This window comes from Bacillus rossius, chromosome 1, assembly GCF_032445375.1.
Source record: "Bacillus rossius redtenbacheri isolate Brsri chromosome 1, Brsri_v3, whole genome shotgun sequence".
Lineage (NCBI taxonomy): Eukaryota > Metazoa > Arthropoda > Insecta > Phasmatodea > Bacillidae > Bacillus > Bacillus rossius.
The window spans coordinates 32,493,260-32,565,348 of record NC_086330.1 but is presented as its reverse complement, the minus strand read 5'-3'; the positions used below and the strand labels follow the sequence as shown (position 1 = coordinate 32,565,348).

The following is a 72,089-nucleotide window of genomic DNA, read 5'->3' as shown; positions in this document are numbered from 1 at the left end:
ATCTCACGTCCTCGTGGACGGGAACCCGCGACTTGTTCACCCCGTGCATATTAAAATACATGTTATTTACCCTTCTAATTTAAATTATACATGATGGATGATATTATAGTTTTTACAATAAAAATTATGTCCTGCTGAAAGAAAAGAAAATATACATAAAAAACTACGTCGGAGGGACACTGATTTATTGAAGGTGGCACCACTGGCTCCCGCACACGCCCGCGCACAGAAGAAGGCGGTGACGCGCCATAACGGCCTGTAGGAGCTAGGGTGGCCTCTGGGTCGACGTCATAATGAACCAGGATAGTCACACAAACGGATTGCACCATTCGAGTTCACCTTCTAACAGAGGATTGAGGTGAACCTCTGTTTGAACCACCGAAATTGATGGTTCAGAGCAGTTGGATCCGAGATCTTGTGTATTTTTCGTTGGTTTGTTGTGTTTTGTAGTCGTGTTTGCATAGATACTGGTTTGTTTACAATTGATATTTTGATGGGTTACAATAGTTTACAGGAAATTTAGGCCGATATGTTTTTATGTATGCCCGAAGTACGGTAATTGTCATCATAATGTTATTTAAAATATAATGCCAATTCTTGCCAAGCTTCTTCCTTCTGCTTACAAAACACGCCATCAGTTCTCTTATACTCTAAAATATCCTGTCTTTCTTGCACCAAATCGACAAGGATGATTTTTTTCTTTTTCAGAGAAAAAACTTTTTTTAGATACTGAAATTTTCTTTTCCATCGTCATGTGTACTCGCGTGTAACCCAGTCAACTGTACTGAGTAACGGGTGCGCCATCTAGTAACGAGTACGTAACGAAACCTTACACACGGCGGCATCTCGTTACTCGCATTTTTCGTATGTTTTACGCATGCGCGCGCATATTCGACGAATTTACGTTACAAAGAACGATGTTTGTTTATTAAGTAACGTATAATTTGGGAATTCGTCGTCCAAGTTTTTTACTATTTATAAGAAAGTATTTTTTACAAATTAGAAATATGTATGTTTTTTTTTATTACCGCGTATTTTCACGGTTTTTTTAATCTTTAAAGAGATAATATAATAAAACCGCTCTAATCAGATTTAATTGTTTCTTGGTTAACAAAAACTGTTAATTATCAAATATTGTTAATTGTTTATATTCTATTTATTATTATTTACGCGACGTCATACTGTACGCATAGGCAATACGACTCGATTCGTTGCTGCAACATAATATAGCTTGTTATGCGGTATCAGAAGTAACGAGTAACGTAACGATACGATAGTAACGAGTACTAATTGTTATAGTAACGAATACATACGGGTACACTTTTTTTCGTTACTTTTACACCTCTACAGTCAACTCGCAACCTGCCACAAGTTTGTAATCAGTAAACAAATAGGCTTGTATGTAAATATCTCGATGCCAACATTTACAGCAAGAACTTCAAACATGCTAAAGAAAATTCTCTGTGACTAGACGGAATTCAGTAGCCAATAGAAAACTTGCTTTCATTTTACAATCGATCTTTACCAACCTAAACTTAGATCGTGAGATCGAATGTCTGAACTCGTAAGTTCACTTTGGTGCAACACATATACACTGGATCTTAGATTCGACTTGAGATCACACTGAAACAAAGATCTTACGATCTCGGATCCGAACAGTTATTGGTGCAACCGGCCCTAAGCCATTGGTGATGGGTCGTGGGTAGGGTTACCAGACACTGATAATAAAAAAGGAGGACATTCATCTCGCAAAAGGAGGACATTTCACTAAAAAGGAGGACAATATATTTTTTTAAAAACCATGAATTAATTACAATGGAGTACGATATTTTACAATGTTTTACGATATTTTACAATGTTTTGGAATTTAATACAGTTTCAGTATAAAGAATCAAACAAACTACGCATATACAGCATATTAAAAACATGTGCTTCTGCATGAACTGCTACCTGTCAAGCTGTCATAGAACTACTTACTAGTGGGATAACTCTGCAGACAGCGCGCGCTTTGCCCATAGTGTAACTGCAGGAATTATCTCACTTTATAACAAAGCCGGACATTTTGGAGCATTAAGGAAAATCCGACCGGACACAAAAAAATACATAAAAAGGAGGACATGTCCTCTTTTTGCCGGACGTCTGGTAACCCTAGTCGTGGGTACTCTGCCCTGCGTGCCCCGCCAGGTACGCAGCTTGAAATCTAACCTGAAATTCCCTGAGGCCGCGACACCGGTTATGTTGATTTGCGTTTAATGCAGTGATACGCATGGGTACTCGGTACTCACTATGCACACTCTATGCAGTGGCAGTACTGCAACAAACCCTATGCGAATGCGCTATGCGGCGTCTGAGCCACTGTACAGTTACATTAACACACGCTGATTACAGAACAAACACGACACAAATATAACACAATGAATTTTACCGTGGCAGTCTCGTGGGGCGTGGTTAAGAGTGTTCTGGAGATGGCCAGTACTGAAAGTTAACTGTCTTAGGGTGGCTCAGTGAGCGTGACCTTAAATTACACCTTACACTTACTTGTGGTTGTAGCCGGCAGGCGTATGCGCGGCTGTCTACCGAAAGCGTGTTGGCTGGAGTCGGCCAGTGCCGTAAGTGGCGTGGTCCGCGACGCGGTGCGGAATCACTAAAGAAGGCGGTCAGGATAAACCCGGACCCGCAAAATACAGGCCGAGTCGACGTGAGCAGCTATGAAGTAAAAGAAAAGGTTGAGATATTAAAGTGACTACAGAATGAACGATCGGTGAAACAAAGTGGAGGGCTGCTCACGGACACACATCTTGACCCGGCGCGGAGTGGTTGGAGACTGCCGAACATGGCCGCCTCGCAAAGGAGGGAAACTTTCACCTCCTTTTTGAGCCGGCACCAAAAACTTACATTAACTTAATTTGCTCTATTATAAGCTAAAAACACGATCCAGGTGCCCAATTAAAAGGTAGCACCTGGTAATTGGGTGCTTAAGGCTTAACAATTGTTTTAGAGTATTTAATTATTTGAATTGTAGCATCAAGTTGGCGACTGTACATTTATTAACATATGGTCTCCCTGTGAACTGTATTAGTGTGATTTCTCCTAACCCGACTTGATCATTGTCACGGGCACTTTAATTAAGGCCAGTGGCCGCGGGTAATGTTAATGAGGTTCGTTGTGTGATCTGCGCGTGAGGTGCTCGCACGGAGTGGCTACGATGCAATTGTTTAATGCCTGTGAATTAATAATGGTGTCGCTCGCACGCACACAAGCCCCACTTTTAGAATTATGCTTTACTACTTTCTCTCCAATGTTTATCGCTCATGTTTCAAATAAAAAGATAGCCTGAGAACCCATTTTGACGTTGACGCCGTCCCCACTACCTCTATTGATTTTTACATGATTTTAATATTGTTCGGGATCTCAGGGTAGGTTCGGACTTGTGGCTAGAGGTAGCGGTTCAACGCAGCAGGGTCCACCGAGCTGTTATGGCCACTCGGGATGCCTGAAAGAGAACACGAAATTTCTGATTGATGTCTGGTGAATTTATTACGGCACAGCCCTATACATAGTGCTGCCCGCCCTGGCCGTAACGGTTGTCTCGAATTGAATCGTCACACGCGCGGCCACTTTCTCATTGGCGACTCACGATTTTGTTGCGCAGGAAGATCATACACTTGCACACGATGCGACGGTTACAGAATAAACCCTAACATGACATACTATACCCTGACTAATAAAACACTTCACAATTACACATTACATATTACACTAGGCTAATAACACGCAGGCCCGTAACTCCGGTGACTCTACTTGACTCTTAGACTTGTCCCAGATATTGACTCGTTAGTAAGTTTGTTTGCATGATACGATGCAGCGGTTACAGAATAAACCCTAATATGACATACTATACCCTGACTAATAAAACACTTCACAATTACACATTACATATTACACTAGGCTAATAACACGCAGGCCCGTAACTCCGGTGACTCTACTTGACTCTTAGACTTGTCCCAGATATTGACTTGTTAGTAAGTTTGGTTGCACGTGTCACCTACTGGCTGCCCCGTGCGGGCTGAAACTAGTTAGCTGGTTGGCTAAGTTATTGCATAAAGCACCGACGTAACTTCTCGTAGATTACCCACAGTACTTACGTATTACGATGAACGCTCGTCTTGGAGCACTGAATTATTTAAGTGAAATACCACATGGTAGGTCGAGGCCGACCACGGAACTGTACGAAAAGGATTGCGAAGATTATAACTATTGAAACTACATATCGGTGAAAAAACAAATTGCTGATCCCGTGTTGCGCAGAGGCTGCCGGCCCCTCTGAGCTCCGGAAGGATACTGCCGCTCTGACTGCGCGCGACCCCCCTCCCCCGCCAGCCCTCCCTCGGAAACGTGTGATTTTCGCGGGAAACTGAACCGGCCAGGTTCGGGACAAGACGCACAGTGAAACATAATTTTGAAAGAACTAAAATATTAAATGATGAAAATAATGTCTAATAAAAAACTGTGGAAAAAATACATACATTACATTTGTGTAGTTTGGCGGAGGGATATGCCACAACTAACCGGATCCTTCCACCGACGTAGCACTTGTTACCTGGCGTTCACCTCGTTGCACGCTCTACACTTTGGTGCGTGCACGAGCACGTTCGGTGCACACGCCTTTGGGAGACGTTGATGAGGCATAGCAGTCTATGTGACATAGATGAGCATTGGCGGTCGGCTTCAAAGTGACAACATCTAATAAATCGATGAATGCTGGTTGCACGCACGAAAAAGTGTCCCGTTACACTCATTGTTCCATTATGCTGTGATCCGTTACACTGTCACCGAGTGCAGTGCTACCACACAGACTGACAACCACACGTGAAACAGGTCAGCCACCAAGGGACTTTGACCCAATGACAGGAGAGGGACAGTGGCACAACACATCTGAGAGCAAAACAGTGAGATCGGAGTTAGCAACAGGTACATTGGTTTAGGACACAATAGCAACACCAAGGCCCACACAGACACTGACACAGAAGGCAGGGGCAAACCTCATAGACTGGGAGGTGCTTGCAAGCCCAGCAGTGCATCCAAACATGCATATGGGACGGACAGCTACCGCAACAGGACACATAGTGCTACCAGAGTTTAGTGGGCTAGCGCATGAAGACCCATGCGAGTTTACGCAGTGGTGTAAGGGACGGTTGACAAAATGCGTGGTGCCGATAGAAGAATGGACAGAATGCATGAGTGAGAAATTGCGCGGACTGCCGTCGTCCGCGGTCTCGTGTTCGAGTCCGGGCGCGAGTTCTAGCGGGATGGCTGGTCTGACTAACGTTTTATGTTCCGGGAGGGCGCCAGGCTAGCTCGGTGTCTAACCAATGAGGGTTCGTGGTTCGTTGCCCCAGCGTGGTCCGCTAGAACCGTCGGCGGTCTTGCCTGGGAATTTACGTTAAAGAAGAATGCGTGGGATTGCTGTAGTAGCGACGTGCCTTTATTCAAGGGATTGACGTCACACCATACAATTACTGAGTACAGACATGCCCCTGAGGGCTACTTGTCCGTTGCGGGGTGCAGGCCGGTACATGTTCAATGTTTCGTGGCACTGGTTTCTCGGGTAACAGTATGCAGGCCAAGTACACTTGATGCAAGAGAGGCGCGCACAGATGACGTGGCGCAAAGTTACATTAACAAAGTACACTTAATGAAAATTAGGCGCGCACAGATGACGTGGCGCAAAGTTACGTTGACAAAGTACACTTAATGAAAGTTAGGCGCGCACAGATGACGTGGCGCAAAGTTATGTTGGCAAAGTACACTTAATGAAAATTAGGCGCGCACAGATGACGTGGCGCAAAGTTACGTTGACAAAGTACACTTAATGAAAATTAGGCGCGCACAGATGACGTGGCGCAAAGTTACGTTGACAAAGTACACTTAATGAAAATTAGGCGCGCACAGATGACGTGGCGCAAAGTTACGTTGACAAAGTACACTTAATGAAAATTAGGCACGCACAAATGACGTGGCGCAAAGTTACGTTAACAAAGTACACTTAATGAAAATTAGGCGCGCACAAATGACATGGCGCAAAGTTACGTTAACAAAGTACACTTAATGAAAATTAGGCGCGCACAATTGACGTGGCACACAGTGTTTGTGGGTGACTGGAGTCGGCCAGTCCCGTAAGCGATTGTTTCTACGCGGGTGCCGTGCCCACTGGGTGGTACACGCACCGCCACTAAACTTGGCGAAGTTTCCCTTGCGGGTTTGTGGTCCGCGCGAAGGCGCGTGGCCTTAAGAAAGTTCTGTGGTTTGCGGGAGACGGCCCGTGCCGTATGCTGAAGAACGACCCTGTGCACCAGGTGTGGTGCGGGGCGTCTTTACGTTTACGCGGTCGGATTAGGTCCTGAACCGTAAAAAACGGACCGGGCACGCACGGAGAGGTGAATAGAAAAAGGTTTGGTTTATGCTAAATGACTATATTTACCGGACGTTACTTGCGATGAAGACAATGGTTGTGGTCTCTCCATGGGACGTAGGTCCGTCCCGGTCCGCGAGTCGAGTAGAACTGCGGAACTGGCATGGCGTCCGGTGGCGCGTCGGCCCCTGCCGCGCCAAGCTTGACCTCATTACGTTAAAAACTAAATGACTGCGTCTGGAAGAGACTTTAAGGTCGCAAAATTCGTAATTAATTGTTTGAGGGGGAGTGGGTGTGGTTCGTCTCTAGTCCACTCGGATTTAGTGTGCTTTATAATAATAATGTCTGGTTTGGCCGTTCGGCTCGGTGGCTCGCTCGACTCGGGTGGGCCACGGCCAGGGGTGCGTTCCGTTAGCGGGAGAGTATACTGGCGGGTGCAGGTCGGGCTTAGGGATGGTCGTCGGTCGGATGACGTCAGGACAAGCTCGTGAGTGGTGGAACCTGTGGGGACGCTATGACATGCAGTGGCAGGAGTTCGCTACCTGCTTAACACGACGCTTTGACGACCGCATGGCAGTCATGAGCTGTAAGGCTCACTTCTATGGTGAGTCCCAAAAGGACTCAGAGTCAGTAGAGCAGTTCGTGGCAAACAAGCTGCGGCTGTACCGGCGTATAGCCCTGGGAGAAGACCCCGAGCAAACTTTACCAGAAGTTACAGCATTAATGGGCGAAGAATTACAACCATTCCTCAGGCCATACTGCAATGTGACAGTAGAGGAATATGTACGACAGGCAACAGCTACAGAAGGCAACCCAAGACACCTCCAGGGACATCGGACCAGGACAACTATCCCTGAACGAGGGCCCAGACAGCAGGTCGGAGCACCTGCAGGGACAAGCAGGGACATACCGCAGAATTGTCCATGGCGGACAGCAACACGGGCGATCGAGGGCCCAACTGGTCTGCTAGACCAGAATCGGCGCGATGGCGGCCGACCACCACAGTGCCATTTTGGATGCCCACAGGGCACATATCACTGGCATCAGGACTGCCAGAGACACCAACAGTGACAGCAACCAGCAGGAAACGGGCAGTAGTGGGTGTTGGACCTACAGTCCTACCCCCCGCACCAGCCAATCCCCTGCCGCAAGCCACGGAGAAGAACCTAGAACAACTGGGGGAGCTCACCACGCTAGAAAACCGACTGATGCGGATCCCCATCACCCTGAACGGGAGACCGACTGCCGCACTTATAGACACAGGGGCGAGCCATGTGTTCGTCGCCCAGCACTGTGTACCACCCGCAGATATCACACCCAGGCACTGTGCCCTGCGCCTTGCTACGAACACTGGAACTGGGACAGCCATTGGAGATGCTATCATCACAGTGGGTATACGGGAGATGGTGACCCAAACTCCAGCAGTCAAGGTAGAAGGACTCAGAGAAGATTTGGTACTCGGACAGCCATGGTTGGTACATCAGAATGCCTTGATCTCGCCAGCATCAGGCCTGGTAAATTTAGGTAAACGTGAGCACCTGGCAGTATATACGCTAGGAAGCATACCACCACCCCAGGGGGAGCCCACAGGGTTGGAAGACCTGGACAATCAGGTACCCTCCTAATATCAGGACGATATTAGGTGACTTCTGTGGGAATGACGAAGCATCTTTGCCACTGCAAATCCACTAAAGCGCTCCACAGTGACCGAGCACAACATTCCTACCACACATGACGAACCCATATATGAAGCCCCCAGAGGATATGGGTTCCGGGATCAACGGCTGATACGAGAGCAGGTGCAAGAAATGTTGCGAGATGGGGTTATCGAGCCATCGAAGAGTGCATATAATTTACGCATTGTCTTAGCGGCCAAGAAGGATGGAACCATGCGATTCTGTGTGGATTTTCGCCCGCTAAACAGGGTTACAATCAGTTCCCCTCCACCACAGATCAGCGTAGAAGAAGCCTTGGCAAGTCTAGGCAATGCACGGGTATTTACAACTCTTGACTTACGCTCTGGATACTGGCAGGTGCCAATCACCCTAAGCCACAGAGAAAAGACAGCATTTACTGTACCAGATGGCAGACGCTTCCAGTTCTGTGCCATGCCATTCGGCCTCAAGTGTGCACCGGCCACATTTCAAACTATGATGGTCTGCGTACTAGAGGGATACATCGGCCAGTTCGTGGTGGCCTACCTCGTCGACGTGATAGTGTACTCCGAATCTTGGGAGCACTATGCACACCACCTATCGCTGGTCCTGGAGCGGCTAGAAATGCACGACCTGACCTGCGCCTCCCAGAAGTGCCACATCGGACTAAAAGATGTGAAATTCTTAGGGCATGTGATGGACGCTGAGGGCAACCGACCCCACCCGGTACACCTAGCAAAGATTGCAGGGGCAGAACTTCCCAGAACACACACCAACAGCTGCAACGGTTCCTGGGCCTCGCCAACTGGCTACAGAACTATATCGCAGACTTCGCCACGCTCGCAACCCCACTGACAGACCTGTTGTCACCTCGACAGCGCTACCAATGGACACCAGCTGCTCAAGAAGCACTGGACAATCTGAAAACAGCCTTTTCCAGATGTCACACACTGTCAAGAGTAAACCCCGAGAGTATGCTGTATGTCCAGACAGATGCAAGCACTGACGGAGTGGGGGCAGTGCTATACCAATTGGACCAAAAGGGAGACAGGTGCATCATTGATTATGCTAGTGCCAAGTTTGGACAGGCAGAAAGGAACTATCACAGCAATGAGCAGGAGTGCCTAGCTGTGGTATGGGCACCTAAGTACCGGCCCCACCTCGAGGGGAGGCCATTTGTGCTACACACAGACAACAAATGTCTCACGTGGTTACGGACGCTTCAGGGACGTAAGAGCAAGCTCTTAAGGTGGGCCCTGTTCCTACAATCCTTCGACTTCCTTGTCGAACACATCCCCAGGGCAGAAAACCAGCTGCCGGACGCCCTGTTACGAGACTCCGATGAGGGCTCCCACCTGGAAGATCATTTGTCATGGGAGGAAATACTGCCACCTTCCCACAGGGCACACGACCATAGGCCAAGTGACACGACCTGTCGCCTGCTTACTGTGGGAGAAGATGATGACCCACCTCCAGCGGACCTGATAGAACTCAAACAACGGGTTCTCCACGCCCAACGCACATCCCCAGATGCTTAGCATCGACGAGCAAAGCAAGCAGAAGGACTGGATAAGATATTGACCATGAGAGAGGGCATGTTGTGTACGAAGGGGATAGGAACCAACTAGGAGTGGCGCATCTATTTACCACCGGAAGCACGGGAAGCCGTTCTGCACTTCATGCACGATTATGACCTGGCAGGACATCCAGGAGCGGACTAAACCCGACGGGCAACCAGCCAGCACTACCACTGGCCCGGCATAGCCCGGGACATACGGGAGTATGAAAGGACCTGCGAGAAGTGCCAGGAGCGAAAGGCATGGCGTAGTTATGAGACCGAGCAGCAGCAGCAGCGCCTCCCCACTACACCATTCCAGTCCATTGCGATGGATCTTATGGGGCCGTATACCCATACTGCCCGAGGGAAGAGGTTCCTGGTTGTGGTCACAGACCTCTTCACATGATGGGTAGAAGCATATCCTCCCAGTAACATCCGAGCCAAAACCATTGCAAGAATCCTGCAGACGGAATTCTTTCCACGATGGGGATACCCCAGGGACCTCCTGACGGACAATGCCAGCCAGTTCATCGGAAGGAAGTGGCAAGAATAATGTCGGGCATGGCAAGTAGAACACCGGAATACGTCGGCTTACCATCCACGAGCCAACCCAACGGAGAGACGTAACCAGGAGCTGAAAGTCCAAATCTGCATACTTCTGGGGGACGACCATACCACATGGGACGAACACATAGCAGAGGCCCTGATCTGCATCCGCCACAGGACCAATGCAGCTACAGGGATGTCCTCGGCACAAATGGTTCAAGGCCACAATCTGCCCATGACCGGCGATTGGACGGCCCACGGAGTGACTGATAAAGGGGAAGACCCCGAGGATCGCCATAGGCGGCAAGAGATTGAGCTGACAACAGCGCGAGAACACCAGAGGGCCTACACTCAGCAGATAACCCCGCAGACCACACAACAACCACCAGAGCTACAGCCAGGTGACCACGTGTATGTCCGCACACATCCCCTGTCCGACACAATTAGGAACTACTGCGCTGGACTGAGCCCCAGGTGGTCAGGACCACACCGCATCCTGAAGCGGCTGAGTCAAAGCGCTTATTTGGTGCGCCGGGGTAGACAAATGCGAAAAGTACACCGGGACCACATCCGGAAAACAACACTCCCAGAAGGGGGCAATTCCGTGGAGGACCCTACCCCAGTTGTGACAGGAATGATGCCGGTCAACCACGAATCTGTCACACCCCAAGGAATGCAGCATCTGTTCGAGGGAACACCAAGGCCAAGGACAAGAATGGAGAGGCCAGCAGAAGCCCCTGTCACGACCCCGAGGCGACAGCACCAGAGGCACCCGGCACGAATGCAGATTCTTGATGTCACTGGGACACCAGAGGCGGGCATAAGCACCACGGAGGAGCAGCCCATGGTGAGAGAACCGGACGACATCGAGACAACAAAACCACCCTCCCCTACCCGAGGCGGATGGGGGCATGGGGCCTCCCTCGCCGATGCCGAATTCCAGGTCAAGGTGGAGGAACCGGCTGAGGACAACCAGAGACACAGCCGACGACGACGCCGGCCGCCACTGTACCTGGCAGATTACATCACAGGCTGCGAACTAAACACACTGGTGAATGGCGACCCATGGAGTTCAGAACCAGCAGGCCGGCCCTGACGCTTGCAACCATTAGGAGAGAAGGCATCATGTGCCTGCTGGAGGGCACGTGGACGGCCTAGACCCGGGCTTTTCCAGGGGGGGGGGGGGGTGTCTGACATCGTACCTCCTCTTTATTTAAACAAATCCCGGGTCACAGTCCTGTCCGCAGCACAACATTCCAGCCATGGCCACTGTAGTGCCACCACTCGTCACCAGATGGCAGATGTAAATATGAACAGACAATGTATTATAGTTATGTGAAGACATGTTATGATTGTAAATATTAATGAAGATTATTAAGTGTGTTGTGTAAGTATGTTTTGTAGCCTTGTAAATAATATTGTAAATTCAAAACATCCAAAGGGATAGCAATATGTTAATTTTTAACACGAACAATTGTAGAAGGAAAAATGTATTAATTGTGCTGGCTAACAAGCTTAAACAGGTAGGTGGTCGTCTCTCGGGGCGTGCACATCTCTCTCGCGGGCTGTTGGCTGGGAGTTCCCTGCGACCTATTGGGTAACCGAAGGCTGGCAGTGCGTGTTGGTTTTGTGTGCGTGCTGGGGGCGGACTAGCAGCGCCAACTGCTACCGACCGCGTCCCGCGGGTGGCGGATACGGGAGCCCCGCTCGAGAGTTGCAATCTCGCTGGGGTGGCTGTGAATAACCAATAGCAGTCCGCGGACCAATGGCCGGCCTGTGGAGTCGTTATCACGGCTGTCGGGGAGAAAGGTAGCCTGAATGTAGCTCGGCGCGCGGCAGAAAGCAGCTTCGTCGGCGAAGGCACCGCAGGGGAGCTCGATGTGCCCTGGATGCGAAGTGTAGACGAACTGCGGGCTGGAACTTGCGGAGCTGTGGACTGCCGCGCGCGCAACGGAACTGAACAGCATCGGAATTCTGAAGGAAGAGATGGCGGCGCCTTCAAGTTGGGGCCCTGTTGGAGCCTGTGGTAGCCTGGGCGGCGCGACCTTCAACCGACCCGGGAATTTGGGGGGAAAGAGGGTCCGACTCGCGAGATACTTCATTCGCCTGAACGACTTACCCCCACCCTGGCTTGAAAGGTCGTTGGCTGTTGACTGGAAGAAGGAAGATGAAGATGGTGCAATGTCAGGCTGCCTTTCGCTCCGAGAGCCAGCAGTTCGAGCCGGTTTACTGGCTCGTCTGCCCACTTCTGTCTTAAATGTGGCTGCCTGGGCAGCTGTGGCTGGGCTGACGTGAAGTCGCCCGCCCCTGGGGGTGCATGCGCCTCTGGCTAATAATAACCCAGGAGCTCCCAACTTTAAATGCGGGCCGCAAGGCCCAAGCACCCAACTCCACCAAGGTTGATTTTTCAGCCCCTCCAACTCTTCTTACCTGGACTCTTCTTCCTCTTGTCCAGTAGTTACCTGCTTGCTTAATGCATGTTATTTGATCCCCGCATGAACCGTCCCAGGGTTTTCCCTGTGTCTATGCAGGTTTTACCTGGGTCACATTAGCTAGCTTTAAGCTAGGCGACCAAAGAAGCGTCAGTCATGGTGCCAATTGCAGCCATGGCTGGCCAGTAAACCCCAATAAGCACACGATGCACGCGCCCTTGTCCTGCATGGTTAAAAACCCGCATGGTAGAGTGTATAGGCTTCGGCCTGAGACACACTTAGGTCCTCTCCTAACCTGGACCCTCCCCTACACACTTAGAATTAACTTAGGCTAGGAAAAAAAAAATTGCTTAAACAGCTGGCTGACTGGCAGCAAGGCGGGAAACGATTAAAGTCGCCCCCGAAACAACCAGCACTGCCCAAACAATGCGCACAGCAATGTGCATGCCCCCAACCCCCCGCATGGTAGACTCTTTTCTACTCTGTCCACCTCTTCATCCTAAACCATCCTTCTGTTCCCGTAATCAACCTGCTTGCCAATATTGCATGAATTTTTGCATCCCGCATGTAGTGCCCAGGGTTTTCCCTGTGTCTATGCAGGTTTTACCTGGGCCCAACTTATCTAGTTTTTAGTCTAGAATAGTCAGTGAGGGGAGTCAGTCATGGTGCCAATTGCTGCCATGGCTGGCCAATCCGCTCCTAGCACACAATGCATGCACCCTCTCCTGCATGGCTAACCCCTGCATGATTAGAGCGTATAGGCTTCGGCCTGAGACACACTTAGAGTCTCTCCCTAACTCAGACCCCTCCCAAATACACTTAGTTTTAATTTAGGTTAGGAAAAAAAATTGCTTAAACAGCTCTCCTCTCTCCCAGCCAATCTGGGAGAATAAATACAAACACAGCAAATAGTGGTATTATTGGGTTACCTTTCTCTCTCTCCTCCTCTGCTAGCGACCCTTCGTGAGACAGCGGGCTTCCCTTCCCTTCTCTCTCTTTCATTCTCTCCCTCTCTCTTGTACCTTTCCGTTAGCGACTCTTTGGGAGACAGCGGGCAATCCTCTGCTCGCAACTCTTCGTGAAACCGCGGGCATCCCTCAGTCTTACTCCCAATTTTTCTGCTAGCTACTCCTTGTCAGCACGTCCTCGGTCAGCTGCACTGGGCCGAACGGTCCATTTCCTGCCTCAGAGTGTGAGGCTGCTCTACCCAAGAGCTGGCGCCGGGCAAACAACACGACAACCGAACGACCGAGCGACGTCCACCCCGTTTCCACATCTTCACCAGAGACGAAGCTGCAACAAAGTAAGAAATTTTTTAAATATTTTTTTCTTTGAATTTTTTGGTCGAAAATTAAAGATTTAATTTTTATGGTCAAGGTCAAAGCTATCCACCAGATATTTGGTTGTTTTTTTGGTTCAGGAGAAAACTGGAATAGGAAATTGCGTTGCGGGAAGCCTACGATGTACATTCTGTAATGCACAGACCCGAATACTCATGTTGGCAAGCCTTTTTTCACAGACGAGAGAGCAAAACCCGAAATTCCCCGAAGATAATGCTCGTTTTTTTGTTTACATGATTTCACAGTATCTTTAATGTAGCTATCCTAACCAAATCAACCGTCCACAATGTTTTAAAGTATTTATAATGTAGCTAACCTACCTAATTGATAATTAGTTATAATGAATTGTATATTGATTCATTTGCAATGAACCAAAAAAAAAAAAAAAAAAAAACCGACGATTCACGATCCAGCGTTTGGTTGCACAGTTTTTTAAATGATGGACTTTTTTTTTGTTAGTATGATCTCGTTTAGTCGATTGTGCGTTTCACCACATGCGTAATCTCGATTTTCCAGAGTAAAGCGAGATTTTATATTAACTGACCAAGTTCTTCCAGTTTGCGCAGCTAATCTCGCTTAACGTATGTAAACAAATGGCTCGAGCAGCTTACAATGTTATATTCGGATGGAGAAAAAAAGGCCACTGCAACCAAAACAATCAGCATGAATGCCATAAAATACCTTACCAGTGCATAACGTTTCAATTCGGTTGTCGGCATGTATCTTTCTCGTCAGTTTCTCCCACGTCGATTTCAGCTGGTCTGGCATTCGGTGGTATTGATTGCAAATCGAATTGAATTCGGCTGCAATAATCTCCCATTCTATCGCCTTCTGCTTTGTGTGACAGCATCTGTACGACGATTTTCAATCACAGAGAAGTGTTCCGTTACCTGATCTAATAAAACTGTCTTCTCATGTGGCGAAAGATTTCGACTTCTTTGTCGCTTTTCTTTAATTGCAGCTGAAACTGCACCATTGCCAATCATGTTTATATGCGATATGACAATTTCCACGGTATTACTAATTTTTCAAAAAAATAAAAACAAGTTTTTTTTAAGTTGATGCGGCCACTATAAATTACGCTCGACCAAAAGCTGCATCTACAAGAGGGAAAAAAATACATATTCGGGTATCTCCGACAGATATTAGGGTATATTCGCTAGGTAATGGGGGTTTTTATGTGGAAGACATTTATAAATCGAGTTTTGGAAATCTCGATTAATTTAAACTTATGTAACGATGGTGAAACACACGTCGGAATTAAACTTACGATTATTCTTCATATAGTTTTGTAAATCTCGTTTTGCAACAAAATTAAACCTGCTTGGTGAAACCGGCCCTAAATCTTCAACAAGTGTAGCATAGCTACATGTTCTTGTATCGAGGTTTTTTAAATCAATTTTTAAAATTATTCAGTATTATTGACGCCGACCGCCAATGCTCCTCTGTCGCATAGACCGCTATGCCTCATCAACGTCTCGCAAAAGCGTGTGCACCGAACGCGCCCGTGCGCGCAGCAAAGTGCAGTGCGTGCGACGAGGCGAACGACGTGCAACGAGTGCTGCGCCGGCGGAAGGATCCGGCCGGGTGTGGTATATCCTTCCGCTGCACTACAACAAATTATTTTGATTATGTTTTCCACAGGTTTTTATTAAACATTATTTTTCAGTAATTAATAATTAAGTCTTTGGTAAATCATGTTTCACTGTGCGATTTGTCCCGAACCTGGCCGGTTCAGTTTCCCGCGAAATTCACACGTTTCCTAGGGTTTGTCGGGCGGGGGAGGGGGGTCGCGCGCGGCGACACAGCTAGTGTCCTTCGAGAGCTCAACCAGGCCGGCAGCCTGCGCCCAACGCGGAACCTTCAACCTTTGCATTCACCGACATGTAGTTTTCCATAGTGTAATTTCTTTTCAACCTTTTGTACAGTTCCGCGGTCGGCCTCAATTTACCATGAGGTACTTAACTTAATTCAATCAGTGCTCCGAGATGAGTGTTCCACGTCATACGTAAGTACTGTGGGGAGAGTATGTGGTTTTACGTCGGCGCTTCACGCCCAACCTAGCCTACAGGCTACTTAGTTTTGGCCCGCACGGGGCAGCCAGCAGGCGACACGTGCCATCAAACTTAATAACGATTCAGTCCCTGGGACACACCTAGACACCACGTAGAGTCGCCGGAGACACGGGCCTACGTGTTGCTAGCCCAGTTTATCCAGAGCTAGGTATTAGTGTAGTGTATTGTGCTTCAAAATATCTTGTGCCATGTCAGAGTGTCTTTTGTAACTTTCGCGTCACGTATACGAGTCTGCCCCTCACGCGCATAAGAATCGTGAGCCGCCACTGAGGAAGTGAGCTGCGCGTGTGACTAGTCGCGTCGGGCAAACCGTTACGGCCAGAACGGGCAGCACCATGTATTGGGCTGTGCTGTATTAAATTCACCAACTATCTGAAGAAGTTTTGTGTTATTATTCAGGCGTCCCGAGTGGCCTCAACAGCTCGGGGGGCCCTACTGCGTTGACCCCTACCTCTAGCCACAAGGCCGAACCTTCCCTGAGAACACGAACCTAACAAAATCGCGTCTAAATAATCAGAGGTAGCGGGGACGGCGTCATTATAATAAAAATAATTTGCTTTGAAAATACTCCGCTAAAATAAGTAGGATATATTTGACTCTCATGGTTGGAGTTGGACTTGCTGGCGCATGTACCAATGTTGTGTTTAGTGGTAAACAACTTGCAGCTGGTTTTATTTATTTTATTTATTTATAGTTACGTTCCGTCGACCATGAATGAGCAATTGCTCAATGGTGTAGAACATGTCAGTATATACAATACAATACAAAATAAAAAATAAATCCATAACATAGTAAGATAAAAGTTATAAACAATATCATGATTATATACACATATCACAATTAAAGGGGTATAGCATACATGTATTGTACACATATAATATTAAGGTGTCCGTACACAAAGATATTTTATACATAAACACACAAATATACACATAACATAACTATTATATATATATATATATGTATATATATATATATGTATATATATATATATATATATATACACACACACACACACACATACACACAATTCAGATGTTAACACTCAAGTTATGATTATCAATACAATTTAAAAATTCATCAACAGAATAAAATGTTTTTGAGATGAGATATTCTTTTAATTTATATTTAAAATTTTTACTTTTACTTTTACATAGTTGTTTTAAAGTTAATGGAAGATTATTAAATAACTTCAAAGCAGTATTATATATGCCTTTCTGCTGTAAAGTAGTTCTTGCCCGAGTTATATGCAAGTCATCACATTTTTTAGTTTCGTATGGATGTATCGCTGAATTTGGCTTAAAAATATTCAGATTTTTATTTAAAAACACTAAAACTGAAAAGATATATTGACTTGGCAATGGGAGAATACATAGTTTATTAAAAAGTGGTTTGCATGAATCTCTTTGCTTGCTATTACAAATAATCCTTATGGCTTTTTTTTGTATTATAAAGACTTTAATAGCTTCCGAGCTATTTCCCCATGAAATTATACCATATTGCATTAGTGAGTGAAAATACCCGAAGTACATTAATTTCATAACCTCAACATCAACTTTCCCAACCATACAGCGAAGAGCTGGTAAATTAGAAATCATTAAAAAATATTTGGTTAGCAAGAAAACGTGAAAAGATAAAAATGTCTGGACGATATGCCTATGAGCGAAAATGTGCACTAAGATGCTGTCGTTCAAAACCAGAAGGGCAACGATTTTTTCGGTTCCCCCGAGGCAAGACCGATGTTGAAAAGTGTAGGTTAGTATTCTATTTACGAAAACAAACACCACCACACATCACCACCAGCCTCCAAGGACTCGATTATTGGAAGGGGCTCTGTGCCGTGTTATGTAATATACTGTAAATATCTTTTTCTTGTTTAATGTAATCAAATTTTCTCCTACATAATGTATATATTGTTGTACCTATCATTGTAAATAAATTGAGTGAATTTTTTTTTAGGGGGGGGGGGGTCCCCCATTAAAAAAACTGTTTATACTAAGTCTTTTTCATATCTTTGACTCTATCCATGGTTCTAAAATGTTTATAGTTTAAATTGGGCTGCGGCCTAGTGGATAAACTGTTTTCTTGTCCCCACTCCCCACGCTAACCCTCAATTGTAACGACTTAAAAACCGACAACATAACGTTCTACAAGGTGAGCTCCTTCGAGTTCCTGGAGAGGCCTAAGACCCGTGGGACGTCACCGCTCGCCATTGCATTTTTTTTGCATAATTACGAACATTGTTAATTATTTAGTTAGGAGTATATTGTGCAACCTATGTTATTTCAACCATGCCAATTTTGGACAAGCATATAATGCCATTTGTTGAAAAAATCTGTATAAACTATGATGCGTGTATTTGTAATGCTTTGTTATTTTCTCTTACAGATATGAGAAATGGACCACATTTGCTGGACCAACAACTCTCAATGCTTTACATGCCTTCATTTGTGAAGTTCATTTTGATGCCAGTCAATTCACAGATGAGCATAAGCTTTTCCTGATTCGGGGAGCTTTCAGTATACCCTGTGACAGTTATGGCACTACAGCACCACAAAAATGAGTGGGTGAAACCCTAACAACTGAAAAAATTACCTTGGTACATCTTTACACTATTATACAGCATGAGTTTGTTGTAACAGCGTTGTTTTTGATTGTTGAAATATAATTTTAACATTAATTTTGTAAATATAGGAAAACAAATTTTATTGGCATCAGTAAACATCGGTTTAGGTTTTGTGTCTTGTGAACAGTGAACTTTTTAATTTGTGATCTTGAATGAAATATAAATATATTGGTATAACATGTCTGAAGATACATTTTTTATTTACAGCAAATTCAATTTCCCCTTTCCTTTTTTTTAGAAAGTATTGCACATAAATGAGACATTCATTAATTCATTCATTTAAATAGGTTTCATATCAAACATCATGGTTAACTGTTTTTGCCAACTTTTGGACATTCGTTTCGACAGCTTGATCTACTAGGGCTCCCAGAAGCCAGATTTTTGCAAAACAGAGTACACAGAATTATTGATCCGTCTGGCTAAACGTACGCTCATGACTTAGGAAAAAACTGCTGTATTTAATTATTCTGCATTAGTTTTCTATATTCTGATTAAAAACCTGAATAGTTCAACAAATATTAACAGTGTTGATTATGTGTCACTCTTAGCCTACATTATATCCCAACCTTCAAAATACTTCTTATTCTGCAAAAAAAAATTCTGAGAAGTGGCGACTGGCAATGCAGTGCAACAGTGTAATTTCACTGAGTAGTTTGTAAAGTATAAACATGTTCTCGCTTCTCAACATGTTTATGTATAGTCTGTATGACTACACTGCTTCTCCGCCGATAGTTTACCTACCTAGCTACTGCTGCCTTGTGAGGATCTGCCAAGCAGGGGTTTGGTCGGGCTTGCAGTGTGCAGAAAGACGTCATGGTCTGTAAGAACGTCACATAGTTTGTGGTGAAACTCTCCCTCCCACCTCCTTGCGAAGCCAGCTTTATGCACTGGCCAACATTTAAGGCCCATTCTATAAGTGAGAATCTATTACAAAATGCAATTTTGGCCTATTTGTGTACCATGTAATTCAGCATTTTGAGGTGATATGTAATTAATGTTGAACTGTGTATAAAACTACAGAAGGATGGGGGTTGAAACTGTAAACCCAGTCGTGATAAAATTGGTTTTAATGGTAACAAAGTAGGATTTAGTCAGGCCTACAGGAGAAAAAAACTTTAGTAATGAACATGATAACTAGATTCATTTCATAACAGAACCTTCCTGACCTATGTGTCAAAAGTATAATTAAATGTATTCACACCTGGGTTAGAGGCCTGTATGTTTTTAAAATGTAGGTACGTTTTATACATGCGCATGGTAACTTAACCAAAAAAATTCTCACCAAAGTGATTCAATTCTGGCAATATATGGTTAACATGACAGATGTCGGGGTTTCATATGGTACAAACCAGATAATATCAGGCACCTTAAGAATATTAGCCTTTCTTTGCAATTGAAAGCTTAAAGAAGGTTAAGTATTTACCTAGTGTAACTTTTAGAAATAAACATGCAGAGATGCAATAGGTCCGAATTACGCCTGTTTGGATTTAGTACATAATTATTTGCCGAGAAAATTAATTACAAGTGTTTTATAAGGCAATATCAAAGTAATTGACCAATCTAGTTTTGGAAATAATAAAAAGTAACATCCTTTCTGAATAAAGTATTGCTTCTCTGCATCTTTGTTTACAAACAAATAGTTTATTTACTGTATGGCGGGAAAAACAAGCACGTGACAGCTAAAAAAAAGGGCTCCTAATGCGCATGCGCCACACGCTCGTTAGTTCAGGTTTTGCCACGACACACATGGTATCGCTCCATAGCAGTCTGCTTATTGCAACACGCGTTTAACATGGAAGTTACCACTCTTTCCGTAGGAGTAATGCTCGTTGATTGTAACTCATGATAACTAATGGTCAATTAGGTTAGGTTAGCTACATTATAAATACTTTAAAACTTTGTGGACGGTTGACGGTTGATTTGGTTAGGATAGCTACATTAAAGATACTGTGAAATCATGTAAATGGTTTTCTAGCCCTGGATAGCTACATACATATTAAAAAGTTATTTGCTAAGCAACCATAAAATGATTTTACAGTACATATTTTTAATGTAGCTTTACTTACCTAATATAACCAACCATCCACAATGTTTTAAAGTATTTATAATGTAGCTTACCTATCCTAATTGACCGCAAAATTTAATGCCTCACCGGTTTGTACAATGAGATAGAACAGAAGAAAAAAAAGTGAGCATGAACTTCGGGGAACTTCGGGTGTGGCTCTCTCGTCTGTGAAATGGATTCCCCATCATTTGAGGTTTCCAAATACCAAATGTTTGAATTTTTGTGAAGAAAAAAAAATTACTCTCGAAATGGAAATTTTTTCCTCTTAAGAGAGAAATTTTTGTTTTTCGAAATATAGTTAATTTTTTTGGTGAAATAATTTCCTAAAAACTGGAGGTTTTAGCGACTTTTGCCAAAATTAGAGTAATTTTTAGCCAATTTTGAATGTCAAGGTCAATATCAAGGTCAAAGTTCAGGGTCATCAAAGATGACCGCTGTGACATCATGACCCAAGATTGTCGACACAATCCACGCAATCCACAACCTGAACCCTGCCGCCGGAGCACCATTTATATACTAATACAGTTTTATTTTTAACTGTTGTTAACAGCTTAACTTTAATAAAGAACACACAGTCCAATCTCTGCCCATAAAAGTAAGGGTCGCACACCGATCAATCAAACATTAGCACTGCCCACTGGAGCCCGGCTGGACAGTGGGTCGTTCTTCTACCAGTCTCTGTCCGCTCACCACAGTCCTCGACCACTACCTCGCACCAATCACCCATGCCGTGCTGCAACACCAGCTCAAACTGTCGCTTGTCGCACCCTACTCGCTACCGAAGAGGCTCCCGAGACTCTCACGCAGAACATCCTCGCTGGTATCTCTACCAAGGAATCTCCTTCTCGGTCGCCAGGCATTCAGTCACGAACAAACGCTTCGATGTTGAGCGCAGGGATTGCGTTCACTTTAGTAATGACTGCAGAATGCAAATTGGTTCAAACTAGCTTCATGTGTTTGATACTTTAAATGATGACTCTCCAGGTAAGTGCTCTAAATCGTTGTGTAATTGGACTCATTATTCAGTTATTTATTATTAGTGCAAGATATAAATGTATTATTTTAGATTTTAGGTTTTTATTATGCTTCGTGCAAGTAAAATTCTCAGGTATCAAAGTTCCATGACGGTGGTAAGTGTAAAACTATGGCAATACACAATGGTCCTCGGATGTGATTTTATGTGCTGCTCCCAATTCTGAATTGACATTGGAAGTGACATCATTGTGGCTTGGCTGTGATGCTATGTGCAGTGATGCTTCGATCGAGATGGCTAACTTGTATCTTTCAGGCTGTTAGATCCCCTTCAGCAGACCGACAGGGTCCGTTGATCACTCACCTTTGTTAAGTGATGTCATGAATGACGACAAATTAAATGACTACCCAATGCACAAATATTTCATAGTTAATTTTTGAGGTCGTGAAAATATATTCCATGAAATCAAAAAAATGAATGAGTAAAATATGTTGTCTCATTAAAATAAACTCACTGATAAACTTTCGCTGGTTGAAATTGTATTTTTGAACATAAACAAGCATTTGTTGTAACATGTATTATCATTATTTATTCTTTAATTACATTATCTGCATAATTTATATTCCTACATACTGAAACAATTTTACAGAAATATGCAAGTATATGGTGAGTGTGTGATAATGAAAATAGCCAATATTTATTATATACTGTTGTTATTGAATAGCACATGGTCATAGCGAACATTTGCAGTTTTCTTGAGTGGTGCTTTTCTGCCATTTATTTCTATATTCTCTGTAACTCATACTGTTAAGGTATGCAATGAAGCATGTAGCTGGTGTGAATATGATCATTCTGCTCCTATTTTAGGAAGTGGAACAAGTCTCACTGTCCAAGCACAATAATTTATTGTAAAATTCAAGCACTGTAGAACCAGCAAACATTTGTACAGTCAAATATCAGAATGGGAGGCAGCACATACAGTATAGTTTCTGAAGACATGTTTATTTCAGCAAGGCCTTTAGACACATTCTATGTTTGGGTGGCACAGCTTACTAGGATATTGATGTTGATTCTTTATAACTTAGCTGTTCCTCTTACTTTTGCCAAATGTTATTGGACATAGCAAAATTCAGACTAGGTACAATGTTGAAAATAGCTACTGGTAGAAACAATGAGCGATAAATAATCTAAATTTTGTCCAATTTTGGGAGGGTAACTGATCTTCATATATTTAATGATAAAGTTAATGAATGACAATTGAAAAAAAATTGTCTTGGATAATAGTAGCAGTGGTGTTTTATTTTTAAAAATATGGGATATGAGATAAAGTGTTATGTAAGAATCAAAGTCCAGATGATATTTCAAACAACTGTTGCTGTGTCGTGTTGTGTGTTTAAGCATAGAATTATTGAAAAAGTACGTAACGATGAATTCCGTAAGTATCCTAAAAAATCAACCCATTCTGTATTTAACATTTGTGCTTGCTTTACTATGCACCTGTCTTGTACACATGGTGATTAAACTTCTGAATAGAGTGACAGTTATCATTTAAACTATAAAGTGTTTTATGTATTGTGTTTCTAAGTGTCACTAATTCTTCACTTTATTTGTATGTAAGTTTTTTTTGGTGGTAGTGATTGTTGGCTAAACTTAATTCATTTACTTAGTTTAAAAAAAATGCTGTCTTTTGATTTTATACTGCTTGAATGTCTGTACGTTATACATGTTAAATATTAATTTATTCAGTAAAGGTTTTTGAATTACATAGAGCACCACTCTAGCAGATTTTATAACTCAGATGGTACCTACTATAACTAGTACACTAGCAAAACCTTTCTCAAGATATTTGTGACGGAGATGATGTAAAAAACTAGCTTTGAACATTAAGAGCACATTCATTTATTGTGCTTCAGCACTGTCAGTCATCCACATATAGCATCTACCATATTGCACTGTAATAGCCACATCGACTTGTGAGACAATGCGGAAGTTACTACTCTCGATGCACTTATAGTGCAGTTCGTTCCTGGAATGTGGAGAACCAGTGGACACTGATTGCAGGCCAGTGTAGTTACTCCAATTCTTCCAAATTTTTAATTTTTATGTACAAGTAATCAAAGATTTTTTTCTTTGTTTGATAGCAAGTTTGTTTGCATTGTTTTATTTTTTGTCACTTAACAGAATTATTTACATAGCATTTTCATTGCTCACAAAAAAATCTTTGAAATAAAAATTAATCACAATCACAGTTACCAATTAAATATTGTATTTGTACCCAGGAACAAATTAATAAGTTACAAAAATATAGTGCAGTTTGTTTAAGAAAAAAAAGGGCATAAGTTGGATACAAAATTATTGAATCAAATGTGTTAGATATGAAGGTAACACAACTTTGCACATATATTATGTATCACTAAGTAATTAATACATGAAATGCAGTTCTGAGAAATGACTTAAATTTAAGGATATGCATAACTTGAAGACACACTGTAACACTTTATTTATGGGACTCTTTTTAAAAGGAAAAAGAATCAAAGCTGTGGGGTGGAAGATTTTCATCTGAAACATCACCTGTCCTTGAGAAATTGAATGCTTCCATAAAGTATGATTGGAGACTTTGGCGTGAAGATGTTAAGGTGAGTCTTATCTCGTTACCGAAACACAAACATGTCACCTTAGTATTGAAGTAATCAGTAATCATCTTACAAGAAACTTGTGAATGGTCAAAATGTTTCATGAAATGTACTATTAGTAATTGATAAGCAGGAGTTCTTTGAAGAAGCAATTGTTAATTTGCATGTACATGTGAAGCAAAAAAATTTAAATTTGAGTGGACCTATTTTGTTATTATACATTGACATTAATCTTTCTTTTTCATTTGTAGCCTAAATGTGGTACTTTTGTTTGTATTATTAGTTTGAGTGTTAAATCATGCTGCTTTAAATATTAGTGATTCCACTTGCATGTTGGGACATTATCTTAAGAGTTTAGAGTTATTAGTTAAGTGATCGGTACTAGTATTTTTTAACTTACTGTCATCATTCAGTGTGGTTGTTTTTACTGCAGCGAGTAGCAGATGATCGTTTGTGGATATGGTATGCGCTCCAATCTTCTTAGACAGGTCGGATGCGGTACAATTATATTTTTTCAAGGGCAGATGACAGGCCTCTAGTCCACGTGTGCACTGCAACACTAGGTTACAGAGGCAGCCAGATGCAATACCAACTAGCTAAACTAAGACTTATGATGATTACACAGGAACATTTGGAATTACCTTTGTTGGAAAAAATTAGAAATTTATATTGTGTTTCTCTTTTATTATATTGGCTTTACATCTCCTTCATGAGGCCATTAGTGATTGATACTTACAATACAGTTCTGGAGATTTGTGGAAAAAATTGGCCATTTGAGTGTTTGCCTGGAGTGACTTTAAAATCACGTAAAAACAAAATATTAAACTAGGAGGTTTTAAGTCGCCTAAGGCGATAAATATAACAAACTCTTATATACATGAATATTTTTATTAAAAATTTAATTTCTTTTAATATTGTGCAATTGAAAATTATTTCTGTTATATATTTATATGTATGATAAAAATATTTATCCAAACATTGTATGTATGTATTCATGTATATAAAGTGCATCTGTGCTATTTACCGATAATTTTAACTGCAAGAAATTAAGTGACAACAAAATAAGAATTTAATGCAAAAATTCAAAAGGGGCATAACTTTAAAAACAAAAAAAACTGCCAATAGTCTTTTGAGTATCCAACATATATATCTATACATAAAAGACAATAACACCAATGGTTTTATAATAAAATTATGAACTTCAAAAATATATAAAGCATTTTTAAAAAATAAAAACAAAGATTTATGAAAGGACTTAAGTACAATATTCAAAATATCATCAAAATATCCCCAGTGATGCAAACTTAATATTTCCATAAAGGAAAACATTTTCTGTTTTTCGTTTGGAGCTAAACTTTCTTCGATAAAAGCCTTTTTAGTCATTATAAGCATAGATATTCGTAAGGCGCCCAAGGCACCCATTGAAAAATGATGAATGTAACAATCACTTTAATTTACTAATTAATTTTTGTTCCACTTACATAGCTGTATTTGAAATGTTAGTCTATTGTTAACACTTCCATTTTCTATTTTATACACATCCCTAAGAAGTAGGCTAATATTTGTGCTTCATGATACGCTTGTCTCCAAGGGACACACATCTCTCTGACGTTGCAGAGTCGGTGAGTCAGTGATGAGCGTAACTATGTATAGGATAGACTGGGACCCAAATCCCACGTCCTCCCCGAATGTCAGTACGTTGTACCCCCACGCCACCTCACTCTGTTGCGGTGCGGCCACCTCTGTGCGGAGGCGTGTGAGAGTCATCTGTCCGAGAGCATTCACAGGTGCGCCGACTCACTCCTGCTCTGCACAATAAAAATACAGAGAATACTAAACTAACATCACTCGTGTCACAGAGACGCCAATGGAAACAATTGTAGTGAACGGGCTTTGGGTGCGAGCCGTAGCTTCGCACAAGGGATGGGTGGGGGAGGGGGGGGGGGGTCATGACTAGGTCACGGGCAGGGGCGGACGATAGTACATGCTCGGCCATGGTCGAGACTCCCTGGCTCCCGAGAGTCATTGCGTCGGCCAAGACCGCCAGTGCTGATGCTGGCCAGGCTTCCAAACCGTTACCTAAGGGACTTTATTTCAGTTGAAGTGAAGTTACAACAATACAAGTGCACTCATCTATACTTATATTATAAAGCTGAAGAGTTTGTTTGTTTGTTTGTTTGTTTGAACGCGCTAATCTCAGGAACCACTGGTCCGATTTGAAAAATTCTTTCAGTGTTGGACAGTACATTTATCGAGGAAGGCTATAGGCTATATTATATTATCAATAACATTGGGGATCCTTACTAAAAGTCCAATTTAGAATCAAATGCGTTGGAGGGGGTTATATACAACATGCAGTACACGTACGAAGTGTGTGTTGACAATGCCACAGGCGCTAGAAGTTTATTTTCTATTGCCTATTAACATTGTTGCCATGCACTAGATGCTTTATCATTCTTAATTTTCCCATTCAAGTAAAAAACACCCGTGTGATATTAACAACGAAGCAATCAGTACCCTCATAAGAGTTCAGTTAGTATTTAAATACTTTTTATCACTTTAAATCGCAAACCTAAACTATTGTTTGTTTTCCTCTCTGTGTTTAATTTGTTTTTTTTTCTTTTACTAGAATTATTTTTATTAATTTTAATTAATTTTCATTTTTCGGACCATCAATAATTTTCCTCTCCCGTTACAATTCTGACAAGGACTTGTGTGTGTATATATATATAAGCGAAATACCACTCACTACACCCGATTGACTAGAAATTTAGCATAGTTACTCATTTTGTGATGTAGACGCTCACTAAGAACTGATTCTGCGGAAATCTGATCCCAAGGGGAGTTTCGGGGGCGTAATATAGCAAAGTTTCCAGTTTTTGGTAGGAAATCACCATGGCAACGACTATTTCATTGTTAGTGCAGTCCTCATCACCGTTGAAATTTTGCGGGTACTTTAAATATCAAAAATTGCCCTTTTTTTCAAGTATATATATATATATATATATATATTTTACAGACTTGAAACTTCACAGTAATATTTCTTATGTTACGCAGGATGACATTTTCCGAAAATTAGATCCAATGGGTGGTTAAAACCAGGCAACAGTGGGTACTTTGTCTGCATGAGAACAGGATTTTGCATTGTTCATGCCTTCTGCATCTCCATGGCAACGGGCATGGTGGGGCAGTGGCGTACCCACAAGGAGGGGCATGTATAATGAGCAGCGCAAAAGTGATCTGCCTTTAGACTACTGTAGCGAAGTACGGGTACATCAGTTGTACGTTGCGTGCACGAGTCGGGAAACCATCGGTGCTATTCATTTTCTCTCCGGTACATTATACAGCATTGTAATAAATTTTCACTGAATTTGTTTTTATTTACCATTACTGTAAATGGGAGACGTGGCTTAATTTTTTTCCATTAGTATAGCCGTGCAAAGCCGGGTCGGGCAGCTAGTTATTATATATAAAGTACTAAGCAGTGGCAGACACAGAGAGGGGATGATAATGGGATATATCCCCCACTGCCCCACAATTTTTTGTGGAAATATTTGTTAAATATCCCTGAAGGCAATTTGTCAGTTTGGGCGATGCAAGATGAGCTGTTAGAACTCCAGAAATTTCAACTGCGTCACCTAGGGCAGGGGTCAGCAGAATTTCGAGTGAGATCAGCCAAATATCAAGTAAACAGATTCTCCGAGTTTTAAAGACCTGCAACATGTATTTTTTCTGTATCTGCATGAAATTTTAAGACAATAAAAAAAAAGAGTTAAGATTAAAATAATTTATTCACAAATTCAATGTTTTAAAAATAAAGGCTACTTAGGAAAAAAAAACTACTTAAATGTAAAAAAAATATGGTTGTCATTAGTAGAGTTCTACTGATAAAACAAGAAAAACTAAATTATTTTAATTAATTCTTAAAATAAAAAAAGCACCCGGGTGACTGCGGTGGCCGGCACGAGCATGTTGAGGACATGCCTTGTGATTGGGCGGTTTCATTTTCTTTGGCTTTTTTTTTTTGTGCTGTGGCAGCGCAGAGAGTTGCAGAGCCGTGCAATCCCGTGAAGAGAGCCGCGGTCTGCCGACCCCTGACCTGGGTTTACTACTGTATGCCCATGTGTCAGTGTTAGTGTCAGTATCACTGTAATTTTTCTTAATACACGTGTTCAAATTTTAAATCACTTACTCCCCCTTCCCCACCCCCTCCACACACACACACACACACACACACACAAATCCTGTATTCGCCACTGGTACTAACTACTTACATTCAAGCATTGTACTTACAAATGCGACACAAGAAGTTTCTCTTTAAGAAAGAGTTACAAATTATTAATTGAATTTCATGCTAGTGATTTAATGATTTGTAGTTTGTGATTGCACAATAGTTTCAATAGTTCTCGAAGAATAGACTAGGAATACCTTGCCATATTCTAATAATTATAAACAGGTTCCTATTTCATTGAATAAGTGCGTGTTTCGGTTGCAGGGAAGCAAGTGCTATGCACGTGCCTTGCAGAAGACGGGTATTCTCACGCAGGAAGAGCTAACTGTGATACAGGATGGTCTCAGTAAGGTGAATGTTCCATCATTTTGGCATTCATTAGCCATTCTGAACACCAATTGTGACTGCAATCCTCATAGTTACAGACCTTACAACAATTTCATTTAAATTATTCTTAGTTCTTATAAATATATCTATTATGTTCGTACTGTAAATATTTGCATGGAACATATTTTTGTGTTATACTGCTGCACTTTTTCAGTTATTGGGATGCTGCCCACAGATTTTGTTTTAGGGCAGTGGCAAATTCGGCAATTGAAATTTTTAAAAATAATTGTCAAGGGTCAAAAAAAGTGTTAGTTATGGTCCCACGCACGATCAACATCAGTATGGTGGTCGTTCATATTTCATTAAAATTTATAGTAAAAATAAATAAATTATATAGGGAAATAGTTTTTAAATACATAAATTTACTTTTTTTTTTTGTGTTCCAGAAAAGAGATGTTTCTCAGGAAAGGTCTACCTCTGAAATATCATCAATTTTGTTGGCATCGTTATCAGCAAAATTGTCTTACACAATAAGTATATACTAATATGCTTCATAAAATTGATTGGCATTAGTATTGACAGGAACCAGTTAGCCTGAATTGAGTGTTAAGTTGTGCGGAAAGTATTGTAATACAAATCCATACTCATGAGAAAGTGTAAAATAGCTGTGTTTTTTTTTTAAGAATAATGATGTATATATTCTAATCTAAAATCTGATGTGCTCAAAGGTTGAAGAAGAGTGGTCAAGTAACAACTTCAAGATCAAGAGTACAGATGAAGACATTCACACAGCTAATGAGAGAAGATTAAAGGTGAGAAAATAATTACTAGCTTTGTTTATATTTGTAGTAAAATTAGTTGAAGGTGGTATTCCGAAGGTGGTCACCCTGCTTACAGTATGACATCAGCCCAGTTACATAAAAAAAATATTAATAAGAATTAAAAAAAATATACATTTAAATAAAATTATATATTATATATTAAGTAACAAAATTATAAAACCAACCCTAGACCACATCAACTAATAAACTCACATGTGAAATGTGTGGATTGCACTTATTCACAGCAATAAGCGTGAGCATCACAAATGAACATGTAAGTGAGATTTTTTTTTCAGTCTTTACGTTGCTTTGACAGTTACATGGTAGACAATAGTCCTGAATGGCTGCGATCATTCAGGCGTTATGCGCGTATGATGAAATGACTAAAAATAATGTGCATGGCTAAAAATAATGAGTACATACCACATAAGTTTCAAAGGTGTTCGGAGCCCATGATGCAGTGTAAAACCCTATTAAACAAACTTGGATTACAAATACTCTTCCGTAATAATTTTGTACTGAAAAATACCTACTCTGTGCTATTTATAAATGATTTAACGATGAGTTTAATTTGTAGTCACCCCTATGTTGTTAGTTAATTTTGTAATTTTTCATTATCAAAGTAAGTGCACCAAACAGTAATATGTTTCAGTGACATGACTTCAAACAAGAATTAAATTTAATTGGAGCTAGAAAGAAATACTGCAAAATCCAGAAGAAAAATAATTTTTGTGTTACTGGACCAAAGAAATGTGGTTTAAAATGCAAGAGAGGTATGATTACAATATGCAAGAAGGGGTTGATATTAGTTTTGTGTAACAAAATACAAAAAGTGAGAGGAGATCAAAGAGCATGCAGTTGAGTTAGGGGCAAGGGTATATCCAGGAGGTGGGCAGCTGACCTCCTCCCCTGCCTTTCCCAAGAGGGGAAAAAATTAAAACAAGGAGCAAAGATTATATCGATAGAAAACATTTGTAACAAACTATGATTCAAATTTTTTTTTTTTTAGTGAATGATATTCTTCCTTTTGTTATGTGGCATAGTGTATCCTCTTCCCTCTCTTATGAAAGAGGTTGAATTCTGAAAAATGACCCCCTTCTCCTGTTTTAAGCTGAGTATGATCTTGGTCGGGGGATGTTTCTTTCAGGAGCTGATCGGTGGCGTAGCAGGAAAACTGCACACGGGACGCAGTCGAAACGATCAAGTCGCCACAGACATGCGTATTTGGCTGCGAGACAAGATGGGAACTCTTAATTCGTTCATTCATGACTTTATACAAGTGGGTAGTGCGTTTGTGTGGCACAGGCAGGGCCATCAAAAATGAAGGAGAGAGGTGGGGGTGACATCATCGGAGTCCTGGTTAAGTTTGGAGATTGTTAATAGAACAAGTGTAGATATTTGAAAGTTGTACATTAAACAGGGAGGAGACCAACTAAATTATTTGCCCCCCAGCCCTACGTTTCTCTTGATGGCTGTGGCTGCAGATTTTTTTTTGGTGTAAATATGATTGTGGGTAAGATAACTATGGTTAATAAATGTGACTGGTAGAATAAGTGTTTGGGGCAACTAGAGTGAAGGAGAGAATTTCTTCTTTCAGATAAATATTTTTCAGATACATGTAAAAAAATTGGTTCCCTAGTCAGGGCTACCATTTTCCCTCACTCAGAGGCATAATTGAGATGAAAACATGATAAATATATGTTACCATATCACTATTTATAAAGATGCTGCTATGCACTTAAGGCAAATTGAATAGTGACTATTTTTTCTCAGGATGGCTGTATTACATTTAAATTTTATAAAATACTCAAATGAAATAAAAAATTTTTACATTTGTAATGTTTGTTCTCATGTAACCAATTGTGCCTTACATTTAACACCATTCAATAAAAATTATAGAATAACCTCACATAAAATTTATTTTGCGCATTGATAAAATAAGACGCGAGCTTAGTCACAAACACACAGTTTCACATCAAATATGGAGCTTTGCATCACATTCGAAGCTTCAAAAAAAAAAATGGCAAGTTGTCTGACGAAGTCAAATAAAATATTACAGAGAGCTTTGATTTAATGGCTTAATGGAAGCTTTGCACAGGCCCACAGACAGATTAGTAAACGTTATTGGCAGTGATATTTCCACAGATAGTGACGGATAGAGCACGCCGGGAAGTGCACATCCTGATGCCTGGCTACACTCATCTGCAGAGAGCGCAGCCTGTGTTGTGGAGCCACTGGCTGCTCAGGTGAGAACTATCGCTACCGCATCTGTTAGCATGACGTTAGACCTCTAAGACATGCACGTGTTCGTATGTACGTACTCTCATATCCATACACACACCAAAGTTGACTGTCAACTGCTGATTCAAGGTGATACAGGTTTGAGTGGTGATGTAAGCCATGTAATATGTTATTCTGTTATTGAACATGTCAAGAGTTTTTAATTAATAGTCGTACTAAATTTGGCTCATACACAAGCGAGTCAAATCAAAAATCTTTATCAATCTTGCATGTTTCACAGGTTAAACTACTTTTACACTGCTGTTAACGTGACTATGTTATTTCTCTTAGTGAATCTGAATGTCTTAATGCTGAGAGTGATTTTATAAAGTAACAATCAATAAATTCTATACCTAAAAATTTTTTTGTTTGGATGGTTAAAAATTGTATGATGATTTTGCATTTTAAATTAACATGATTTCACTGTGGCCCGAGTCACAACCAGTGTTTCTGAAGGTACTGTAATGCTACGAATCCAGCATTGAGCAAGTGTGTGTGTTCATGTGTGTAGTTAACAGGGTGATTGTGTGAACTGGGACTGCTGAGGCATTGTGATTGTCACAGCCACGCGTGGAACCTGCGTGCAGACAGCGAGCGTCTCTCGCAGCTGTCTGCACGAGCGGACGAGATGCCGCTCGGCAGCGGGGCTTTGGCTGGGAATCCGTTCCCCGTGGATCGCCCGGCTTTGGCCCGAGACCTGGGTTTCTCCAGGTGCTCGCCCAACAGCATGCGTGCCGTCGGCGACAGGGACTTTATCGGTTTGTGTGCTTGTGGCGTTGTCTTCGTTCTATAAATTTGTTTCATTGCTCAAACTGAGTAATGAAAAAAAAAAATTTAGCTAGACAGAAATTTCTCAGAAAACATTTTTTACATAGTTCTCGAAAAACTTTTATATTTTGAAGTGAAACTGCTTTTAGTCCGATAAGAGTAAAATTTCAAGGCCAAATTTTAGTGCAAAGTTTTCATGAAACAACATTTCTGATGCAAAAAGGACAGAGAATAAATAGGTACTTTGCCAAAGAGATATAAAGAGAACGTTATGACATAGTATACGATGCTGGGTTCGTTTTCGTTCTCCTCTTTCGATGATTCGACCCCGTCCAAAAAATGAAAAGGAAAGTGTGTGCGCATGTGCTTGTTTCAGAAATAGAAATAAGTATCTTATACAGTTAGCTGTGAGTGCCTTGCATTTTATATTTGCTACCAGCATGCTCACATTCCCCCTTGTTCAACCAGCAGTGCAGAGAGCGCTGTTGAGACATTCCCTGCATTTCCCACGTAGATAGTGCTACGGGTTATGAATTCATATTTCGTTTAGAGTGTTGGCGTGTTTCAAATAGCAGAATTGTTTGAAGAAACAGTAACACGCCAAGTTTATCTTTATGGGGTGAGTATTTTAACAGTGAATAGTATTTTTTTTAAAAAATTGTTTATTTTTTTTATTGTTATTTTATCCCTTATAATGTACTTAAGAGTTAAGAGTCAAGGTTTGAATTGTGAAAGAAGTTTCAATTCTATTGCGTGTACAGAGTTACCAGCATTCATTTTTTATTATTTGTTAAGCATTGTAACATGCCCACTAACAGGTAGTAAACTTTTAAGGTGGGCACGACAAAAAAAACAGATAAAAAATTACAATACATAAACAATTAAACAAAAAAACAAAAAACAACAATGTAGCCACTGCAAGTAGGCAGGCACCACCCACAAACTTGCAGGGACTACGTCAGGACATTCACTGCAGGACAAGATACAACAAGGATAAATATTTTTGTTAAATAGAGGGGTTCATGGTGTTGATTAAGACACAAATATGTAAACAAGAATATAAGTTACTAGACATAAAATCATATACTGTTGAAAGATACTTTATTGTGTTTGTACCCTTTTGCCAATTTTTTTAGTCTAAAAACTTAGTATCAGTGTACAATCCACACCCTTAAAGTAAAATATGAATCAACATTAAGATTGAGAGGAGTTGCCTTCCCCGATGCTGGTCCCTCTACTCTGGAGCTCCCTTTCTCGGTAAGGGGGCGACGAGGGGTTGAGACGCTCATTGGGGTCTCGGTGGCAACCTTGCCACAAGGCAGCCAGTTGCAGGAGGCACTACCGAGTCTTGCACACACAGGGTAGAGAACAACAAAGAGTAAACTGCCTTGCTAGGCACGTCCAGTCAGTAAATGATTCATAGAGACAATTTCTGGTACAATGCAGTTTATTTTACCCAAATCTGGCACCTTTGATAAACACTGACAGCTGTCCCTACAGTGACGACTGTTAAAGGGTACGTATCTGACCCGCAGGGGGGGGGGGGGGAGGGGACTGCCTGTGATGATCTCGAAGACTTCCTGCCGTGCCGGCCACACAATGCCGCAGAGGCATCCGTAACAGATGGGTTGACTAGTCCGGAAACAGATGGTCGGCAGCAATTATTTTTCAATGCCAGGCATGACACGTCCAGAAACAGAAGGCACGTAAATAGTTATAATCAGCGATAAGCAGGTGGTGGCAGGCAGGCTCTTGTAGCAGTGCAGGCAGTTCCGATGGTTAGAGGATAAAAGAGCCGAGGCACTGAGTATCAAGACGATAAGGCAAGTTGGCAGTTAGGCAGCGACTCAAAATCACAGCTTCTGTGCTCTCTTTTATCACATATCTGGCCGAGAGGAGGTAACCAATAGGAAGCAAGATTAGTGCTGATTGGCGGCACATGTTGAGTAGGTTGTGAAGGGAGGGGAAGAGGTGCTTGCCTCCCTCTTCAGGCAAGTTTCGGTGGTTCAAGGTCACACAGCAGCACTGAGCTGGGTGTGTATTGGGATGGCAACCATGCAACTGCCCACACCCAGGGCGCTAATAAAGATGGGCGGCTTGTGCCGCAGCTGTGAAGAGAGAGATAGCGGGGAGACGAGGGAATTGGTGTCTGTCAGTAGTTGCGTACGTGACACACGTCAAGGTATTATTGCTTGGAAAATATGAAAAAAAATCAGGTTGTAAAAATTAAATTTTGAAAGCACTAGCTGAAACCCATACATTCACTTAGCCATGCAACTTCAGCTGGTAACCAAGTATTTCTTGGCAGTTTATTCTTTGTTGTTCCCAACCCTGTGCGTGCAAGTCTAGAGAACAATTTTTTTGTTGTGCTTATTGGCTGCTCATGCCAATGAGAGAAACTGAAAATAATCATTTTAATTGATCAGCGATAAGTGTTTAAACTTCATTTATTATGTAGTTGATTTTTACATTGTAATTATCAACACTGAGTAATGATGAAAATCCATATGCAAGATATGTCTCAATGTAGCATCATTCCTGTGATTGCCTCACAATCCTGGACGGCCATAATGGCATGGAAATTTTATCTGTATAGAGGGAGAATGAGGTTGGTGTTAGAGCCCTAACTGTAGAGTCTTTCAGGTAATTTTAACATTGTTGAATTTTTGCAGAGAGGTTTTTTTTCCCTCTGAGAAGGCGCTACAATAGGTTGTTAGTTGGGACAGGCATAAGATAGGCTTTGTTTGAGCTGATTATGTGCTGTTATTGACAGAATGACTATCGGGATTACATTCCAAAATTTTCAGTTCAACTGGAACTACAGAGCCTGGTGGTATAATGATATAGGACACTGTACTTGCATTCCGCAGATCACAGGTTTGAGTCCTGGTCCAACCATCTTGCCTCTGGTGTTTCACGGTTTCCTTAAATCACTCCAAGCGTTTGCTTTGATGGTTTCTTACTGCAGGCCTTGGCTGATTTCTCCCCCATTATCTTTGAATTGAGTCGATGAGTGTCACCATCTCTGATGACCTTGTTGACAAGACATAAAGCCCATTTTAATTTTTAGTTGTTTTGCTAATTGCACATTTTAAAGGAGAAATTTTGCTAAAAAAAAGTGGTTATGGAAGTATTTTTGCACGTGTCACCCAGCTGTGCAAAACCCAGAAAATTAACTTGTAGCGTGTGGCCGTCATTGGTCAGTTCATGAATGTTTGCCTGACTAATTGTGTCGTTAAGTTCATTTTCTGGATGTACACAGCTGGGTAACAAATACCGAAGTGCTTACATGTTCGTATTTTTAAACTTTTTCTTCGTAATAACTTGCATTCAGCGGAAAAACATAAAATTCTACAAATCATAATGGGCGAAGTCAAGCTTTATATATAAAAAAAGGGTGGGAATGTGTAACTATGGGGTGTGTTGCCCGGCAGCGGAGTTCCTGTGGTGGGCCTGCCTGTGCGCGGTGCACCTGAGCCGCCTCGCCGAGGACCTGGTGCTGTTCGGCAGCCAGGAGTTCGGCTTCGTGCGGCTGGCCGACTGCCACTCCACCGGCAGCAGCCTCATGCCCCACAAGAGGAATCCCGACGGCCTGGAGCTCATCAGGGGGCGTGCCGGGCGCATCCTGGGCCAGGTGCGACCCTGCGTGCCTGCCAGACACATACTCATTGCACCATCGTTTCAGGCAGTCAGAATGAAAATTAGTTGAATGTTATTATGTAACTGTTTGCAGGCAAAGTAAAATTGTTTGGTCCCAAAGGGATTATGTAAACTCCAAGATTTCTTCTGCCATATAGTAAGTTTTCAACTACTTAACCAAATGTTTTATTATTGTATGAGCAAACAAGCCAGAAAGCCTCCAAATTATCCTATACATATTAACTTGTACCCCTCGGCTTCTGACCACCTCATTTGCGCATGCAATAACTTCCTGGAGTAGATTGGCTTGCCATGTAAAAATTCTAAAAAATAGTTTGCATGCATAGATGTACCCTTTTAGTACACAAGAATGGCTTCTCTATTTCTTCCTCTCGGGATGGGGTTAGTAAGACCAATGCTGCAAAGAAAGGAAACATGGGTGACCTCATCCATCTGTTAGCACTCTGTGTTCATCAGTAGTCCCATTTGTCATAATTGGTGCCTCTCAAGTTTCAAGACCACATTACAGAGAAGGGTTGAAACAAGTGGGAGCAGGAACGGGAAAAGTACAGAATAGGAATATGTGCAGAGATTTGCTAATAAAATTAAAATTGCTGGATACGGACAAAACATTTTCTACGGAACTCTTTCTGTTAGTAATTAAATTTGTACTATTAATTATTATTGTACATACCAATTATTTCTCTACACTGCACCACTTTTAAGATAATATAAAGTTAAGATATTTTAAGGAGGTGTGGGCCATAACTTTAAAATTAAATATTTTATTATTCTTAGGCTATTTTAAATACTGGTTTATATGAGAATATCTCCTGCTGTTGTCAGTCATCAGAATAAGTAAGTTTTAACTGTAATCATTTAATGCATTCAGGAGATATTTATTAATGTAAACGTTAAATAAAATCCATGAAGGCAGAAATGTAGGTCAGTGTCGCTGTGTTGAAGTAATTTTTTTTGAGTATTTCAGAATTTTATAAACAAATTTTTAATAACTAAACTATAGAAACTGTTATGTATGTGTTATCTTAACTGTAAAACTCAGTAAATGTACTGCCAGTGGGTGAAAAATAGTCAGACAAACATTCTAAAGCATATTTGCCTGGCTTTTTACAAATAGTAAATTACATGTAGCATACATGTAGCAAAACAATTTTCTTGAAAACAAAAATGCAATTCTTAATGTAGTTTGTCACCACCACTCACCATCTCTGGCTAGCTCAAATTAGGTGATGAGTGGAACATACAGGTTGCAGGTTACGAAGAAAGAAGAAATTTATACACAAAGTTTGATGTATTACCTTTTGTTTTATTTATGTAAAAATTGCACTATATTCCGGACAGAATAAATAAAAATTAAATATACCTAAATAAATGTATATATAAAACACTGAGCCATCGCTCGGCCGGCCGCTTGGACAATGACTGATCTTACAGCCTTCCTTCTTTGTGCGCGCAGTGTCCTGGGCTCGCTGACGTAATTTTCAGCCAATCACGGCGCATGGCAACAAAATGCTTCCACGAAATGCTTACTTCTGTTCCCACGACGCAGCGATTTTTGTATCTTTCTCGCACTCCCGTGACCGTGACTCACACGCCTAGCGTGTGAAACAAAGCCTCGGTCGTGGAAAAAAATGAAGGAAAATCACGTCAGCGTGCCTTCCCGCACAAAGAAGCCAGCAAAAAATTACGAGAATAATAAACTAGTGAATTTTTAAAAATAAAAACAATAAACCCGGAGAATTATTTTCACAATAACTTTGAAAAAGGAAAATCTTTAAATCTAACCTGAAATATGACCAAAAAAAATTCATAACAAATTATTATTGATGGATGGCATGGGGTTGTTACAAGTTTTAACATCCATGTAAGTTGTCCAAGCTAAAAAAAATACAACAGAATGAAAATGCCATGAACGAACATTAGCAAGTAAAACTTGAGCACAAGGGTGCAGCGCGTTGACTGTGTCCAGTGCACGGGCTTCATGGCCGTGCTGAAGGGCCTGCCCTCGACGTACAACAAGGACCTGCAAGAGGACAAGGAGGCCATGTTCGACGTCTGCGACAGCATGGAGAGCATCCTGCAGGTGGCAGCCGGCGCTGTCGGCACGCTCACGGTACTTGTCACACTCGCACACGTTCTGGCAAGTCAGGCCAGTTCCTCAGTCATAGTGATTTTGAGGGTGAAAATCTCATGCTTGCAGTGGCGTAGCCAGGATTTGTGTATGGGGGGTGTTAAGAAGCATGCCCCCCCCCCCCCCCCCCCCCCCCCACCATATTAAAGCGAGGGGTCCGGGGGTCCTCCCCCGGGAAAATTTGTATTTAAAGGTGTAAAATAGTGCTATTTTAGCAGTTTTCGGTACTTAAATTTAAATATTGTAATGGAAAAACTTTATTAATTTTAATATGAAATTTGTTTGAGTGATGAATAAGAAATTAATTAAAGATTTGGTGCTTAAGGGGGGGGGGGGTTGACAACACCTACACACCCCCTCTCCCCCCCCCCCCCCCCGGCTACGCCCCTGCATGCTTGACAAATAGGTTCATTGATCATCTGAACACTACTTGTAGGCATAGACAACTGGGTAGTGTACAGTTTTCTACTGCACCTGTTCCAAAATATTAGTTACCTTTTCCATTTAACATAAGTGTGTGTAAGAAACCAGGTACACACCCTCTAATGTGTTGGTTATGTACAATGAATGCCACAATTATTTTGCATTTTCATTGGCTAGCAAAGTATGCTTGAAGCACAAATACACCTGCTTCACCCTTATGATTGGACTACAGTGGTTTTAACAAGCTAGTGATGACTCTAAGTGAACAAGAAGTAGTTAACCAATCACGTGTGACCAGCCAAAGGATATGACCGTGTTATCAACGAATGAGCACTCTAAAAGAAGGCTTGATTATGTGTGGACAAGTTTAATCTAGAGTGGAGTGAAATTAATCTGCAAAATAATTGTGGCGCTAGTTAACATGCTCACCTTCATTTGAATTTAGTCACATCTCTAACCCGTTAGTAATTCTGAAAACAAATTTTGGTTTTTAATGTTTTTATAGGTGAATAGCGATAAGTGTCGAAGTGCCTTAACTCCGGATATGTTGGCAACTGATGTCGCATACTATCTCGTCAGAAAAGGAGTGAGTATTGAAAGCATTGTTTTGCAAACTATAGCCACAAGCTTCTTTAGATGGGTTGCACTAAAATGTTTATTTTTTTAATTTTTTTTTAATGTGCATTATTACGTGAGAAAACAATATTAGGAAGAGGCATACTTACCTTGATAAACTTAGCAAACATTTTAGGGATGAGCCAGTCAAATCTCAAATACATAAAATCTTTAGTAATCCAAAAAATTTATATTGAAGGAAAAATACTGGATGAAAATATTTGAGGAAAGAAAATTCAGAAGTTTAACTTGCAAACACAAGAACTACATCTACAGGCAGGGCCGCAACTAGGGGGGGGGGGGGGGGGGGGGAGCGGGGCATACACCCCGGGCGCAAAGCTGTGGGGGCGCCGAAATCGCTTGCATTGTAATTCCTACTACAACTGGTAACTGGTAAAAAGTTTTTTAACTTGCATTCCAGGAAAGTGTAATCTGATTTACAATATAACGTCTCAACATATTTAATGAACAAGTCTAGTGATTATACGGACTACTTTATGGACATAGTGGGTTCATGCATGGAAGGTACAGTAGCACAGAAACTGTTACTTGTAGGTATGGAAAATGCTTAAATAGCACCATTTTTCCTTGGGAGGGCCCCCGGACCCCCCGCTTTATTGGTGTGGTATGTGCAAAAAAAGAGGGGGGGGGGGGGCATGAATCCATTCATGCCCTGGGGGCCAGACTCTAGTTGCGGCCCTGTCTACAGGAGCTATCAAATAAATATTTGTATCTGCCAACAGCTACTGATGTGAACATTCCTGCTGAGTGAAGATCAACACCAGTGTACTAAAATAATAACTAAGAAAACTTTTACATCATGACTAGGGGCAGGTATCCTACAAGTTACTATACCTCAAACATTCCAGACTAACAAATACATTTTACTAAGCTTTTAAAATATTTACACAGTTATATCTACATAATTTGTAAAGTCTACTCTGCATGATAAGTGTTTCAAGTCTTCAAATGTCATGGCTGTAGGCTCTGAGTTTTCACTGGCGATAGTAGTAAAAGGTTCCATGCTGAGCATAAGACACTGGCTACTACCTTGACCCAAGCTCATTTATGTCCCAAGTTACATGCCACAAACAAAAGTAGTTGGCCTATTCCACCTCTGCTACCTATTTAAGCACTCTTGCCAGATTGTCTTAGCTGAGCACTACTTGCCAATTTTACTCGCCGTCACACTTACTTACCATCCACGTCAATGACAGATGGTGTCACCATTTCATGTGGAAAAATCACTATCCAACATCTTTCACACCTGCATTGGTCATCAATCGGGAACAGCTCCGCCGTCCTGTTTGACCGAGAGCGCTTGGAGGAAGTTTCATTGTTGCCGTTGGGAACATAGTCCACCACCCACCGATATTAATTAGTTCACCTGTAGACACCTGCGAGTACTCGAAATTCGAGTTTCGAGTCGAGTTTTTTAGTAATACTCGAACTCGAGCTCGTGGCTTTTCAACAACTCGAAATTCGAGCGAGCTTTTCTTGCACTGTACCTATAGAAAAAAAACTCTCATTATATCGGAATAAAAGTCTTACAACACTATTATCCTTTACTTTATAATGTAACATGATCGACCGTATACATGAACACATCATTTTTACGTACCCGGGATTTACTAATTTCCGTGATTAATTTTTTTTACTTCTATAATTTTCCGCATAGCATTAATGTATCACTTTCCTCCTTTATGCGGAAGTATTTCCCGCCTTATGCGGAAACATTTCCCGCATTTTACTATAAAAAGCATTTAAATTGTCCGGGGTCTCATCATTTACACCATTAAATGTGTGATATAAAGTCCCGTTTAACATTTTTATGAAAATTCCTGCCAGTAATGGCGCACGTAAATATAAATATGAAGAAAATACAAATGAAAAACAACTTACGAAGAAATATGGATGATGTACCATAACTACAGTACAATTCCAATAGTTATCTTAAGATAATTACCATAAAAATAACTAAAGATTCTTTGTAGATACCATAACTACTGCAGAAGCATGATAGTTACCACATTTGCACTATAGTTGCCGTAATAACCGAGATGTGTATTTACCGTGATGGTAATGTATTTATTTAGGACATATTAAAATTAAAGAACATTATTGAAAAAAAAAGGATGTTAAATCTTGATATGTACGGTTGGCACATGTTGCTAAGAAATAATGTGATCTGAAAGATTGTAGTACTACTACGAAAAGTGAAAAGGGTACTCGTGGATTTTTAGGTTATGGCAGTCTCATTCGTTTTTCAGTAATATCGGTCGAAAATTAACAAGAGTATTGGAAGTTGGCAGAAATGCCGATTCAACTAAATATTGGCAAAATTGGCTTCTTCAGTACAGCTCTACATTTGATGACATGAGTAAACATATTTCAGACTACAGGACATTGAAAAAGACTTTAATTTCCAAGTAGGTTTATTGTGCGTAAGTTTTTTTTGCAAGTGTAAATTGAATTAAGTAAAATGCTTCTATTTTTATTACTTTAAATTGATTAAACTTAATGACAAGTTACAGATATTTGACACTAATTTTGAGGTTAAACAATTTGGTAAATATGTAGAGTAACGGTATATGCGAAAAAAAAATGCTAAAAATCTGAAAATACTTTTATTCTATGCTCTTTCACTTCCTCTTTTCAAATCAACCGGCGGAGATAAGAAATTCCAAATACTTTAGGAATATCGAATTTTTTAATTTAGTAGGCTAACAATGATAATGGTTTCTTTTTTTATTTCCATATTTTTCTCAAGAGTTCTCACATTTTATTACTCCATCACAGTAAATTTATGTGCAATAAACTTAAAAAAAAAACTCGAACTCGACTCGATACTCGCGAGTATTTTAGCAAACTCGCTCGAGCTCGACTCGAAGTGAAAATCTTCTGCTCGCAGACGCCTATTCACCTGTGATGAGTCTGCTCACACACACATCCTCTCAGATGCATTGACAGGTATTTGTTGTGCCTTAAGTGTCTACGAAGCATTCAGTTTCAACAGGAAAAATGCACGGCATCTTCTCTGCGTTAATTATATTTTCAGAACAATGTTCCTATAATTGTGTGCCACACACACACCTGTGTTCTGCCATCGTTCATCCCTACCCATCTCTCTCTATCACACATGCTCACACTCACTCACTCTCTCTCTCACACACTCACACACACACACTCTCACACACTGTCTCACACACACACACACTCTGCACCAGTCTCTTCCCAATGCCACCTCTGATGTCACTCCACATAGCACACTCGCCATAGAACACGTCCAGGTTAAGACCTACCTTTGCTGAAAACTTTCTGCCCAAGAGCTACATTAATTCGAGAGTCGAGCTATTTCACTTAAAAAGCTGTCTGAATACATAAATACTTAATAAGCACATGACTGTGTACAATAATATGAAGACTAAATCTGTAAATTAAGTATAATAATAATTACAGCCCTTACTACAGTGATGTGAGAATGTTTGTTTAGCACTTAAGGAACATTATTGATATAAAAAGAAATCAATCATTTTTATTTTTAAAGTATAAAGAATCATATTTTAATTGCCTGATCAATTTAAATATGATTATACTTTAAAAATTAAAAATTTATGAAATTAATGTTTCTTCACAACTTAAATTATGGTGTTTTTACTTGTAAATTATTTTATATTTGACTCTTAAAATTATATTAGGTTTTGAAGCACTCTTTAAACAATCAAAATTGAGATCTTTTTGATAGTAAGTGCATTCAACCCATCACTAAAGCCAAGATTTTATGGGGTTGTAAAAATGAAAATTTTAACATTAAAAATAGTGGATTTCGACTTTATCGTAATTAAAGATTAAACAGATGTAACACAATCAAGCATATCAAGCACTATTACTCTGATAAACTGCTACAAAAATTTATGGTAAGACAATTAAAATAAGTACATAAAACAACACTACACATGTAATTGAGGTTATTTCCGGACTTCTGCTGTGATATAAAAATAAGCAAACCATTCAGAACAAAGCCCTTTTCTCTATATGCATGCACAATTATTAATTTTAAACGTGTCCAATGGATTTTCTGACCAATTTCAGTATTTGAGAGCTGACAAGAAATTTTTCTGTGTGTAGTATGAACGTACTTTTGTCAACATTTACTACGGTTTCGTCAGTCTTACAAAATTAATGTATTTGTATATTTTCGAGATAATGCCTCCTCCAAATAACTAATCCAGGCTTTTCAACCAAAATATTTCACTTCAAATTGACAGTTTTTCTTGGCAAAAACCTAACAAACATTACTCAATTATTTCTCTGCAGTTTAAATTGTTGTGTTCTTGCATAGCCATATATAACTTGTTTAATTTTGGGACCGATTCTTTTAGAGAATAAAACTCGTACATCTACTGCAATTACTTTCCTGTGCTCTGTTTTCTTTAGCTGAGGGTTTCAAAAATTGAAACTGGTTTTGCTCATTCCCTTTCCCTCTGTCAGAAATTGTTCTATTAATATTGAAACACCAGTCGCAGCCCGAGTTCTTTCAGCGACATTGTATGTCATAAATTTCTCTGTAGTATGTCATGTTTTTATAAACAGGGTGTCTACCAGATCTAGTAAATGAAATTCCCTAATTTTTCCAGGTTTTCCAGGTCTAAAACTGAATATTTCCAGGTTTTCTTTAACACAATTACAACATTCCACGAAACTGAAAAAACTGCATAACAATACATTGATGGTTTTCAAAGTATTTCAACTTACTTAAATTAGTAAAAATATTACCTTCTTCTAGACGTGGCCAAAAAGACTCAATTGATGGAAAATAAAACATGCTGCTACTAGTATTTCACACACTTACTTTTGCAAAAAACATTAGTAAAAGGAAGCGCCCGTCAATTTCGCAGTGACTCAACTTTTGCGTCTATAGCACTTGCTTCAGAACAAGCCCAATCCAACACTCGAGCCTTCTTAAACTGCAATGCCTTGATCTCCTCTTCAACTCTTCTTTTTTCTGCCTTCTTCTTGTCTGTAGCTTCCTTTTCTTTTTGTTTTGTTTGCAGGGCTTCTTTACGCCTACAACTAGCATTTCTTACATACTGTAACATGGACTTGATGATATCAACATGCTCTACACCTCCAGAACGTTGAACAAAGTCATACACTTGTCTTTATGCAATCAGTGTTTCTTCCTGCAAGTTTTCAGTCAGCAGATTAGAATTCACTGAAAATCCTCTTTCCAATGATGCATTTCCATCATCATCCTCACAAACTTTAGAAGGCCTGTTTTGGCAACTACTGTATGTGCCTTAAGAATGATCAAGGCGCCCATCTTCTCGAGAAAAAAACGAGAACAGTGCTTCAGAATCTTGCGAGGAACATACCAACTGATATGATCACTCAATGTTATCAGCTTCTTGTCCTGATAGCTACCTGTTTTGAAGACAACATTCTAAACTGTACTTCACACGCTGTTTCCTCACACCCGAATTTAAAGCCATAGACGGACATAAGCAGGAAATTCCTTTGGTAAGTTTGTACTTTAGGGGACTTTTGTCTTGAAGTTTTTTTACCTTAACCTTTGGACAAGTCCTAACATCAATTTTCAGTAACAGGACAGACTTTTCTGGTACTTTCTCTTTCTTGATGGCATGGCGTACTGCATAACCCAACTTGATATTGTTAGCAGGCAATAGATTTTCCTGGTTATCTACATCCAATCGAGATACATTGCGTTTTTCCCTAAAGCTTTTCAGTACCTCTGGTTTCACAAACTTTCCTGCCAAAGCTAATAAAATGTCTACCAGTATATCATACAGAAAAGGTGCCATGGGTGCTTCACTTTGGAACATTGTAAGAAACAATTCCAGCTCTGATGCCAAAGAGTGGAAGAATGTAAATATTACTTCTAGAAGATTATCTTCAAGAGCACTACATTGAAAGACAGATGAAATAGAAACTTCACTAACAAATTTATTTGGATCATTGTAAGAAACAATTCTAGCTCTGATGCCAAAGAGTGGAAAAATGTAAATTTTACTTCTAGAAGATTATCTTCAAGAGCACTTTCCACTACCTACATTGAAAGACAGATGAAATAGAAACTTCAATAACAAATTTCTTTAGGTGGGGTAACGTTTTCATGGCACGCTCAGCAACTGCAGTATTTTCTAACCATCTGATTGCACAAAATTTCTTGGGAAAAAGCTCTGATCTAGTTATTCTAATGTAATCTGCCCTCCTTGCATGTACATGCTTAAACAAAAAGTAACTGTGCCTCAAAAAACTAACGTCCCATTGTGTAGCAAAAATTCCAGTTTTGAAAGAACCATGGACTGTATGAAGCCTACAGCTACCAATTTCTAGCAACGATGGCGAATCTTCACCAAAAATGTCTGTGATATGTATTTTCAAAGCTAACAAAAATGCCCAGTTTACGTTGGGGGCATCCATAATTACTTAAAATTAAATGCATCTGTCGGTGTAATCCGAGCGCGGGAAGAACATGCCGCAGCACATACGTCAGCAGGATAACAGACCAGCTTGAACCAGTTTGTATCATGTGATTTAACGCAACTTCCGAATCTGATGGTAAATAAAAGAAAATGGACGTGGGGCTGTTCGTTATTTGCCATTCAAAAATAAAAATGGGAGGGGATACACTTGATGCTACGTCAATGCAAGCTGATCAATAAACAAAAAAGTATTGCCAACTACAACCTACCAAACAAAGATTCCCTGATTTTTGAAAAAAATTCCCTGATTTTTCCCTGATTACAATATTCCCTGATTTTTCCAGGTTTTCCAGGGTCAGTAGACACCCTGTATAAACTACTACGAAATTTAAATATGTATCTGACGTAAAAGCCATTCCGTAAATCGGATACTGTAACTGAGACCCTCGGACATCCATGTGCAAACGATGTTATCAGCCTGGAGGCAGCTGCTTTACTCGTCCATTCCCTTTTCTCAACGCGCTCCGTGTGACCGTCATGTGACAGTGAGGTCTGGGCATGTTCTTTTGCCTCTTGTGCCTTATAGTAGGTTTTTTGTGATCTTCAGCATGTGGTTACAAAAAGTGAAGTAATTTGTATGTATTCCAACATAGCTTGTAGGAAACATACAATTTTAAACTGTACATTATTGAAAGAAAATACTATTGGGATTAGTATAGCATAAATTTAATAGATATATTTTATTCACAAAGAGAATTTAATTTTTATTTAAGTATCAACATTAAATTATATATAAAGTAGTATTATGCTATTTAGTTAAACATCTCAAGTAACAATAATGCCTTACTTTAACAAGTATTTCAAACAAATAAATAACATTTTTATGCAAAACTTTACTACTAGAAATATAAGGTGGGCAGATGGAGCCTTGCTGACTGTAAGAAACATCATGCACATGTTGTGTTTAAAGTTACACATTGTTAACATAATTAATTTTAACTAAGAAAAGGTAGGCAAGTAGCTGTAATTTTAGAATGTAACCCATTAAGATTTTAAATCATAATATCTGATATATATTGTCAGAGGTCCATTTTACTTATGTTCTGAGAACTGAGCTATTCGCACATTTTGGTTTTTACGAACTGGATTCCTGTTACATTTTGAGTTAATTCCTAAATTATGTGATCTCATTCTAAAATGTATGTATTTGTATTTCAAAGTAGTACCTCATTCACAAAATGATTACTACTGAATAATTTTTTCTAATGAAATACATTTTAGATACATTAGGTACTTCTCATTTATTACCCTCTAATTAGTATTTGAAAACATTGTTCAGAGGTTAGTAAAATCACGGAAACTGTGCCAATTGCGATTGCTTTCAGATGGAATTCAGGGTAGCTCACAGTGTGGCTGGGAAAGTAGTGGCTTTAGCTGAGAAAATGGAGGTCGCCATGTCAGAACTTACTATGGAACACCTAAAATCTGTCAGGTATGTATACACATCATTAGACATACAGGTTCAATGATCAGAAGGCTAGACTTGGAGGTGCTGTGGTTTCTCGAACATTAATCTTTTGTTCATTGGCTGCATCACTTAAAGAAAAATTTTAATCTTGAATGACCTTAGTGTCATGGGGATGTTCTGTAGCTGTTGGTTTGATTTTGGTTTTGACTTCCTGGAGCATGTCAAAACAACAGTAGCCCAGCTGAAGACATTGCAAAAGACATAAAAGGGCTCTTGAGTTCAACTTTTCCCTAAATGAATCCACAAAATATGTCCACATCTCTAACCATAATGTTATCAGCTTATCACATAAAATTCCCCATACTATTTTTTACTTAGTATTTTGTGATATAAAAATCAAAGCAATCTGATGGCTTTGATGTGGTGTTGACACATTGCAATTGATAGCCAGTGCTCTAAATGTGTTGGCAGTTTGATTTTGGTTATTTTTTATCTCAATTTTCATTAACAACAGAAGTCTGAATAATGTTCATTGTTTGGCTCAGTTAATTTGCCCGCGAACCTCACTTAAACTAAAAAAATACCTATGAATGAAAGTGTGAACACAGTAATTTTAAAATATACTTTCACTTTTTTGTATTAATTTTTATGAAAAGGAATTTTTAAGAATATTAATTTTTTTACCTTTATGAACAAGTGCCTGTTTACTGAAAAATTATGGTATCAAATTTTCTAGGTTGTAGAGCAAAATATTCTTTTATAATTTCTGAGAAAAAGATAACAGAAATAGTTTTGTTAGCGTAGTTCTTTCAAAAACCAAATACTTTATTGTATTTAATGAAATATTTGGTATAGACAACAGCCCAATTCTCAGTGTTCTTGGGGTAGACTACAGCTGGGAAAATAATGATAATGAAAAAAGAATATATTCTAGTATGTATAAACATTCAACCAACAAGCTTATAGCTATGAATAAAGATTGTTTCAAATTATTATATATAGAAGATAGTTGACACTAAGCATAGCAGCTGCTTGACGAGGCAGGTTCAAAACCTTCAAACATAAATTTACATAATAAGCTGATGAGTAGCTTATATTTAGTCAGTGGATAGGCTCTTTATATTTTTCCCCGGGTTGGTTGTACTGGAAAAATCTGTTTAAAAACCCTCAAGATGGTACAGTTTACTTAAGTCTGAACTGATAATGTTATGCTTGTTACCCTATGTGAAATGCTGCTCAAAATCCCAGCAAAAAAAGTACTTCAGTTGTTGAGATCCCCAGGATTACACCTTTGCCACACACTCAAGATTATGCATATTTACAGCCGTGACCAATTATTTTATGTAGGTATATAATGTTTCCAAACAATACTGACACTGTCCAGCAGGTGATTCTTTATGAGAAAATAAGACAAAACATGTTAACATCTTTTTTCCTAAATTGATCATTCACACCCTTTAAAATATCATTATATTTAAAGAAATACTGGATACTACTTGCAGCCAAGAAACAAATCTGTGAATAATGTTTTTTATGACAGTAATTTTTATACCTATGAAAACATGGTTGACAATTATTTCGCTATCTGTCAGTTATATAATGGAGATGGCTATCTTTTATTTCCCTTCACATGTAATTTATTACATAAACTGAAATCAAAAACGGCTCACTAGTGTTCTGACAAGATTATCTACATTGTTAACTTCAATGTTCAATTTATTTGTTTATAATAGTGTTCTAAAAATTGATAAGTTTTTTTTTTTTAGTTTTTCATGTGAAATAGGTAACTACCACAAATTTATTACAGTAATAGTTCTAATCTGGCATGTTTCAGAGCACTGCCATGCCGGATTAGCAATTTTGCCGGCTTTTTGAACTTAAATGCAGATTTACAGGAGCAACTAAGAAAAATAAACATAGTACGTAGAATGATTGTTAAAAAAAAGTTCATAATCAGTTGTACGACAATAAAAAAATTCACGTGATGCTTACTGTTTAAAATTGAGTCTGATACTTATTATTTGCGTTCATGGTTTGGTTCTCTTCTTCAAAAATATTAATTTAAAAACATTGAGCAAACTAATATATATATATATAGAGGTACCATAGCGGTACAACCTGGAGGTCAATGTCAAGAAGCCTCGAATCCACCAAAAAATTTTGTTGGAACATAGTCTGCTAGATTGATGTAGCATTGTATAGTGTGTTGAATGAAGTATGCCTGATGAAACGGCAGCACCTGCTGTACAAAAATTTTCATTTTTTCAACCATGTTTTTATAACTGTAAGATAACAGTTGTAAAATTTGCTGATGTGTTGCTTTTTTTTATATCACTTGAATGTATTTAGGGAATTTTCTTATTTTCTCATAAGAAATCAACTGTCGGGTGGTATCGGCAGTGTCTGGAATCATCTTGTAGCTATGAGTGGGTTTGCCGAACACACACTTGCCCTGTAGCGAGTGTTTCGAAGAAGACGTCCGGGATGTGTGGAACTACGAGAGCAGCGTGGACCAGTACCGAGCACTCGGAGGGACCAGCAGTTCCAGTGTTGCACAGCAGTTGGACCAGATGGACCAGTGGCTGAAGAATTGTGCCTCCGTCCAGTAAATGTCTGCAATCTATATAGCATTACTTTATGACTGCTGTGCTTGAAAAACACATCATGTGCCTAAACTTAAATTTTATAAAACAGCTTTGGAATTGGAAATGTTTCAAATTGAAAGTGTTCTAATAATAAAGCTAAACTATTGTATTCACATCCAAGTTATACAAAGTAAAAGGTAAATGCCATTTAAATGTATTGCATAATTTTTATAATATACCATGACAGACCTGTCCACACTTCAGAAAGAAAAATTGTAACCCTTACAAACAACATACCATATGTGTATCTGTATGCTGACAATAATGGAAGGACATACTGTAATAAAATTGATATGTATGTATAAATTTGGAGTTAAAAACAAAGTTTAGATATTTCACATTGGGTCGGGAAAAAAAAATTAATTTTGATATTACACTGATTGGTTGGATAATCACTTGAAAATTTAGTTTGAGCAGGTTTTTAATAAATGTAAATTCACCAGAGATTATGAATTGCTTGCATCTGATGCCTCAGCTTTGTGTATGAAGCACAGTGAACTGCGCCTGTATGTCAGGTCTGCAGACCGACCTGCCAACCTACTGGAAAGTGATGAGGCTTTTCCCTAGTCCCTATCTTCTGAACTGGTATTTGGTTACAAAGAAGAGGTGGGAGGGAGAGAAGATTAAAAATACACCAGAAAAAGTTTGTGCGCACATTTTGGGAGCGCTAAAGGTAATATCTCAATCATTGTTGATTCACGCAGCATTTTAAATGTCCCTGAAGTGGCAACATATGTAATCTTCATCCTATGTATGTTTGCCTCTTTTCTCTCTTGAAATTAGCAGGGAAGGTTGGGAGTTGTAAAAAATTTTATTTTGAGTAACAACTTCTCTTTCTTCACCATTTTCCCACCAAACCTCCCTTGTGTTTTTGTTGGATTAATGGGGTAATAGAAGGGAGCTGAAAGGGTGGAGAGGATATTGTTCACTTGTAATGATAAAATATTACTGAAGAAAATTGTGTGGTATGACCCATATTCAAGGCCAACCATGAGAATGTTCGATTTTTATCAGGGGCATACGAAACTTTGGAAGACAAAGTCGAACTGAAGGCTAATTTTCTTTGACTTCCTCCTCCAAACAATTGTTCAACGAAGTAACTACCAGCTGGCAATATTTATTTTGACAGATCAGGGTATTACCTCATACACCATACACCTCTCAGATTGACAAAAATGTAATTCTGTGTAAGCTTCTGGCCATTTGCCTGGAACAATTTTGGGAACCCAAAATCAGGATGGTCAAACCAGGATTCAAATCCGGGTCCTCTGGAATGTGAGTAGTGTTTACCACTGTTCCTCCTAGCTCCGTGTCACATGGTAGTACTTGGGAAACATCACACAAAACTTAAATAATTTTAGTCGTAACAGTTGGAAATGTTTGTATTTACGTGTTCGACATCCACCGTATAACTCTAAACGTCCCCTGATGCCAGGGCTAGATCCTGCCAGCCTGGTGAGTCTCTGCGGGCCGGTCAATGCGGTGGATGGACTGGGCCACCGAGAAGTAGGCCAGGTACTCTGCCTTCTCGGGCTCCGTGTCGATGTGGAAGTGGCCTCCCTCGCCGTGATCGCTGAAGCTGTGGAAGTGGCTCAACCGCAGGTCCAGCCCCTGCACAACACATCTGCGTGGCAGAGCTACAAACAGCCATGTTCCTATCACACAAAATTCCCGGAGGACCACGCCCAATACAATCATTACCTGTCGGCCATCTTCAGATACTGTTCACACCAAAGTTTTAAATTTCCAACCAGTGTGACCACACATTGTTTGTAAACAAATTTCCTACCATAACCAAAGTCCTAAACAGGCAGAAATACAGTAGAGCCCCACTTATACGTATTGGTTGGAAAATTGAACTCTGTAGGATCAACCGAAGGTTCAAACTAAACTGAATTTGCCTTAAAATGCATGTAATACAAGTTTTGGATGTGTAAAACTATAAAAAATGTATTATTTGATGTGTAAACATCTTAATTGGCAGTACATGGCATTTGGTTGAACTATGTAATTTCGTGAAAGTGGAACAAAAGTTTACCGCTTCAAAAAAAATCCAGTTTTGACCTTACCAGGTGTCAAACCTGGATGGCTCACCACATGGGAGGCGACATATTTGAGCACTTGACCGCAGTCACTTCCTGTTTGAGTACAAACTGTTTGAGTGAACAAGCTACAGACACTGCTGGTTTTTGGGACAGTGAATGATAGACCTTACCAAATCTTCAGACACCAAAGTTCCAACAGCTACGAGGGGCGGTGACATGTCGAAAAACTTCAACCAGTCGATGAGGTCTTGATCAGAGTGCAGGGGTGTTTTAGAGTACTGAGGCGCTACGTGCAGCTGTGCCTTTCCTTCCTTCAGCACGAATACGCCTCCAAGGCCTAGGGGGGGGAAAAACCCTGATTAATGACTTGCACTCAGTATACTCCTGTTAGTCGCAACAAATAAACTGCAAGGAAAAATTTTTAAATGATATGGCACAAATGTTTAATGAAGTGTTATGATAAACTTTTGATAAATATGTCCAGGTGATATGAAGTTGACTATAATGGGCAGAATGACTAGAAATAGTCTATTCGATGAACAAGTGAACATTTTTTTTGACATTTTCACATGATGCATTTACCTGTAATTTCACATAAATAATTCCATTTAGAAAAATATTTTGTTTTCCAAGTAATGCTAGTCTACTGATGACCAGTATTTTTCTCAGAAAATACTATGTACAAAATTCATGTTGACAAAGATACCTGTCGGACACGTGCACTCATTCGGGGATGTCTTATACATACCCCTTATTTATAATGCACAAAAAAAAAATGAAATTTACAGTGCTGTGACGAAAAACTGTGAAATTCATGTCTGCCTTTTGATTGGTGGATTAGGCAGTTATTACTTGTTGAGGACACTGTGCTAGTCGTTAGTGAGTTGTGGCACAAGGCCACTGCGAGACACCTGAAGACTGCACCAGCTCAGCGGCCCTCGGTAGTCACATAGTCAGGCTCAGAAAATGGCAGTGACTTGTGTTGACAAGTTATGAGCAGTGAGTGGATAGCCACTTCAGTCTGGAGGTCCCTCCTCATTTGTCCTTCCAGTGGATCTTGTTGCCACGCGACACCTTAACTTCGGTGCGCTTCAGGAGTGCTTCCAGGCAATGACCTTAGGAGCCTAAAGGAGCACGTGGACGGCTGCAAGACTGGGCTGTGTAGCTTGGGCTTCTTGCCACCTCTCTGAACGAGAACTGTCACATCTTCCCACAGGAAAACCCAAGTGTAGACCTTACTCCAACCAGTACACTCATTAGACAAATTGCTATATGATTAGGAGATATTTCTGCTGAGCTCAGCAATCTCTTCTCCATTGTCATCAAGCATGGACTGTTTCAGAGTAATAGTCCAGCTAAAGGATCCACTAAAAGTGCATCATAATAAACACTGCCATCTTTGCATTACTTCTTAATCCTACAAGGGATGCTGTTGCATATTTACATGTGTATCCTAAAATCGAGATTTCCATGGATGCGATATTCGCGTGCACTGAGGCATCCCTACATCAATTAACTTCAGAATTGAGTTTTATTTTTTGTACACAAAGTTGCTTCAGTTTTGGCATGATTAGTTTAAAACTTAAAACCAAGTTATAACTCAATAAAAGACAAAGAAACATGTTAGTAAAAGTATTACCTACCTATACTTGAACCTAAACTTTTAAGTGTATTTAATGCTCATTATAGGAAGTATTTTTCATATTTTGAAATTGAAACTAAATTTTTATTTTAATTGCAATCCATTGTATAACATCCAAATTACGATAAATTTATTTTTCCCTATTATTGTTTTTGTTTACATTTTGCTGAATCTCCGTCAATATGGCTGTATTCGCAATGGTACGACCAACTGTCAATAGGTAGTGTTAGCAGTAAAAGTACGTATTTTATTATCATCCATCCCTTAGAAACACTTTTTATTCATTACGGCAGCATTTTCTCAAGGGCTCTTGACATGTGCATTATGGACACATCTCTATGTTTTCGGAAACAGCCATGATTTCAACTAAACATATACTACAGATCACTAGAATTGCATTTCTGTGGTTAACAACTGCATTTTGCTCATGCCTTACTTAAAAAATATTTATAAACATCTACAAGACATATTAATTTTAACAACATTTATTACGTAAACCTAAATTGAGGATGTTTTTCCAGAGTTCACTAAACCATGCTTGCCTAAATTCACTACATTGCAGAACAAAGGCTTTAGTTTGAGTTAGAGTCAACTTACCAACTGATTTTCCTTTGTAACGGTCTTGCAGAATTTGCCTGATGCAAGAAATGAAGTCTGCAGATCCAGTACGCTTTTTGCATCTTATTTGGAGGACCTGTGTCACAGCCATAAACATGTGAATTAGGCAAATTCAATAGTCATATGATCTTTTAAAAAAACTATGAAAATGCACTTATTTATAAAAATAATGCAAATTATGATTTTTGAAATTAAAACACGATTTTCTCACTTTTTCCATTTCCCCCCCCCCCCCCCCCCCCCCCCACTAATTTCTACACAAATAAACTAATGTTACATTTCTACATCTTTCCCATCAAACATATCTCAAAAGCGGTGCATTGTGGAGAAAAAATTCATAGAATAAAAATTGTTTGAAATCTTATTTTTAAACAAAAAAGCTAAATACTAAATTTTTCGTATCCAACCGTTTTAATTTGGACAAATTTCCATACGACCTGCTGTGCTGGTGCATTTTCAGTGTTGTTAAAAGTACTCGGAAAAAGTAATTGGGCTCAATTACAATTACTGTGGTGACAATGTAACTAATTACAAGTAAAAATTACTTTACATAAAAGTAATCAGTAAAATTACAATTACAATTACAATTACTTTCCACTACCATTTTATAACTGACTTACGATTCAATTTTTTTACACACTGTTACATTAATAAACATACATATATGTTTTGTTAAAAAAAATTATTTCATGTAATGATTAAATATATTATCTTTAATTAAATGAATAATATTTGAGGACAAACATGCTTGAATAACATCAAAAGACTTCATACAAGTAGCTACCTGTAATAAAAGTAACACTCTTTAAATTCTGGAATTGACCTTACAAAACAATTGCATTTTAAAGTTCTCATCAAATATATTCCCTCTCTTGATGGCAAAAACATCTTTACCAACAGTAAAAAGACGCTCAACGGGAGCACTTGACGGCAGTGATGTGTTAAATTTTAAAAATGCAGATTTTAGGATAGGGTAAAAGTTGGATACACTGCAAGTCATTAGCACTACAAGCGTAAAATTATAAACTTTACTAATACAAAAATGTATGTTCTTCTTGTTCTTAACTGTATTCATTATACGTTCCGAGAATAAAAGTAACGGCAAGTAAATATAAAGTATCGATTACCTTAATGTAACGATTACAATTAATGTTATGTATTCCGATTACAAGTACGAATTACATTTTTTTAATGTAATTCGTTACAAGTATAAATTACTTGAAAAGTAATCGTTACAAGTAATCCGATTACTTGTAATTCGTTACTTAACAACACTGTGCATTTTTAACCTAATCTCCCCATCGCCAAGAACCATTGCCGTACTACACCTCTGCATCTAAACTGTGTTACTTATGCCTGTTTTGACCACTGTTTTTTTACTGCATTTAAAATGTCACCTTGGGTGTGACAGATGACACAAGATAAAACTTTGGGATTTCCTTGAAAAGGTAAGGAAGAGAGAAAGCGCTAATGGAGCTGTTGCAGGATCCTTCTCCCTTCAGTTCCTCGCTTTGTTCTGCTGTGAAGGCAGCCCCTTCCCCCTTCACACATGCCACCTCCATCTATCCCACACTCTTTACAACTGTTTATACTTTTACTTTCTGAATGATGTCTTTTATGCTGCATTGACCAAACTATTTCTTTTTTGTAACTGCCTGCTTGCGGTTTAACATAGGCCGTGTTTATAACACCGTTGTAAGTATTTCCAGTCTTAAATGTTAATTGCTCCACTTAAGTAATACCAAAAAATGTGGTAAGTGCAAGGCAATGAGCTGACAAGTTTAAAAATGACTGTGTTCATGCATCCTATGCCATTATACTAAAATGTAAATTACAAGTGAGCAAGCTTGTGCCAGGCACTAAAGCCAAAAATCTGCAATGTTGTGCATGGTCTAAATGAAAATGATGTTGAACAATGACCCTTCTGCACCAGTATTCAAGACTTTATTATAAAGTGTTTCAACCCAAAGAACATCATCCTTAACGAGTTGGAAGAAGTTGTTTCACTAATGAAAACTATCCCGAACTCCATCATTTTAAGAACACTGAACTTTACAAGGGTTACGAAGCCCTTAAAGAAGATGTGCAAGAGATCTGAAAGACAGAAAAGCACATAGGTTCATTGAAATGCTGACTTCTCTGAGTATAAATCACAATCAGTTTTCACTGGCAGTCCTGTGTATTGTTTGTAGACCTACAAACAATGCTGACAGTGAATGGTTACTTAGTCACTACAACTTGGTCGTCACAGACAGAAGGCAGAACCTGTAAGAATGCAATGTTGAAGTCACTATGTTGTCTTTTGATGACATAAGTAAACACTTACAGTTTGAATTTTTATGCACCTTTAGTTTTAAATGTAGTAAGTTAAAAACAATTACCCAAGTATAATTTCTGTGAATTTATTTATAAATTAAAAGCATTAGTTTATGGTTCAATCTTTTTTTTAAATTAAATGTCATCAAATAAAAGTGCACATAAGAATAAAATAACCTCACTTTCTGTTGCGAATTTTATGAAAAATAATGCCGGTATTTTTAAAAAAAAAAAAACCCTCCCTTTTTTCAGGCCTCTACTTATTTAACAATTATTTGATTGATATTATTTTCTTTAAAACACGAAATAGGTCTCACTTTGTAAAAAAATCTTTAATTTACTTTTAAAAAGGTAAGTATAAATTGTTTCTAAAAATGCATAGGTTAGGAGATATCTTTAGAAACTGAAAAAAGTGTGAAAAATTTTTGGTTTTTTTTTGTTACCTTTTAGCTAGCACAGCTTTTTTGAGGTTGCAAATTTGGATTTTTACTACCAGTACTGGTCCAAAACTCATATCCAAAAAGCAATACTACTCCATTCAATGCAAGTACCAATGTAACATTTGACTGGCCTAAACACCTCACAAGCAGAAACAATGAAACATCAACATCCTTCAAATGAAAATAATCATTACATATTTTAGGCCTCGCATGCGATGGCAGAAAGGCTGGATCCTCATGCTTCGAGTCCCATGCAGCCACAGGCATAGTTGAGTGAATGAGTTTGAACATAGCGCACATTTTTGTCCACATCCAACAAGTATTACCTTGTCAGTCAAGCCTTGTGAGCAGAACCAGTTGCCGATCAGACCACAGTGTGGTTCATTATCTGGAACTCGCTCCACCACAATCTTTCCTTTATCCAGCCATGTTATTCGACTGTAATTGTTCAGCTTCCCATTCTTTACCTCTGCACACACTGCCATCTGGAATCATCACATTATTCACGTGACGGCACACACACACACTGCTTTAGCACAAAACCAAGACAGCTTAACAATCAGAGTGAATAAAGAGAAATACTAATTTATATACACAGCAGTGTCTTGATTAACAAAACTAATTTATCATTTGAATGTCCATGTATGAAGCTGAATAATCAATTTAACATCTGCATTTGTTGCATATTATTTTTTAATGAATTTATTTAAGCTTCAAGAGGCTTCAGAAATCAAGTTAGGCTTCTTAAATCATCTATAAATCTCTCAACTTAGTTTGTGAGTCAAACTCATGCTTCATGATGAGGATTGATGATTGATGGATGAGATGTTGATGTTGGATGATGATGATGATGATGATGATGATGATGGGTTGATATGAATGGAGGCTGGTGTGGATCCACAGCCATTGCCATGGCCTGAGGCGTACAAGGTGAAACGATACTGCGGTGGTACTCCACTGCCTTTCGCAAAATGAAGGTGAATGTATCATACAACACCCAAGCCCAGATTTGACTGAGAATCAAACCCAGGACCCTTGGTTCACCAGTTAGAAACTCTGACCACCGAGGCAACAGCTTGGCCTATGCTAATGAGACAATTTTATTAGGAAGGTGCTGCTATACGTGAAACAGATTAACGCTGCCCAATGAAGTTTCACCTCGGCACCGGTGTCCCTGAACGTCCACGGACCCATGCTAGGGCCGACAATGAAGGCCGGTTCCACTTCCAGCCGCTTGGCCACGTCTCTGATGTCGTACAGCTTCTCCCGCCGGCACCAGGGCATCAGGTACGGCACGCCTCCCAGCTCGACCAGTCGGGGCTGGCCGCCCAAGCCTGGAGGACAGACACTCATCAAGCAAATCAACTGCTATGAACAAAACCAGCGAGAGAGCTGGTTAACCTTTTTTTTTTTGCACTAACACTACTTCAGAATTATCTACTGTACCTCACCTGACCCATTGTCGCTACGGCCCTTGCAGAGCGTTGGGTCTTCTCCACCCTCTCTCGCTAATCACGATAATGTTTGTACCGTTTGTGTGAAACACTACTGCCTTCATATTTGCAGAGGCATGGTTTTGTGTCTTGTCACTGAGCTTTTTTTTTTTACCGAGGTGGGAGAGTTAGCCCGAAACTCAACCCCCTTAGAAAGAACTTCCACCGAGATTGGTTACTCAACCTCCGTCTGAAGCAGGAGGTGCGGGTAGGAACTGAGTGTGAGATACTATCCCCTGGAGCTGGTCCCCACCCGACTTGACTGGCCCTGTATCATTCATGCATACTGCAATTCAAAGTAAAACTTCTAGTTAGTAAAGTAATATAGTTGAAGCTCCATATTTTAGCGTGAGTGGGAGAAGACATAACACTAAGCACACTTTCACCCAAAAACATTTTGGATGTTTGTGTCTTCCCAATGCAAAACAATGGACACTTATCTTTAACAGATTTGTGCAATGGGAGTGCATGACTTGATGTAAGTTTTTGGACATACACCACTGCTAAGAACTTTTTCTGTTGAAGAAAAACTAAAAAAATAAAATAATGCTGAACATACATAGGAAAATAGCCACAAAATTCTCTGGGAAGACTCCACACCACTCATACAGGAATCCGATAAAATAAAAAGGAAAATCAAAGAATCAGCCTTCATTATTAGCAATGAACATATTTTCAGCCAGCAGAGCATTGAATTAAAAAATATGTGGATCCCTTTGATAAAGAGAGAAACATCCCTGCAGCACTAAACAATAGCCAATACTCAACCTACCATAACCAATCCGCTTTAACTCCATGGTGCACAGCCAATGGGGAAACAGCTCGTCTGCCATTGGCTGAGCAAGATGTCGCCCTTTCTCTGATAAATACCCTCATTTTCCAGCCCCTTCTCCCCCCACCTCCTCCACTAGTCCTTGATAGTTGTTTTCCCCAGCCATTATTAATTAATTAATTGATGTAACTTTTCATTTTCTTGCTAATTCAAAATGGTCCGAAGCACGCAGGTGCAGGTATAGCGGCTCCCGGGAGTTCCCTCCCTGCTGTGTTAGGGCTGACTCCCTATGTCTGAAGGGCGAGACCCGCCTGGCAGGCTTCACCTCCAGTGCCGGCCGCGTTTCGGAAGGCATGGGATTTTGAATTGCAAGCATAAATTTAAATTCTAGTGTCACTAATCAACCTGCGCTCTCTCCTACATCGGAAAACTTACACGATATGCCTCCGAATGCGACTGGCCGGGTCTAGGCTTGGTGTGCCTGAATGATGGCACACCCTATTGTAAAGCCTGACTGTCGCGAGCGGCCTTGGAGCTTTACACTACACTCACACGAGATTAATTAGGCCACTTTTGCACAAAACTATACACGCCTCTAAATACAGACATCACGACACTTCCATGCATCAGTTAGCCATCTAACTGAGGGGAAAGGGTGACCTCCCCCCGCCTGACATCTACACTATTAAAAATAGATCCAAGCAACATGCGACAGCTATTTTACTACTTTCTGGACCGTGAGCCACCTTTAATCTTAAAATTGCACACTTCGCGCCCCGCCATCGTTTCCAATGATTCGAACAAAGTGACGGGGTCGCAATATTTATATTGGCAACCACATAGCGAGTTATGGGAACATAATAGTTCCTGGTATCGCTGTCACACGCTCCCGGCCGAGCATATGAGGAAACGGCGGCAGCCCCTTCTCAGTCGCACCTGTGTTTCCGTACCATGTGTGTCTCTGCCTGAGGACAGGAGCAGATAGCAGTTCCCGAAACGTCGCTTGTTTCTGTTTTGGTAAAACTATCGTGTTCGTTTGTCTTTTCGTTTTGACGTGTTTTTGTCTCGTTTCAACTGTTGTGCTGAATTATTTTGGGTTCAATATTTTTGCGTTGTCATCATTTGTGGGTTTTTTTTTTTTTTTTTTTCATTCTCTTAGTACATTTTTCTCTGTTTTTCTTTGTTTGTTGACCATATTCCTGTTTCGGAATATTTTATGGTGTTCATATCCTTGTTGACAACAGCAATTGTTTGCTTAATTTTGTGTGTTTTTTGTCTTTTTTGGGTATTTTTATTTTTATTTATTCATTTCTTTATTTTAATTTTTAGTTTTTCTTCAACAGAAAAAGTTCTTAGCAATGGTGTATGTCCAAAAACTTACATCAAGTAATGGACACTTACTTACAAATGTTGGAGAAACAGGTATTAAGTTAACAAATGTAAACAATTGTTAAAAATAATAAATATAAAGGTGCATTTCCATTTGCAGGTCAAGCTGCACTCACTGTACTGCAGTAGAAAACTTTCTATAATTTTGATGTCATGAAGAAGGTATTAGAAGACCACCACGTGGTCCCTTAAGACTGTGAACTACGTTCGGTAGTAAAATAATAATGTTTTAAGAATATGAACACTACATCAAATAAGCTTCAGCAACAACAACAAACCTTTGGTTCAACATCAAAAATTAAATTGAGACATTGTGATTCAGTAAACTGAGATACTGCTAAGCCGTGGGGATCATGTACAGATTCGCTTCTGTTCCGGACAGCTGACCTAGTAGAAATATGCTGAACAAGAGTGGTATGTTGTTTGAATGCTGTGTTGTGCCAAACCAAACCTTCAGAGTGCGGTCACTCAACTCTCGGGCGAGGAACGGGAGTTCCAGCGGACTGTACCTTTGCACGCCAACGTGAAGGGCTCCTTGGTGAGGTCGGGGCATGTGACCACCTGCACGTCCACCCACGAGTAGTTGCTCTTCATCTGCTCGTTGAGCACTGCAAGGAAGCACACATGCACAACGCTGTGCTCCAGAGACGTGGCCAGGGGGGAGGTCCATCGGGTCTGGACCCCTCCCTTCCAGAAATTATTTTGAAATGATTATCATAACCCTCATAGTCATCTACATTACACCCTGACATGCCTCGCACACAGAAGCGGCAGGAATTGAGTTTGCACGTGTGTTGCTGTTAACATGTCTTTCATACAAACTGGACATGTGTGTTTCATGTACTTGACGTCACTCCCGCTGCCTGTTTTTAGCTTTTATTTAATTATTAATAATGTGAAATATCTCAGGGGTTTTACGGGGGTTCGGCCTCGTGGCTGCAGGCAGGAGCGCGTCTCGGAGTTTGAAAAAACGTTCAGAAATTACCTGGGCTGTTTAGGCCACCCAGGACGCCTCGTAAATGAATGGAAAACGGTTTACAGGACACTGCACTTTATTCAGTATCAATACACTCATTCGCCCCGAGACTGGCCGCGTCCGTTCTCGGACCACTATGGCACGCGTATCTCTAAACGTGACGGTTCGCGCGACCAAGATAGATTGCAAAGTTATATTGACAAGCTGAAACAGTGGCTTCACAACCTATGAATGGTTTAGCATGTAAATGAATGGATATTGCCACAACTTAGGCTGGCACGTAAATACGTAGAAAAGATCCTATGTTCAGGATAGTTTGCAGTCTAACCTGCTACGAAAATTAACGTCTCTGAAATTACGTGGGCACGCCGACTGAAGACGTACACGTAAAAGTTCCTTACACATAAAAGTTACTCACTTAAATACACGTTACACTTTGCACTATAAAAATGGAGAAAGTTACAAGATGAAAGTTAGTCAGTGTTATTCTCAACACTTATTACAGAGGATCTACGACGATAACGATTAATTGGCTTATCAGCCGAAAATTGTGTACCACTACTACGCGGTCCTTAAACTGGACATGGATTTACGTATGAAAAGTAAAGTTCCCTGGTGGGAAGAATTTAAATTAATTAAGAGCCGCACAAAATATCGTGTGACTGGGTTGGGGTCGGCGCCGAGTTAATTAAAAGGTTTCCGAAAACTTACACTATTGCTGAAATGTTGAAGAGATGCTAGAGTTGATGACCCGACGTTCGCGGAGCGTCCGACCCCTTCGAGCCCCAAACGGTAACTGAGCGCGAGACCGCCTTGCGGCCTCGCGCCTAACCACGTGAAACGCGGGAAAACCGACCCGGCCAGTTTTGGACTTAAAGACAAGTTACAAAATATATGCTTATAAAACAATTAGACATAATTTCCCTTACATGAATCCTCTTTTAAATTGTTATTAATTTAGTTGTTTAAACTTGACAAATAATTATATATAATTAGTTAGGCGCATTGCCACACCCGGCCGGGCGCTGACGTCGCTTCGGTGTTCGTCGCGGCGTACTTTCATACACTCACGCTCGGGCGTGTTCGATGCACTTAGGGGCAAGTGTTGTTGTGGCATAACGACCTTTGCGGACCAGAGGGAGCACCGGCGGTTGGCGTCATACTTAATAACATTATTAGTTTATACGTATTTATGACTTGTTTTAACGAAATCAACAAGCAGTTGTCTTATGAACGAAATATTAAAAACCATTAAATAAAAATTAAAAACATAAATTGTTCAGTATCCATTTCTCAAGCAAATCCATTACTTAAAATTATGTGTGTAAACGTTGCAGTTCTAAAAGTATTCTATTTCCTGATATTTCAGTGTGACAGTAAATTTTCTTTTATAATACAAAATAAAGAAAACTTACAAATAATTATATAATGACTGTACTTGACCCCCTCCTTCAAAGAATTCTGGCTTCAGCCCTGTGTGCACAACTAGTACTTACTACCATGTTGTTGAACAGGGCCATAACCAGGATTCTGTGGACATCCAGAACAACCACTATATTATTTTTTGTTAGTAGGTTTTCTTTATCATTGAGTTTTTTAAAAAATTTTTACTGTCCCACTAAAATCTGAGGGAATAGTACACTTTTTAAAGTCCAATATTTACACATCAAATTTACATAAGGAATTTGCTAGCAAAAATAAAACTAAACATTTTATATATTGATTTTTTATTAATTGTTCTTTAATAATGTTTCCTTAAGTCAATTCTTAGATGATTTCACTGAAACAAGCCATAAATACACATGTTGATGTTATTTAATACATTAAACACACATCTGGTTTGTATGAAAGACATGCTTGCAGTAACATGTGTGCAAATTGGCATTAAATGTTAGACTACTTGTAAACACAATTCCTGGTGCTGATGCAAGGTTATCATGGGGAGAAAATATATTATTGTAGCTCTCTCAGGATTACAGTAATCCTTACAAATAATCTTGTGTAAATTCATGTAGCTAAGTTGTTATAACTTTTTTTATTGTCTTTGCTAATTTTTCTTTTAAATTCTTGAAAAAGTCTGGATTCCACGGATGTCCCACTGGCTGCATCCCTGTGTCGAGGTAGTGTAATGATACACTGTAAAATGTTAAATTTCTTCATCTCTTTCCAATCAAAGTACTGTAGTTTTAGTGAAGGTGAAACATGACTTAATTTATGAACAACACAAGGAACCAACAAACTTCAGCAATAATGGGTCTGTGTTTTAATCCTGGGGTATGGTATGGATGTTTATTATGTTCTTTCATAACCCCTTCCTTTTCCACATAATCATAAAAGCAAAGGCATGAATACCTCTAATCTTTGATTTTTAAAGGTAAAAATATGTTAAAAAATAAATAAAACTGTAGTCCACAGCATGAGGAATTAATACAAAATGTTTAGAAGAGTTTGTGAAATGTTAAAACATTACTAACCATTCAAGGCATACACCCATCTATGCTTTATTTTCAATAATTTAACAGTATAAATTAAGGTACTCTGCTATAGTACTCTGAATTATTTGTTCTGTACATTTTATACCTTTCCCAGAACCAAGATTTAATGGTGTTAGAAAAAGGCATATTTTGTCATTGAAAAAGCAGATTTTGTTTATATTGTCATTAAAAAGTAACATGCATGTAGCATAAGTACACATAAAGCACAAAAATTTTGAACTGCTTAAACAATTGTAGTAATACTATTAAAATGTGTACCTAAAATAATACTGCATTTATTGAGAGCAAGTCAAACAAATAACTGCAACTAAAACAGACAATATTCTTCAGTAATGTTCCTTAGTTCATGAGAAAATTATAAATATGGAAATAAAAATACAATGCAATTTTTTTTTAATTGCTATGTCTACAGCTAAGAAATTATGGTTAAATATTTTGACAAGTTTTTATCATTTTTATTTTTGAAGAATCTTGCATTAATAAATAAAATTACTGAAGTATCAAAATAGTGTTATTGCAACTATTAAACCTACATTACTTCTTAAAAATGAGAAAGAAAATTGTGAGGTTTCAGTTTATTTCTGGTGTCAACACATTTTCATACTTAAAATTTTACTTTTGTTACTGTCTTATTGTTTCAATACTTTTATTTACATTACTTTGAAGGAAAAGACATAATGTTAGGAACGCAGACAGGACCGCGACGCGTCCTGGTTCGGTGCTGGCTGGCGGCCTTGCATGGCCACTGAAGTCACGCGCCGTCCACTAACATGAAGCATGTCACGCATGCCTGGCCGGATTACAAGTGTCCTCGTTACCTCCCTCCCACCCCCCTTTCCACATCCCTTGCACCATCCGGCCTCAGGCCACTGTCAATGACCCTTTTAGCGGCCTGGGAATTCTGCAGGTTTCCCATGGCCGACACACGGAGTGGCGTGAATAAACATCACCTTTCTGGACTTTTCGGGCGTTGGGTCGGCCCAAGGTGACGCGACACTTCCAACCCCCCCAGTCAATTCCAGAAAGTCTGCCAAGAGTATAAAAGCAGCAACGATGGCCTCCACAAGAGTTCCGAGCGAAGTGCGGAGCAACGGAGAGTCTCCCCCTCGGGGAGTGATACTGGCCGTAACCGTGCGATCAGCAAGGGGTGAAGAGGGCAAGTGGCCCTTGATGAGCGAACCGGATCTATCGGCAGGCGATACCTGGAGCCAGTCTGGTGCAACGAGAGATAGTTGGGGCCTGTACTGCGGCACGGTGTGTGTGAGTGTGCGAAGGAAGTCGACAGAGGTGGACAGAAGAGTGAGCCACTGTCGAGCAAAGCTCCAGTGGAAGGTGTTAATGCTTCAATGACCAGTGTAAGACTAATTGTTGTGGACAGAGATTTTGAGTGCATTAATTAAATTTATGGTGTAAACATTAGTAATAAATAAAACTGAACCAATTAATTGGGCTTTACCTTACAAACTAAGTTTTCTCCGTACATTATATTCGTAACAATATAAAAACTAATATTTTGCTTGTATTAATACATCATTATTACATTTTTAAATAAAAACCTTAATTAAAGTTATGAAATGAATTCTATATTTTAATAGATAAAATGAGGTAACTGAGGTGAATTTGGCTGCAACTTGTGTTTTGACCTGCATTTAGGTGTTATACAGTGTATTTACTTCCATTTCGATTTTAAGTAGTATATTGACTTAAATTTTGCTGTAATTTACATTTTATCGCTATTCATCATATATAATATTGCTTCTAACCTTTCCTTTTTTCTCACATCAGATTGACATACTTTTCAATGATATTTAAAATTATTATTCCTAGTTGTGCTCACGAATTGGAGCTTAAACTTCCAAAGCCGAAATGCGGTGACAAACAATGTGGAATATTCAGGCCTTCAGACTTACAACTGGCAACTTCTTCCAAAGGTGGGGCATGAAGGAGCTTCGACTCTGTGGGGAGGTTCCTTTCAACAGCCGCCATTTTTGACTGAGCAACTTCCTGAAACATAACAGTTTGCAGACTTAAGTAACTAGTTCACAGGTAGTGTGTAGCTGTAGTAGCCAGCACGGTAGATCGAAATAGGTTGTAAAGTGTAGTAAAATCACAGTGAGATGTCGATGCTAAGTGCTGCATTAGTTGAAAGACATGAATCAACTGTGAATAAAGTGGCTCAAAATAGGGCAAACCTTAAAAATTAAAAACATGCACATGGGACAGTTATCAGACTGATGTTCAATAAAAAAAAAAAAAAACATATCTACTTATAAGTAACTGTTCAGCATCTAATAAATGTAAACAAAATTATTTATAACTGTTATAGTCTAAAGACTAAACACAACTGTTGATAATCCCATGCTCAAATACACAAACTGACCTCCGTATAGTATGTACATACAATTTGCCAACACATTTCAAGTTTTGGTAACGTCCATGCGTGTATTGTTATGAGCACACAGGAGGCACGGCCGCAGGTTGGGCCAGCGGCCTGGCTGGACGGCCAACTCGACCGCTATCCCACGGTTGGAACATGGTCCATTACTGCTACCCCCTTCCTCTCCCGCTGCCACTTCCTTCACGCTTTATCATTGAACTCTCTGCAGCTATGGAGGCTTCGGCACGTTCCCAGAGCCCCGCCTGCATGAAGTGACGTAACTAGCACGTCACTACTGTTCTCAAAGCATCGGCTGTCAAGTCGACCCTGATGACCATTCCAGAAGGTGGCTGAGGGGTATAATGACGGCGACGCCAGCCTCCGAGGCAGAGAAGTGAAGAGGGCAAGTGACCCTTGGTGAGCGAACGCAGACGACAAGTGACGAGCCTCGTGTGCGGGAACTGGTACATCGGGACGGTGCTATTTACGACAGACAGACAAGCGTGAGGCAGTGTGTGAGGACAGAGGTGCAAGGTAAGAGACCAGCAGTAGGGAGAGCCACTGCCGAGCTGAGGTCTAGACTTCACTGTGGTCTAAACAAGAAAGTGATTACAATGTGGACAGACATTTAAATTGTTATTTAATTAACAGTGTAAATAGGAGTTAGTAAATTAAACTGTATTTAATTAATTGGGCTTTCCTTTCCGAACCGTTTTTTCCAGTCGTAACATGTTTTAAATCTACTGTGATAAAGTATTCATAAAACATTTGAAGTGATTTTAATTTACTTTTAACACGCTTTTATTAGCTTCACTTGTAACTGTGTAGTCAAATCTTGGAAGTCAATTTTAATCAACTCCTAATTGACTCGTATAGTTCCAAAAGGGCCCTTCTCCATATTTTGGGTTTTCATGATATTTGCAAAAAAAAAAAAAAAAAAAAAAAAAAAAAAAAAAAAAAAAACATACTGGCACATTTGAAATGTTAAAAAGTATGCTTCCTTTGAAAGTTTATTATTATTATTAAATTGTATTAAACATCATTAAAATAATCTTCTGTCAGTAGCTATACTAATATTATAAAGCTGAAGAGTTTGTTTGTTTGTTTGTTTGTTTGTTTGTTTGTTTGTTTGTTTGTTTGAACGCGCTAATCTCAGGAACCACTGGTCCGATTTTAAAAATTCTTTCAGTGTTGGATAATACATTTATCGAGGAAGGCTATAGGCTATATTATATTATCAATAACATAAGGGATCCTTACTAAAAGTCCAATTTAGAATCAAATGCATTGGAGGGGGTTAGATACAACATGCAGTACACGTACGAAGTGTGTGTTGACAATGCCGCAGGCGCTAGAAGTTTATTAAGCGAAATACCACTCACTGACTCACTCATCACGAGATATCTAAAACTATACACCCGATTGACTTGAAATTTAGCATAGTTACTCATTTTGTGATGTAAACACTCACTAAGAACGGATTCTGCGGAAATCCGATCCCAAGGGGAGTTTCGGGGGCGTAATAGATCAAAATTTCCAGTTTTTAGTAGGAAATCACCATGGCAACGGCTGTTGCTTTGTTGACGCTTCATTCGTCTCTATGGCAATGACTGTTTCATTGTTAGTGCAGTCCTCATCACCGTTGAAATTTTGCGGGTACTTTAAATATCAAAAATTGCCCTTTTTTTTCAAGTATATATAATTTACAGACTTGAAACTTCACAGTAATATTTCTTATGTTACGCAGGATGACATTTTCTGAAAATTAGATCCCATGGGTGGTTAAAACCAGGCAACAGTGGGTACTTTGTCTGCATTAGAACAGGATTTTGCATTGTTCATGCCTTCTGCATCTCCATGGCAACGGGCATCGCGCGGCAGTGGCGTACCCACAAGGAGGGGCATGTATAATGAGCGGCGCAAGAGTGATCTGCCTGTAGACTGCCGTAGCGAAGTACGGGTACATCAATTGTACGTTGCGTGCACGAGTCGGGAAACCATCGGTGCTGTTCATTTTCTCTCTGGTACATTATACAGCATTGTAATAAATTTTCACTGATTTTTTTATTTTATTTACCATTACTGTAAATGGGAGATGTGGCTTAATTTTTTTCCATTAGTATAGCCGTGCGAAGCCGGGTCGGGCAGCTAGTCTTATATAATATAGTCATTTTAAAAAATGGTAAGTCTAATTTGGAACACTCCATTGTCATAGGGAAGTTTTGGAACAATCACCTGTGGATAAGGTCACTTATGGAACAACCAGACTTGAATTATTGCGTATTAACAAAACATTTGAAACATTTAAGGAACAGACATAACAAGTTAATTCAATCAAGCCATTACATATATTATTTGGTAAAACAAAAATGCAGTAATAATCTGACATTAAAATAATGCATGAACAAAACATTGTTCAAGGATAAAAAAAATTTGAAACATCTTAAATTTGAAAATTTAAATAATTTTCTTCAACAGTTTCACATAAAACATCATCCGCAGGGAGTATGTCAACACCATTTTTATGCCTTAAAAACTTTTGAATTTTCAACAAGTATGCATAAAATTTTAGTCTCTTCTTTCGTCCATTCCTCTCCATAATGTTTCTTTAGTAGATTTGCAACATCCTTTAACTTTTCTTTCTTGATAAGTGATCCAATCGGCTGTGTATCTAGGGTGATGCTTGTGGCCACTTTTCCTTTCTTGAAAATTCCCTTCTATACATCAATATCTATCTTGTAAAATGTTTCCCCTTTCACAAGAACATTGCCATGCCTGTATTTTTTTTTATAATGACTTTTTTGAAGGTTGATGTTCAAATTGTCAAGATCCTGGTGCTTTTGAGACCTCATGGACTTGACTTTTCCAATCATACACTGGCAATAAATCCAAACCAAGTGCAAGCAGTGCGTTATGCTCAGAAAATATTTTGCTGTAGCCATGTGGGTCTGTTACAGTGTTTACCTTCATAATAACTTTCTTTCTGCGAGCGAACACCCTGTCTGGGGGCATGTAAGAATGTCCTGTAACTGGGAACATTAATTCAACTGCTTTAAAATGAGTAGGAGCTTTGACAACCAATCATTTTGACAACATTCCTATTAAGGCCACCAATCCGTCAGCCATTAACCAGATAGTTTTCACACTAGGAACCACTTCAGTTGAACGACATCTAAGGTACACTGCACTGCTGATCTCATTTACACTTTTTTGGTCTTTCGTTCTCTTTCCACGAGTAAATAAACACACTACTTTTCGAAAGTGAAACTTTAGAAGTACCTGACATATTGTAAAATTATAAATAGAAAGTTGCCGACTATAGTAGGCGGCCTAATCTGCAACCTTAGGTAAATATTTTTTTTTTTTTTTTTTTTTTTTTTTTTTGGAAATTGAAAGAAAATGCAAGAGTGTCATCAGATTTGTCCCTAAGAAAATAAAAGAAAGCTTTATCTCTGAGAGAATGCACTTGTTTTTCAATTGTAAGATCATTCTTTGAGCTTTGGTTCTTACAATATTAAATTTTCATTCAACTTGAAGCAGTGAGAACACACAATATCTACTGCAGGTGTTTGAAAACCAATATTGTAATTGCTGTTAACAAAGATTTGAATTTAACATTTTTTGACCCTTAAATTATAATTTTCACATTGTTGATTGTACACATGTCAAAGTTTATTCAAAGATAAGCTGCAGACTATATATCTATAGACATATTTTGCAACTCTTAACAGCATTTAGTACCTACATATGTAATTTATTAATGAAATTTTGAAATATAAATTTAAATATAAAGAAAGATAATGTTTGAATCAACCAAAAAAAAAGTTAATTTGGATAAGACATTAATAGAATATACTGCAGAATATTTCTGAAGTTTGTTAAAAGTTATTTTTGCATTTAAGATAGTCACTATTTTAAATTTTAATGCTTTAATTCAAGATGACACATACCATATAAATTTTAAAAATAAATTTTGGTAGAATTAATTTTTTTGTAAAATAAAGGTAAAAAGATTAAATTTTGTATGCACATTTAAAAGTAATTAAAATTTAAACATATCCCTTTTGTTTTACAGTTTGCCTAGCATCCTAACATGGTTATTTAAAACAAAATAAAATATCTATTATTTATCTTCAAATAATTTAAAGTTGAGTATTTCTTAACACTCATCCATAAAATTGGTCATATTGCAAATACTTACCACATACAAAAAAAAAAGTAATTCTCTTTCATACATGTATATTCATGAATTGTGAAATACGTATTTAGAAGTGTAGGTTTATTTCCTACATACTCTCAAATTTATTTTTTCTTAAGATTACAACCAATAATAGGTTAAGTCTGAAATGTCACCTGCTCTTGGTGATGGTAATACAGTGTAAGATCTTTAATCCGGCATTCTATGGTTCACCAGATTACACCAATAGAGCCACTCGCATTCAGGTTTTTTTTTGGGTGGATTTAGGATGTTGATCTTAGCTGCATAGCTGCGCAGCTGGCAAATTAGCTAGCTCAGAGTTTGTCGTTACTGTTGGTTTTCATAGTAGTACAATGTGTCCGATTTTATAGCGGGTTACATTTCACGTTTCACTCGTACATTTCCATAATGATTTTTTAAAGAAGAGATTTTAATAATGCACAAAACATGTTATCAGAAACTTTTAACTGTGCCGCTCATTTCTTTGTTTTTTTTATAGCACAGCTTATTACGACTTGTACTTAATAACACTGCCCTGCATGTGAATTTTTTTACAGTATTTACGATAAAACTTTAATGACTTTTGACATCAAGGAGAATCGCTAATGCGGCACAGCTGCGGTCCTGAATGTTCCGGATGAAAGACACTTTCACTGCACTTATATGAGCTAGTTAGACCACCACCATGAACTTGCATGCAACTTACACGTTACTGAATGTCTAAATGTGCTGTTGCAAGCAACCTAATGTGTAGTGTGGCGATCACTCCATTATCACCTCTACCTTTGACCTTGCTTATCTAAGCCTTGAGAAATGTAAACAATGTAGTGCTCACAGAACCACTTCACACTGATAAGAACAATGCAGTAAGTAATTTTCCGCAGTAATTCATTACACACCTGACAGCTGGGTGTCACTAAGTATTATCACATCCAGCTAATAACCCGTCAGACAAACCCATCTGTTTGTACACTGTTTCAATTTCAAAACATTATGTCAATAAGAATGTCAACTGCTGATGAAGATGGCTATCGTACATAGGTGATTGACTTAACACTTACGAAAAATTGGCATGTGCCTTCCACCCAACACAATAAGTATTTAAATTTTGTATTAAATTTAAAAAAAAATGGTGCTAGCTACCATACACATTAGAACTGAAACTTCACACTTCAAAAAAAAACAAAGCCATAAAGTT

General features: G+C 39.6%; 2 protein-coding genes across 7 annotated transcripts; one reads left to right on the top strand and one right to left on the bottom strand.

Annotated features, from left to right (window-relative positions):
- The first annotated feature begins 15,753 nt into the window (after positions 1 to 15,753).
- On the top strand, positions 15,754 to 50,283 carry LOC134534021 (argininosuccinate lyase). Of its 3 annotated transcripts, none has more exons than XM_063371915.1 (13): positions 15,754 to 15,951; positions 18,407 to 23,098; positions 24,205 to 24,318; positions 28,811 to 28,897; positions 29,602 to 29,685; positions 30,842 to 30,973; positions 31,840 to 31,940; positions 32,539 to 32,732; positions 36,177 to 36,376; positions 38,372 to 38,515; positions 39,462 to 39,542; positions 47,403 to 47,509; positions 49,944 to 50,283. In XM_063371915.1, the coding sequence occupies exons 2-13, from the start codon at positions 22,994 to 22,996 to the stop codon at positions 50,092 to 50,094; spliced, it is 1,500 nt and encodes a 499-aa protein (XP_063227985.1). In that variant the 5' UTR covers positions 15,754 to 15,951; positions 18,407 to 22,993; the 3' UTR covers positions 50,095 to 50,283. The 3 variants fall into 3 exon arrangements, with proteins under 3 accessions (XP_063227985.1, XP_063227996.1, XP_063228007.1); XM_063371926.1 differs by having other exon boundaries at positions 15,773 to 15,951; positions 18,407 to 21,693; XM_063371937.1 differs by having other exon boundaries at positions 15,773 to 15,951; positions 18,407 to 23,117.
- On the bottom strand, positions 33,492 to 71,691 carry LOC134534054 (ester hydrolase C11orf54 homolog). 4 transcript variants are annotated; one of them, XM_063372039.1, is made up of 9 exons: positions 70,895 to 71,614; positions 66,227 to 66,320; positions 61,355 to 61,453; positions 58,350 to 58,525; positions 57,518 to 57,676; positions 54,415 to 54,511; positions 52,346 to 52,512; positions 51,521 to 51,741; positions 33,492 to 36,392 (listed from the first exon to the last, which is right to left on the bottom strand). In XM_063372039.1, exons 1-8 carry the CDS (start codon positions 70,928 to 70,930, stop codon positions 51,568 to 51,570), a joined length of 1,002 nt encoding a protein of 333 aa, XP_063228109.1. In that variant the 5' UTR covers positions 70,931 to 71,614; the 3' UTR covers positions 33,492 to 36,392; positions 51,521 to 51,567. The 4 variants fall into 4 exon arrangements, with proteins under 4 accessions (XP_063228109.1, XP_063228116.1, XP_063228098.1 ...); XM_063372046.1 differs by lacking the exon at positions 33,492 to 36,392 and having other exon boundaries at positions 51,495 to 51,741; positions 71,598 to 71,691; XM_063372028.1 differs by lacking the exon at positions 33,492 to 36,392 and having other exon boundaries at positions 51,495 to 51,741.
- Between the last annotated feature and the right edge of the window lie 398 nt (positions 71,692 to 72,089).

What these genes read in the sequence shown, in the direction of transcription:
- LOC134534021 (XM_063371915.1), top strand. Translation starts at nt 22,994, where the DNA reads ATGGGATATGAGATAAAGTGTTATGTAAGAATCAAAGTCCAGATGATA. An exon ending in CGGCGACAGGGACTTTATCG is followed by an intron (nt 32,733 to 36,176) that starts GTTTGTGTGCTT and finishes GTTGCCCGGCAG; the next exon opens with CGGAGTTCCTGTGGTGGGCC. An exon ending in CCGGGCGCATCCTGGGCCAG is followed by an intron (nt 36,377 to 38,371) that starts GTGCGACCCTGC and finishes GACTGTGTCCAG; the next exon opens with TGCACGGGCTTCATGGCCGT.
- LOC134534054 (XM_063372039.1), bottom strand. Translation starts at nt 70,930, where the DNA reads ATGTATGAAAGAGAATTACTTTTTTTTTTGTATGTG. An exon ending in TACTTTTTTTTTTGTATGTG is followed by an intron (nt 66,321 to 70,894) that starts GTAAGTATTTGC and finishes GTTATGTTTCAG; the next exon opens with GAAGTTGCTCAGTCAAAAAT. An exon ending in TCAGGGACACCGGTGCCGAG is followed by an intron (nt 57,677 to 58,349) that starts GTGAAACTTCAT and finishes TGATGATTCCAG; the next exon opens with ATGGCAGTGTGTGCAGAGGT.